This window comes from Manduca sexta, chromosome 23 (genome assembly GCF_014839805.1).
Source record: "Manduca sexta isolate Smith_Timp_Sample1 chromosome 23, JHU_Msex_v1.0, whole genome shotgun sequence".
In the NCBI taxonomy this organism is placed as follows: domain Eukaryota; kingdom Metazoa; phylum Arthropoda; class Insecta; order Lepidoptera; family Sphingidae; genus Manduca; species Manduca sexta.
Genome location: NC_051137.1, coordinates 16,223,653 through 16,290,272, shown reverse-complemented (window position 1 = coordinate 16,290,272; position 66,620 = coordinate 16,223,653). Strand labels below are relative to the sequence as shown.

Sequence of the window (66,620 nt, the reverse complement as noted above, 5' to 3'; positions counted from 1 at the left end):
AAGATATTTTTTTTGTTTTTGGTACTGACATACGTTTGTTAGATTCGGCAAGGGCCGGCTTATACAAACACACCGGTCTTGCGGGTGCGCTTTAGGCACTGCGAGCCCTTGCGACCATGCTGAGGGCGACCCTCTAAAGGGTCACGACCTCGGCTCAGGACGGCCACTGAGAGAAGATGTTTTGGGGACATCAACGATTATGGACAACGCGAAAGGTGCGAAAAACGACCTAACAATCTAACATGATTACATCGGCGTCCGGGCCGGAATTATCAGAAGGGTCGGGAGGACGGGGACGCGGCGAGGTCCTCGGCGGCGAGGACGGAGCAACGGTCGTGTGGAGTGTTTGAGCTTTTAAGCAGCTCGTGCTTTCTACGTATTGCCAGAGTGATATCGTCCTCTGATCTGATAGTACTGAACGCGGTCTTCCATTTCGCGCGGTCAAATGGAGTGTATTTCGAATTGAGTCGGATTAACGGGTTCGGGTGATTGACCGCCTTATCGAAGTAGCGTCTGCTGGCCATGTGCATAAAGTGCCTGATGGTCGGCATATCGGTGTCCACGTGGAGGTTGCGATTGCGAACGTACCACGGGGCATCGAGTGCACGTCTGAGAAATTTGTTTTGCAACACCTGCAGACACTTAAGTCGAGCAGGCGGTACATGCGCGACTACGGGGACGCGTACGTCATGATCGGTCTAACGCACGTAGTAAAGATCCTAATCTTGTTGCGGATAGACATCTTACTTTTACGGTTTAAGAGCCAGTGGAGCTGGCACATCGCGAATGCGGCTCGCGCGCGTACCGCATTTACGTGTGGGGCGAAGGTCAACCTCTGATCAAGATACACACCTAGATATTTGACCTTATGGGTCCAAGGGATGATCTGGCCAGACAATCTAACTGAAGCGTTAGGCGCTTTTTCTAAGCATCCTATGGAATAGGATAGCTTGGCTTTTGAGGGTTGACAGTGATGCGCCATTTGCGAAACCACTCGCCGAGCTGGTCGGCGGCGGCGGCCTGCAAAATGCGCACCACATGTTCCGGTTCTCTACGTGAAGCGTAGATCGCCGTGTCGTCCGCGAAGAGCGCCAGATGGGCGTCTTTGTATTTAGGAATATCGCTAGTATATAGCGAGAATAGAAAAGGTGATAGCGCGGAGCCTTGCGGGACTCCGGCCGAGATGGTATGAGAGAGAGGGTGCCCTCGACACGATATTTGGAAACCGCGATTCGACAAAAACTCGTATGATGTGCACGAGCTGTGTGGGCACGTTGAGAGTGTACAGCTTGTACAACAAGCCGTTGTGCCACACTTTGTCGAATGCTTTCTCAACATCGAAGAAGAGAGCACCGGTATAGAATCCTAACTTAAATCTGAATAGACATGCTCCGTGATGCGGAGTATCTGATGCACGCAACTGTGCCTATTTCGAAAACCAAACTGCTCCGGAGGGAGCAGATGGTGGGTGTGAGCTACTATTTTGAGACGGTCGAGGACGATCCGCTGATCAAGTTTCCCTCTCGTACTGAGAAGGCTAATGGGCCTATAAGAGGCCGGGTCTGACGCGGGGTTACCCGGCTTGTGACTTCCTATCACGACTGCTTCTTTCCAGGCCGCAGGACAGTAGCCGTTCTGGAATGCTGCAGTGTGGCTGTCAGCCAGAATCTTGACCAGATGCCCCGGTAGCATTTTCAGTAACCTAGTGGGGATACCGTCAGCCCCGGGGCTTCTCGCCTATTTAGTGCCTTGATCAGAGTGACGACTTTGATCGTCACCGGCGCGAGGGGTCGGGGGCGCGTCGACGTCCGGGTCGATTGTTTGTAACGGTCGTGAATAGGCGGCGAAGGGATCGCGTTCCTACTTTCGACAAAAGTGTCTCACCGCAACAAGATGATCGTGGTCTACGGAGTTGTTCTCGAGCGAGCATTGAGACTGCAGGGTGGAGGCTAATACCCCGCTGTCGTCGTCGTCAAACGCGGGCGTTGATTTGGACGATTGAGCGGAGGAAAAGAGGCCACATCCTTTCTTGAAAGGCGGACCAGCTTCCAAAAGGCCGTGTGGGTCGGTTGATTTCCGACAAGTGCTGCTCCCACCTCGAATCGACGGCGTCCTTACGCGACGTCTGGCCTCACGTTGGAGGTAACGCGCGAGACGCCGTCGATCCGGAGAGGGTCAGACACGCAGGCCTTTTAGTGCTGCGTTTCGCCTCTCAGCACCCATCTCACGTCATCGGGAAGATGCCCCGACCGTTGCCGGTCTCGGCACCCTCGGAGCTTTCGCTCAAGACGTGGTGATGGTTGGTGAAGGAGCGAATCGCGCCGGTCGTTCCTCGCGAGTCACGATGTTGGGCGGAATAGAGGAGAGAACATCAGATGAAGTGTGGGATTTGGTGCTCAAGAGCCGCCACCGTCGACACTTTCACCCTGTCGTTAGGACCTGTGTCTGAGGGACCGTTATGGGGGCTAGTTCTAGGATCACAGGTCTGTGGTCTGAATCTAATCTGTGTACCACTCGCAGGGAACGCACGTTGAGACATACGTTCCTTACGAGTGCTATATATCTAAGATGTCGGGTCTGTAACTATCGTTCATGAAACTATAGTGCGTGGGTTCAGAAGGAACCAGAATGCTCATGTCAATTTCGTCAAGACAGTTTCGAGTACCGCACCCCTACCGTTGGTAGAGTTGCAGTTCCAGAGAGTGTTCTGGCGTTAAGGTCGCCCGCCAGAAGGACGGACTCCCCATACTGAGTAGGGTTATTAGTTCGTTGGAGAAGCCGCTTACTAGGTGAGAGATAGGCCGAGATCAGAGTGATCGGCGGGTGTCTTGTCATAGAAAGCCTGCACACTGAAGCCCCCAATGCTGCTCAGGCTTTCGGGGGTCGAGAGGTATGCAATGCAGGGACCTTGTAGTATATGAGAGTGCCACCTTTAGGGCCATTGGTGCGATCGTTTCGCACGAGATTGAAATTGGGAAGTTTGGGACTGCGTTGGGAGGGTTTAAGGAACGTTTCCTGGAGGAGGAAGACGTCCAATTTATGATCGCGAGCAAAGTCTGAGTTCGGCTCGTTGGCCGCGTAAACATTATATAGGTTGAAAAAGCCCACTCTGAGGGAGCGAGGCTTGAGTCGCGATGGGTTATTTCCGTTTGGAGAAGCCATTACGGAGAGAGAAAATGGATTCCATAGTGAGTGGAATATGCGCTGTTGCGCGTTATAAATTTGGGCGAAAAGGACGGAGTCAGAGTGACCCAGTGCCTTCATTTTGACGAGTAGTCGTGATCAGCGCGTGGAGTTCGATGATCTCTGGGGAAACCAGAGAGAATGAAGAAGCCGCGCCGCTAGACGCCGGAGTCGCCGCCACCTGGGGTTTGATGGTGCGGGAGCTTCGACTTGACTACCTTGGAAGAGGTAGCCAGGTCGAGGGCGTTGGCACGGGAGAGTGGCCGCCGCTGCTGGTGTTATATTTTTGCTTATGATTTATAGATTAGAATGTCCCAAAAACGGAACTCGTACGTCGATGTCGTTTAATTTGATGTTTCTGATTGGTCGAAAGACCAATGCGTCAGTCACGTGTTGTCTCTCAACCAATCACAATAACACGGAGTCGTGTCGTATTTCTTTTGCCACATTCTGAGCTCACTGTTCAGAATTCATATGTAGGCTGATATTCACTATGAGTGAAGAAACATAGTGTCGAGTATGATTGGATAATATTAAAATTGTTTTACTAATTGCAATTTCATTTTATACCGTTAAAGCTTGGTTATAATTTTTTCAATTGTTTTTTACCTAAACCTCTAATGATTATTTAAAAAACTAGAAACAACTAAAAGTCTAATTTTCCGGTGACTTAAGATGGCAACACTCTTCGATTGATCAAGTTGATTTCCTACCCGCTGTGTCAACGAACATGAAAGAATAAATAAACCTCCACAGTAATTTTCACGATAGCTGACAGCAAATTTAACTAAACTCGATTAAGAAAAAGATATAAAACTCGAAATAAATTATTCTTGAAAATTAATATTGTACAATTCACTTTGATTAAAGCCTTCGACAGCCAACCTTTGACGAAGGAAGCGAGGCGATTGAAATTTTAATTACTGCTCTCGATAACGGGCACAAATTAAATTTATTATGATGACCGGGCAAAAACTGATACCTAACTGATCACTTCGATGCGGACAATTTTTTTTTTATCTTTGCACCACATTTACTGGACTTGTTGGAGTATATTTATACTTTGACGAGACGAGCGAGACGGTCGTCTGATAGTAAGAACGACTGTGTATAAACAGTAATAACACCACCTGAATGTTGAATCAAAAAGCATTATGTTGGACGTTTGATTACAAAGCACTACGTTTTGCCCTCGTCACTCTGAGACATGAGATGCCTCATAATATCCTGTAATTAAGTTAAACTTGAAATCAGAAAACAGTATCCAGTGTTTCCACAATGCTTGGCGACAATAAATATTCTGGTATTCCTTGACCAAGAAATGGATGGCTGCTTTGGGCACATTTTTGCTTTTTCGTTTTAACGTTATCAGAACATGAAATAAGTTTCATATATTACATAGTGCAGGAATACGTTGGATGCAGACCGCTTTCGACAGGTCCGTCTGGAAATCTTTGGTGGAGGCCTATGTTCAGCAGTGGACTTTATGTGGCTGATGATAATGATGATTACATGGCGAGGTATTTAATTTTCCTGGTCTGGCTTTACCTATCATAGAATAATGCAGTAGATACAAATATACTGTCTTTCAACTAGATACATTGTTTCCCCGACTTCTTGGGCGGTCTTATGCTACGGAGCTCACGGAGCACGGCAACTAATTAAAGCTAATTGCGTTGATAAAGGCGACGGTAGCCTAGTTGGGAGTGGAACTGACTGCCGAGACGAAAGACCGCGTGTTATGTGTATATTCTTTGTGAATAATTGGTTACTTTATCGGTGAAGGAAAACATTGTGAGGAAACCTGCATAACTAAGAAGTTCTCTATAAGAATTTTGGAGGTATATGAAGTCTGCCAATCCGCACTAGACCAGTGAAACGTGTTGGATTATATCCTATTTCCACTCAGTACTAGAGGCCTGTGCCCAGCAGTGGACAGTGTATAATACAGTGCTGATATTATTTCTGCGCAAAGCATGCATACATCTGTGCAGTAGAGCGATAGGTCATGCTATACAGAAAAATAAACAACTCTCAACAGCATCTGTGAGAAAAGGGTGTGAAGGAGAGGTTATTACTGTTGAAGAGCCTGGGGCCTTATCCTCTATCCCGCACGTTATTGTGACAGTGTGTAACAAGGACGTAACACAACGCATCATGTTTAGGACTATAGAAATTTGGCTTACAGAATACCATTCCACACACATTTCTCGAAGATAACATGACACGGCCGCGTTACGCGTTTACACTATCGTACAGAATAAGGGCCCTGGTGAAAACGCAGAGATTTCTGTATTGTCATACGTTCGACTGCAAAGCGTCTGTATCGCCGTACCAGTGTGTTTGTACCAATAGAAATGAGCGTTAACGGCAATAGAAAATGTTTGAACATGTGCAAAGGTTCATTGTCTTATCACATCATGGGACGGAATACACATGCGAAAAGTTGGTGCCCTAGTTATACCTCTGCCTACCTCTCCGGGGATAAAAGAGTGATGTGCGTTTTAAATAGTCCGAATATTAATCCACACCTGTATTTTAACACACTTTTATTATCCATTGTCTGAACAAATAAAACAACAATAAAGATAGTGGTTTTTATTCATTACAGAATTTATACAGATTTTGCCAATACATACAAAAACATTAACAATGTCGAGAAATTAGTTTCAAGTAAACACGAGTACATTCTACATCCGTTTCCTATCAAAAGCTCTTAATTGACGCACTAGTGTTCGCGGTGACTGCAACAAAAATGGAAAAATCTAGAAAATTTCGAGTACCTTCATATCAATATCAGTCCTTACTTAATATCTAATACTTTAAGAAAGACATGAGAGGATTGACTACGTCTTACTGCTTACATCATTTGATGACCCACGCTCTAGTAAATTAACAAATAAATAAGGTAACTTAAGGCCTAAGGCGGCGGTTAGCTGACGACGACACGCTCGGCCGCGCGGTCGAAAACCCGCGCCCGATAATAAACATTTTACACACCGATTTTATTGGATATTAGTAACGCTAAGCGTTTCCAAGATGAAAAATTATGGACACGGACAGTTTTATTTGAGGAATGGGGCTTCTACACGTCTAATACATATCTATTTTGGACACAAAACATGCAGAATATATTTATAGGTGTAAAACTAACACTAAATGCGTTTATACAGCATACGTGACAACATTCGTCGAAGAAATAAATATCTCCCATTCCTTTACCAGGTAGACGCCACTGTACTGGGCGCAATTATTAAAAGGAGACGGATTTTTTAGTTGTTCGAGCTCCAGATATTTCGAAAACCGATAAAACCTTCAACAGAAGCATATTAATTAGTTCCGTGTAAAAAAACGCAGCGTTTTCCCCAGCGTTTAAACAGACGCTCGACAGCTGTCCACGCCGCCAGTCGGTGTGTAACTTTCTCCTAACTAAACCGCGTTGCCCGCACTATGCACATTGCCGTTGACGCTGAGTGGAATGGTGTTGAACTCGTCCTCCAGGTCTTCGGTTTTTCTGTGAAAAATAATGAGAAATTTGTATTCAATTTTCGTTTTTTTATCACCCCCTTAATGTGGAGACAAAGGTTATTTTTGTTTGTAGGGTATATTTGGTGGTATCAAGCCAAAAATAAATTGCTAATCACAGTATAATCCCAATAATATTTTATTAACCATCAAGTGCTGCGTCTCTCAACAGCCACAATAATACCCGCCTATCATATCCAATTGATCCTGGGTCATTTGGAATGAATCCCAATGAGTTTCACACCATGATAATGAGAAATACAATCACACGAATCAAGACTTCTTTTTTGGAAGAAGGTTAAAAATAAACTGCTTCGATGGCGTAGTTGTTGCATGCATGGAACGACAGCGCTCTGAGGTCCTGGGTTCGAATCCCGGGTCGGACTACGTAATATTTGATTTTTTCTGCTCAGTATCAGCCCGGAGTCTGGAATTAGAGTCCGATATGGCAATAAGCTCGCCCTCTATGAGACGGAACACATTTGGCGAAAAATGGGTGCCCTGGTTGCGCCTCTGCATACCCCGTCGGGGATAAAAATGCGTGATGATGTGTGTTAAAAATAAATCCAAAAATACCGATAAATTGTAACGAAGGAATATTATATCTTCTCCATGCCCCACAATCCTTACACAAAAAGTTTCCTCATGCAAGAAGTTAGGTTGAATTGTGTGCGGGAATAATACGCGTTTATCTGGCTCCGAGAGATAATTGGCTTAAACGCCGCTCAGACATAGTTATAAGCTATTTCACTTAGATTTTATTAAGAGGATTTTGTTATATGGTAATTTGTATTCAGTTTTCGTTCAATGTTATAGAGCTTTTGTGTTTGGCTTAATAAGTGAAATAGACTAAATTAAAAAGGTAATAAGAGCGATTATGTTTGTTCTGACCGTCATGTGTGGACTTTCTGAAACTATTTGCCCGGGACTCGATATCCTATGCTAGATTAAAGTCAAATAAGCGACAGACAAAAAAATTCGTCCAAATATTTTTGTAATATGTTTGGAAAAGTGAGTTATGTGTACCCATCATTGAAGCCGAATAAATAGCTTGTTAAAGCATGGTTGCCGAGGGGGGGGGTGCAAGAATCCCATGTGTTAAAGTAAATAACAACCTCCAGTATTTAACGCTTTTTAAATCATCCGAATAGATGTAAGGCTAATAAAAATGATATCAGTGTTCCTACACCGCTCTCATCGTAATTGACTACTTTTATAGTCTTGTAATTCGGATTATAATGCAATTCGATTATGTTCACATAAATTGCAATCGTTAATCGAGATTACGATTAGTAATCGCAATTACATTACTTTTCTGCGTTCCACGATTATTCATTTCTTTATGTATCTTTTTAAATAATGAGATAGATAAAGAAACCCTAAAAACGTGAAAATATATATTTGTCTTCCAATACAATAGTTTACTTAGGAGAAATCAACTTGTCAGTCTAAACAAGGATTACTTAAACAAATGTATTAGTAAAAAAAATGAGATGAAATAGTCCAGATAGGTTATAAAAACAGGAGATCAAGACGCCCGGTTAAAGGAAACACCAATAAATATGATAAAATTTTCCCAAAAAATAAAAATCAACAAATGAAATGATACGATGAATATAACTTAAAATTAAATTTAATACATACTCCGGTAATTGCTTCAGTTAAATTTTTATATCAAGCTCGGTTTGCCTAAGAAAAAAGGAAAATAAGTGAATAAAATAAAAAAAAACTATTAGGATAAAAAAAAATCAACTATCAACTACTGTATTTTCAACCTTATATACAGGCGATACGGTCAAAATTTGTTTACCCATTTTCGTATTCTGTAGGCAGTAAGTACCCAATATATCATTAAAAGAGAAACTCGAAGAATATTTCTATCAGGCACATAGGTATTTGGTAATAACCTTAAATTATTTTTGTGTTGAAGTGTACTAATATCGTAATGTCATCAATCCGTAATACCTTGTAACCGCCTGTACAAACTTACATCACATAAATTATGGCATTCAATGACTAACATACATACCTACTTTCTGTATACATTTAGGTAATAGTAATTTTATTAATCAATAGACTCTAATCACAATAAACACATCACATATTTTTGTTTTAAGTAATTGACCCAATAACAGACATAATTTGGAACGTTTAAACCATACTTTTTATGCTACCAAAAATACTACGAATTATCGTTTATAATTAAAAATAAGTTATCAAAAAAATATTTAGTATAATTACTGGTCAGAAATATTTTAAAAATATTACATTTAACCTTTTGCTTCCTTCATCATAACACAGCACCTAACATACACTTTAATAACCTTCTTTTTAAGTCGGTTAAAAATGTTTAACTAACACACTAAATTAACGCTAATGGGTCGAGTTCCTCGCCGGCCGCTAATCGGTCACTGACATCGCCACTAACTGACCCATAATGTGTGGCTGTGTTCTTATTAGCAACCATCCATTATACATGTGCCATGTTTTTCATGTTGGCACGTATATCGAACAGTGTCATATTTTGTTTACAAATGTATTTTTGAATTTGGAAAGTCTCGCTGTGGTTCGTGGTTCCAAATTCATAAAAGGTGTTTTTTTTAAATGGGAAACAAACAAAAATATAATATTTTTAATTACTATTTAGAAAAAATATCAATTTCTAAGAATAATTGATTTGAAATGAAATTATACTGTTTAAAAACATAACATGCCGCAGTTCTATTTTTAAATCTCACTCATATATTTTTTTAAAAAGAACTAGAACTACAAATAATTCGCATTTAGAACACAGCGTCCGCATTTAAATCCTACTCTATAGTCTAAAATACTTTTAAATTGAATGACATCATGCAATAGATCCAACATTACAAAGTCAAATGAGCGTCAACTGACCGTTTCCGGTATTTGTATATGATGAGAACGATGAACGCGTTTCCGATGAACAGCGCCGCTATCAGCAGCGACGGGATCACGATGTCTGAAAAGGATAGGAATATTAGATCCTCGTGTTAGACAAGGATAGAAACAAAACAATTTTATTTAAACAAAATACACTCATTTGATGATGACGTCATAATACCCGTTGTAATTACAAATGCAGATGACGCCTGGCTATTATGACATAGGGTTCATTCACTCCTCTAAAAGGATTATAATATGTACGTTACACATACTCAAATAAAGTTTATATTACATAAAACTGTTCAAATGTTTAAGGAGTTACTGAGCCATGAATATAATGTCTATTCTTTATGTAGGCACATTAATCCATTTGCATCTGATAGTAAATGGAACAACGTTAATGCAGAGAGTAGGCTATCAATAGAGACGATTATCCATCGCCAGTCGCCCATATTGGTTATAGGACCTTGTCACTACGTTACTTTTCTATGCGACAATAATACCACCGAATTAAATTGGTCCGTTCATTCTGTACGCATATACCAGCATCTCTACCAATTAAACCTGCTTTGAAGTCCTTAAAATGAATCCAAAACCAGCCTTTATAGCGAGTTCTTCACTATCCATCGGCAGTCGTTCTAAGATCAAATTTAAATTTCGACTTTACTTCGACTTGCCTACACACGTTTGCTAATTTACCATAGGAATCCTTAAAATGAATCTCGATGCAGGCCACTACAGCAATTTTTTTACTATTTTCCGGCAGTCGTTCTAAAATCGAATTTAAATTTCGACGTTACTTCGACTTCCATACATACGTTGCTAATTTACCAAAGAAATCCTTAAAATGAATCTCGATGCAGGCCACTAAAGCAACTTTTTTACTATTTATCGGCAGTCGTTCTAAAATCGAATTTAAATTTTGTATTTACTTCGACTTCCGTACACGTTGCTAATTTACCAAACAAGTAAAACCACAACAGTTCGAGACAAGCGTCATTATTTCATGAAAATTCATTATCTTCAACCGCATGTAGGCTCATGATAAAGTTATAATGAGTATCGGATAACGCTTGTAATATTCTACCCTCAAGTATTAAACTTGATTCCGGGATTTAAAATTACTTTTTGAATCTCTCGCAAATGAAGAGAACACGTAGACATTAAAAATTGTATAAAAAATTTGCTATTTTGTTCTAGGCTCAGTTTTATTAGTAGCGTTTGTTGGATTACGTTGATTATATATTTAAAATAATAAATAAATTATAAAAACGTAAATTCAACTGTCAAGTTACTATAAAATACATTTTAGAAACGTTTATCATCATCAGTATCAGTTCCTTCTTGCAACTATAATTGTGGCAATACTGTTCCTTTGTGACATTAACATAGGACTTTGTAATAACAAGCCAACGATTTACCGTTTTAAATCACAACACATTGCGAAAGTGTTATTGGCCCACGTCACTCATCAGCCAAACAATTTTTTTTAATATGATATGGGGGCAAATGAACATACGGTTCACTTGGTGGTCATCACCACAGCCCATGAACAACGTACCCGTCACGGCATTCAAGGGTATAACAGGCAAAGGGTCCATAGAACCAGATTCCTGACGGCTTCCTTTTATATCGCACTCTTAATAAAATAATGACCCATTACAAAATTACCAATTTGTGGCAATCGTAAAACAACCAATTTCTGTTTGCGACCTATTAGTTTTTCCCTTTTTTTTCATGCTACAAGTTTCATTTTTTACCTATCTCAGCTCAAAAACCTCAATTTTATAGCAACTTTAAAAAAAAGGTAGCATACAAAATATAGTTTTCCGACGACTGCCACAAATTAACAATTTTGAAATAGGTCATTATTTTATTAAGAGTGCGGTAGAATTTAACGAATTTAGAACATTAGAACGATTTGTAGACCGCATTTATGCATATTAATATCTATATTATATTGTGCCGAGTTCCTTTTTTGAAAATTTTACCTTTGGCCACTGGTGTATAGAAACAAAGATTACTCACCCACAATCATGTTCGGCTCGTCGTGAGGCGGCAGTTTTGTATCTTTGTATTTGCTGTCCGGTGCCGAATCGTTCCCGCCGAGGCTGGGACTCGTCTCCTCTGCGAAAACAATCTCATATTATACATTGTTAAAGCCATCACCATCAGTCTCACTTTTGAAATAAACTATTTGTTTTTTATCGCGATTTTTATGTTATAATTTTCTCCCGACGTTTCGAAGACTCGAACCATGGTCACGAGGGAATTGAGGTGTTGATCGTCACAAAAGTCAGTTATAATATTTATCTACATTTTACAGTTGAAAAACTACGATAATTTTTTTCACCTTATAATAAATAGCCGAAAAACATCATACATTCTGAATGAATGTCATTGCCCCATAGACTTCAAAATGGTCTTCAACCCAAACTGTAACTGACATAGATGACTGCAAACGCCTGTCTCTTCATTACTACCCGTGCAACGTTGCAAAACATTTCGTCAGTTGTGCATGAATATTGAGTAATGTATATTAATTCGTTGTGCCGCAAAATGTAAATTACCGTTTTAATTAATTGAAAACACTCTGTATCAGTGTATCTAATATTATTTCACAAACATCGAAATTAGCAATTATAGAGTGCTGAATGAGTAAACAATAATTTTGTATATTATAACGATATTAAGTAGGGAAAATGTCAGAATAAAAGCTATTTATAATTATTATTGCCACTACAATAAAAAAGGTATTCATAAAATAAATAAAAATGTGAGTTATTTGTGTATAATTTTATGATTGGCATAAAACGGTTCAAATATTTCCAAATTCAAATACAAAATACCAATGTATTTTAAAATTCGAATATTTAAAACAGCCAGATTTTCTTTCAAAGAAGCATTGAAACTGAACAAATACTCCTTTATTTTCAAACAGTTTGTATTGAAAATTTAGACAGGCTAAAAGCAATTTCATTGGTTGTTTATAGGCAAATCGAATGCACTGGCGCACTATAAACAAAAATAAATTACCTATTCTTTGTTTACCTGGTCTGGCGCGGCAACAGTATTTCACTTGATATTTATTTAAGAAATTGTTTTGCGTGCCAAGCTTGAAGAATGCAAAAAGCAATTTATAGTTCCTAAAATAATCTGAACCTGTTTTAACGTATATTCTATTATTTTGTAAAATTCGTAATGAACAAGTTGTTGAATTCTTTGAGGTTGTAATATTAGTTTTATATTTCTATATTTACCAGCTGATTCGCAAGCTTACCCAACACAAAATTCTACAAAGTTTCTATCGGTTTATTTGCGAATGAAGTTAGTCATTGAATTATCTCCAACATTCACTGACGATTCGTTAAGTTTTCCAAAGAAATTCCGCTACCTAATAAACCTCCCTTTCAAATATTTACGAAATGAAAACACGGTAGGTTCTTTCATTTTATCAGCTACGATGTCCCAATGAGGGTTAAAAGAAAGTCTCTTTGGAAATGCGTCTAAAGTTTAATTCCCTTAACAGTGTTGCAAAGTCTTTTGAATTCTGTTTTGTTTCGTGTGCATTGACCTGGAACATCGAATTTTGTTTTCAAATTTTACCCTTGCCTTTTTAGTCTAGAAGCATCTGATAACGAACGGAGGTTCCAGGTTTTAATTCCCAGTTTGAGCAGCTTGCAAAGTGACCCTGCAAGTGATGGTAAGTGAAGTGGGGTCCAGTAAAATGTCGACTGATGAGAGATAATTACCCTTAGGCAGTCGACACAATTTTGCCGGCCTGTTGGCAAAGAATATACATAGGGTGATCCCACGCGACCCACTTACGTGGGCCACTATGGCGGGTTTTAACACCTTGTGTACGATGATCGCTATCCGGGCGGATATAAAATATATCTTACCACCACTGGATCACTTGGTTATTACCCGAATTTCTCTTAAAAGACGATCGTTTCTAAAACCTAACTTAACGTTTGAATACTGCCTATTTATAACAATAGACAGTATCCAAACGTTACAAAATTAATTAAAAAATTACATTTAAATAAAATTCCCAAATAACTAACACACAAACTTAAGTACTCGCTCCTTCTAATAAAAATCAAGACGAAATACAACGCAGAAACTCAAAACATTTGACAATTAAATAATATTCCCAAATAGGTAACTAACACATAAACTTGAGGATTCGTTCTGATAAAAATCAAGTCGAAATACAACGCAGAAACTCAAGACATTTCGATGCATTGACGATTAAATAATATTCCCAAATAGGTAACTAACACATAAACTTGAGGATTCGTTCTGATAAAAATCAAGTCGAAATACAACGCAGAAACTTAAGACATTTCGATGCATTGACAATTAAATAATATTCCCAAATAGGTAGCAACTACTAACACATAAACTTGAGTATTCCTTTTGATAAAAATCAAGACGAAATACAACGCAGAAACTCAAGACATTTCGATGCATTTACAATTAAATAAAATTCTCAAATAACTAACACAAACTTAAATACTCGCTCCTTCTAATAAAAATCAAGACAAAAATACAACGCAGAAACTCAAGACATTTCTCTGCAAAACTACTTATACTATTTTATAATCGTCACTTTACGATAGAGCAGTTGTTAACAGAAGACGGCGCTAATAGGTGGAAAAGGATGTAAAAGCATTACGTTGGTACTCTACTTAAGTATTGTATACGCATAATGCAGGTATAAAAATTGCAGAATACTTTTTCAAAGACATAATTATATACTTATATTTATTTTTTATTGCTTTGAATGACGAGACGAGCTTGCCGTTCGCCTGATGGTAAGCGATACGACCGCCCATAAACAGTAGAAACACCATCCAACACCTTGAATTACAAAGTATTGTTCGGTATTCCACCGCGCTCGCCATCCTGAAACATGAGATGTTAAGTCTCATTATGCCCAGTAGTTACACTGGCTACCACGTCCTTCAAAGCGAAACACAACACTGACTACACACTGTTGTTTGGCGGCAGAAATAGACATTGCGGTGGTACCTACCCAGGCGGACTCTCACATATGAAAGACCTACCACCATTATATAAAAGCATGATATAAATAGTATTATATACTGCCCATTGCTGAGCACGGTCTTCCTCTATGAGATGGTTTAGGCTATAGTCTACCACGCTGGCCTAGTGCGGATTGACTTCACATTTCTAAATTATTTTGGGATGATTCTCAAGTAGGTTTCCTCGCGACCATTTTATTTATCATAACCGCACGATAATTGATTAACACGTAACTTTGAAAAGTCAGAAGTATGTGCCTTGGTTTTGAACCTGCGGACATCCATCTCGGCAGAACGTTCCATTCGTCACCGGCTATCCTGCACCTTGTCCAAAATAGCAGAATAAGGTGTATACGAGTATACTGCCCCACTGTTGGGCACGAGCCTCCTCTACCACTGAGAGGGATTATTAGGCCATAGACCACCACGCTGGCCTAGTGCGGATTGGTAGACTTCACACAACCTCAAAATTCTTATAGAGTACTTCCCAGGTATGCAAGTTTCTTCACGATGTTTTCCTTCGAAAGCAAGCAATAATTCACAAAGAATACACAAATCATTTTAGAAAAGTCAGTGGTGTGTGCCCTTGGAATTTGAACGTTCCGTTCCACTCCCAACTAGGCTATCGCCGCTTTAAATATATAATACTTAATAATAAATACTAAAACCTCTTGTTTCATGTCTTTAGAAAGACAAAACTTTAAATTATACTCAAAAAAAATTACACACTTTAAAAACGTAGTTCACGAACTCAAAAATACGATTCCCTAACACCTCAGGATCCAAGACGTAACTTATAAGTATTTTAAATGTGAAAACATTGTACACTGTCGGCCAAAATGATTGTAAAATGTCGGGCTTTCAGCCGTCGCGCCTCAGTTATACATTTCATTCTGAACCTGCATTTATTCTTTTGAATTGAAATCCTCGGCGGTAGGTGTTGACGGCGTTTGTACGAAAATGTTCAGTTATTTTTCGCACAAAATGAATAAAGGTATGCAAAAAACATCCCTGTGGCGGCTTAAAGTACCAGCATTAAAATTATTATTATATAGCCCACAAGCCTTATCAAGTAAGTTTTGCTTAGAATTGAAAATAAATAAAGATAAATAGGGCTTGAGATTGCTTCTATACTCATATTGGAAAAGACGTTAGCTTATCTTTGCCAATTCACGCCAAATGCTAGAAGTCGTTAGGCCAAAATAGGTACTCTACAAGCCAATTTAAAAATGTATAGTAGGTAATAATCTCAGTAGCTTTTAAAGCAATATTGCAAAGAGCGTTCAAGATAATGGTTCAGATTTAATTGAAAGAAATGTATGAAAACCCTTAATCTTATGTTAATAATTTATGTAACTTATTATACATGCGACAATTTATGAAGCTGTTTGAAAGTTTCTTAAAAATCCATACAGAAACAGTTGAAGGAATTTGAGTGAAATTTAGAACAAAGATAGACATACACATAGTTACATTGATGCTTTATTAGTCACATTTATTTAAGAAATATTTAAATACGCATACCAATGGACTCTTCCAAGTATTGGTTTCGTGTTAAAGGATTTTGAGCGACCAAAGTCCTCAACCTGTGATCTCTGCATTAACATTGAAGTTATTTTCTATCTCAACACGAATGGATTTTATAATTTTTAGACAGCTTTTTCCAGGATCGGAACTACAAACAACACGTACAAATATCATATCCCAAGTCAAAATATAACAATTTCAATTAAAACCGACAATCTCATATGAATGCATAGATCCAAGGGTACAGAGGAAGCAATAACAAAGGAAGTACTTCTCTAATCTAATTTTGCAATCCTTTGAGCAGTTCGCTCTGTGTAAACTGCAAAATCAATTTGCGGGATACTTTTTGCACTAAAGTTTGTACAAAGTTTCTGCGTTAGATCTAGGGATCGAACGAGCTAGCTGCCGGCTGCGGAATTTCTATTCACAAGATACAAAGTCGACTAAGGGGCGAAGTTAGAATCTAACAAAATTCTATGGAGTATATAACCTATTATAGAATGAAGTATACTGGTAAATATTGTACGGGAATATATGTTATATACTAGAACAAACGATAGTCGTAGAGGTTCCATAGACTAGCGTTGCAGTCAATATTTACCGAGTTTTCAAAGCCATAACACCTACTTCTTAGTGACTAAAGCGGCTCTTTAAAATTCAATGTTTTTGCCAGTGATGCTACTATGTACAGACATCGTGCTTTCCTTCAAGCGAACGACTTGCTTATCTCTTAATATTATAAAATCAAATAGTATAGTAACTGGATATCAAACATCTATACATATTATAAAATAAAGTGCCCGTCTCTGTCTGTATGTATGTTATCAATTTTCTCAAAATCTACTAAACGTATTTTTATGAAATGTGGTAAGGAGATAGTTTAAGACCCTGGAAATGTTATAGTCTACTTTCTATTCCGGGAAAATATATAGCAGGAATTTTATCCCGGAAAACTCCTTCAAAACATTCAAAAGCTAATAGATAAGACCTTCATCCTTTTATTTACACCAAACATAAAACGAACATATTATTACGTCCCCTGTCACTCGACTTCATAAAGGCTAAATGTCAAAACATAAATTAGAACCATTTTTTCTGTCCCCAAGTGTATGGGGTCTGTGGGAGGCGACCCGAAGGATAATGCTGGAGCCGAAACAGCTTTGCGGCCATAACTAACTTGAAGCATTGCTCCCGTGGGACCAGGGCTACCAGAATTGTGAGCATGATAAATTATTATAGAAATCTATCATTTTGGAGCTGGCTGGATTTTCAATATAAAATATAATCTGTGGTAATATTGTAGAGGAATCATAAGTTTGAATGAATGGAATTTCTATTTTTTATTTTTATTTGTAGGGACAATAAACGGTTACATGTTAAGGGATATTAAAAAGTAATCTTAATCTAATTGTATATACAAACATATAACCCGCACCATTATACAGATATTGACATAATATAGAATTAGGAATACAATTATACAATTATGAACAGACGAGCCCTCACGAAATCATCTCCAACAACTTGAGAATAAAAAAATTTTTAAACTTTAAGTTGGATTCAGAGAAAATATCAGTGGTTATAAAGTGTGTGTGGGAATATTATTAATCCGTTCCTAAATTGTTCGTTAATATGAATAAATTGTAATTATTATCCCGGGCTACGCAAGCAAAATCCAATAACAAAAAGATCTTAAATCTTGTATTAAACAACCGATTATAACAAATTATTAGCATTTACGAAAATTTCCTTCAACAAACCGAAACTCTGCCAACGAACGCTATAGAAATCCGAGCCAAACAAAATACAATTTAATTATTTCACAATTGAATCCAACTTTGAATTGACACGGAAAATGTTTACAAGTGAAAGTTTTTGGGACGCGCCCCGTCGTTTCGACCGATTGTTGGAGGGGCAACCCTAATTGCTCGGGTGAACTGCGGAAATAGCGATGGCACCCCTGTTCGTGGCACAATGTAAAGAACACTGAACGTTTTCAAATCTTTATTACTGAAATACCTGTGTTTGTTTAAGGTGTTGTTTACACGATCGCGTTGCCGCGTTTTCGGATTCTTTTTTTGTTTTTTCCGGAAATATAACATGAATTATATATAATTAAAGGCTTTAGTGAACATTTAAGCAACCAATGACTACGACTGCTTTGATTAGTAAAATCACTGATAAACCTATTATGGAATTTCTTGTATAAAATTTGGCATTACTTACTTCATAATAAGTAATACTAATTGGTACTTAGTTACATTAACAGCACTCTGTATTTTTTAGTTGATACGATAATAATAAATGCTCTAATTGCCTCAATATTCTTATCGGTAGCATAACATTTTATGATACAAATCGAAACTGAAACGCATTAGTCGAAGTATTGTGTAGCATTATAGTTAAATAATACGGCGTAAGGCACCTGAGTGCAATCATTACCAAAGGGATATTGAAAAGCCACATTTCCCCTTTACCATTAAGGAAGCGTATCGAAAGGTCACGAACCTCGATTAGGGTTGTACGTTCGTGTGAAATATGGATGAAACGAATTTCATGTTTCTATTGTGTTTTTATATTTACTTCCTCATCTCTTATATCAGTTGCCCATATCACTCTTCGATATGGGATAAGTGAAAAACACTTTTAAGTATATTATTAATTGTCTTCGGCTGCCAGCCCCTACCGGAATATCTTGTACCGAGTAAATTAAAAACACAAAGTATTATTTTAACTGGTATTCGAACTCAGGACTTGCTGATCCATAACTCAAATTGCAACCCAAACGACAAAGTAGCATAGTACACTTCCTAATAAACATTATTTACGGGTTACTGATTGAAAAAGTTTTTAGTTACGCCTTTAACATTCATAAACCAATCCGTCTTTCCGGTAAAAAACATGTGTACTACACCTAACAAACTCAAAATACGCATAGCAACACCAACTAAACTAGCAAATCGCGAGTTGACGAGGGAATAAACAAGTTTAATTATTGCAAACGATGCCACGACCCATATAAGTACTCGAGGCTCGGTCTTTGACATTTACTTTTAAAACTATTCCTTTATGGAATACGTGTGCCATATCTGAATGACATTTGAATGTAGAATCCCTTGAGGATTAACTTTTTATTGCCCTTAGCTAATTTTATTAAAAATATTGTATTATTTGTATTATTGTATATTAAAATTTCGTCATATTAAATTTTAAAGGCCGAAATATCCATGATTATTAATTATTTTTACGTTTTTCTTTCAACTGCGAGAACTAATCACTAACTAGACGTGAATTTAAATTCTTTACTTGCCAATACTTGTTTAGTAACCCAGATTAAAGCCGAAACAAAATGTATGAAAATGGACCTTGAGGTATCGCCTTAAAGAACTTTTATTATTTAATGTCTCATGTTACTATGTCTTTATGTATTTATGTCTTCATGTGTGTGTGTGTGTGCGTGCGTGTGCGAGCCTCCGCCTATCAAAGATATAATTTTCAAAATACTTATGTATTTTAGAAACGAACCGTTTTTTTTCCACACAATAATGTAGTATGTTTTTAAACATTGTGTATAACACTGAAGCCTTTTTTTATTATTCATTTATTTACTAGGTACCTATTTTACGAGTATATGAATGAACAGCAATAAAAAACAATTTAATTTTTTCTCTGTATCATACGCTGCTTTTCCCTTAAACTGTTTTTGAAAAGAGAATCACCAGAATTTCTTACCTGTTTTTTCTCTGATGATAACGGCTTTCTGAACTGATGGTAAAGTATTGACCGAATCTTAATAATTTATAACATTTTACGGGTTCAAGTATTTTTTTTCATTTCATTGTAGAGAATGCAGTATATTGAAGAGTTTAATAGTTCCGAATGGTGTGACAGTGAGCGGAGTGTCAGAATCCCTCAGGACTACGGGCTACGGCTTAGTACCAACTTTGATTTTACTATCTATACATTACGTACTATATGTACGATATATTAAGTACTGTTATTTCTAGTTATGCCAATGACAATGTGCGGAATTTTATTTGCATTATCTATACTAATAAAATATCGCCTCTTTGAAATGGCAGCATTATGTAGACTGGGAGGTCATAAGATCGACTCCAAAGTTAGGTAGCTAATGCACTTATTGGATGCCGCAATGAGCATTGACGTCAGGCAGTCCTTACGACAAATAGTCTTCAAATTATGATTTTATTTATCGAATTACATACTTAATATTCCATACGTAAGTTGTTTTCTATAATTATTTTAGATCACTCCTTATTGACATATTCCCATATAAAATTTACTTACATTAAAAAAAAAAATCAAATGAACGTTGGAATCGTCTAAACTAAATCATAGCTAAAAAAAAGTAGATATTTATTAGTCTGGAATGTAGCCAAACTGCCGTCTGCCCGCGATGCGCAGTCTATTTCATGCAACACGCGATCAGAATATGTCTCTACTTACAATCTCTCACGTTTATAGAATTAATAGTTAGTCTGAAATGATAAACTCCGATATATTCGTTATTTTATAACTATTGAAATAAAAGGTTTTTATCGCAGTGTTTTTTGTGTTTTAATTTTGTCCCGACGTTTCGAAGACTTTTCAACCTTCATAGTCACTATGATCCGTGAAAAAATTAAATACAAACACTGCGAAAATATTCGAAATCTAATTTTATTTTGATGTCTAACAATCGCATAAATGTAACCATTTTAAAACCATCACTCCGTCCAATACAATAATTATTTTGGCTGTAAGGTTTTCTACCTTCGTCTATAATCTTGTATTTAAAAAGAAGCACCTGTTGTCGAGTTTTTGAACGCTCCTTAGGATTTATTAATATTTTTAAATTTAGAATTATATCCACGTTTTATTTTATTTTTTTATTTATAAATAAATAAATGGCTATCAAATGCTGGCACATTGGACAATATTTGACTATAACATTATATATTTAGACATTATAAAAACTGTTTTAAAATAACAAAACGTAATTAATATGTCTAGGTACTACTTGCAATGATATCAACAGAAAAACAAAATTATCAAAACGGAAACCAATGTGTGAACATAAAGTCCTTTAAAAGGAAAATCGTGTTAATTATATAAACTTACTTTACGGATATTATAACTGGAACAGATGTTGAAAACATTTGGCAAGTAAGTGATAAATAGTTCACAATCGCCAACCTAGGATGAGTCGGGTAATTGCTTGAAGAAAAAAGGAGCAAAACCTTTGGTCCATAACAAATACTTTATACGAAAGTTTATAAGTCAATAGAGTTAACTTAATATATTTATACCTATTGATATTATTATAACCTATTATTTGGCTGCCTCAGTGGCGTAGTTATCATGCATATGAGATACGATCACGAATACCGCGCCTAGGTCCTGGGTTCGAATTCCGGATCAGCCCAAAGATTTTTGTATTGAATTTTCCATCTTAAAAAAGATGCACAGTCGCAACTCGGAGTCGATATATTGGACCCCACTCCACTTACCATCAGGTGCAGTGGAGGCACTTTACATAAATCGTTTAAAAAAAAATCGAGTGTATGGACAGTTATAGCTATCTATATATATAAAAATGAATCCCTACTTCCCTTGGTCGCGCCATCACGCGTGAACGGCTGGACCGATTTCACTATTTTTTTTATTGTGTTTGTTATTGTCAGTAGAAAGTTCTTATGAAAGAAAAAAATAAAAAAATTGCGCGGAAAATTTGAAAATTTCAGAAAACTTAACGACAATATTAGTTATACATAACTGTCAGTGGTTTGAAATAACTGTCAGCGATCGACAGAATGCGCGCGTGCATACATAGTTAAGACAGGACAACGTCTGTCGGCTCAACTAGTCCATATATAAAACAGTACGGAGCATCCACAAGCTGGTTAAAGCACATATTTTGTGTTTTGTCACTCAAGAGGGCGAACCTCTTAACCCGATTCTTGAAGTCTTTGAAGCTCTAAGATTTCACAAGTTCGTTCCACTTTGGTCCTTATTCAATCCTTTAATTCTTATACTGTCTATGGAAACCAGACATCTTTAATAACTAGATTTACATTAAAGTCAAATCATTTTATTCTTTACCCACAGAAAGCAGTGTTTTTATCTGGCTACGATAAAGTGACCCTCTGCACCTAATGCTAAATGAAATAGGGTTAGATGGTGCCGACGGACGACAGATGATACATCTTGGGGCCTTGCCAGTCGACACAATTATGCCGGCCTATTTGAAACCAAGTATACACAGAATGATCTCGAAACGCAACGTAAATATGAGGACACAGTTTCCTCTACGACTGAGATGTTTGAGAATTTAGTCCACCACGATGGACAAGTGCGGGTTGTCAAACCTCATATCTCTGCTGACAATTCTTCTGTATTTGCAGTCTTCTCGTAATGTTTCCTTCACCACCAAAGGGAAACATGTAAGACGCAGATAAAATATTTATCAATATTTCGCCAATAAATTATACTGTTTTAATTTTTGAATATACTCATACCTACATAAAATTTATTCAAAAGAAAGCATAAATAAAAACCTATTCCCTATTGATAAAGGATATACACAAAAAACACAACTAAGCCACAAAATCAAATAATAATTCACGAAACTAATTTATCTCATACATTGTACTGTTATCTCGATCGGTACAAATTTGTAATGACTTCCATTGTTGCCACGAGACTTATCGTAGAGATGTGGCTATTGTTATCGATAAATATCCGCGGATTCGCATCGCTGCGAGCGATTAATGCGAGAAATAAAAACTTTCCTATTGCGGGAGAGACGCTGGACCTTGAAATGCTGAATAAACGTTTTCTGTAATTCTTATAACAGTATACAAGTATATATATATTTATAAGAATACATTATAGTTTTAATAGTGAAGGGAGACATCGTAAGAAAACCTACATCCTTGAGAATTCTAGACAGGTTTGTCCTAGGGACTAGTGGAGAAGCGTCCGTACAACCCGATTTCTATCGGCTTCCCTTTTAAGTTTTTTTTTGTTTTCTGTTAAATTGGCCGCGACATGTTAACTAAAGCATTTTTTTTGCCTCGGGTTCCTTTTGAAAAACTTCACCCTTCGCTACTACTAGGGTCAGTAATACAGCTGATATTATAAATACTATATGTACATGTTATACACATATATATTATATTTATGAGTATTCAAGTATATTTATGAATATAATTGATAAATTAAGTGCAATAAAAAAATAATTTATCACAATGATAACACATGTCCAGTCCACAATAATATTAATACACAGTGACTTTGTTCGCAATATACTGTGTAACGTAATATTGTATGTAAGATATTTATCTACAGAATTAGACTTCTGCATAATACGTAGACCGAATCCTTGTTGTTTTAGAAAAAAACATTTTATCTCGAGAAATTCCATGTTTTAGGAATACGTGTGGTAATAAGTGCGGTTAGACGAAGTTAACTTACAAAATACGAATTCAACAAGATTGATAAATCATGTAAAATAAGAATTGCTCAGTATTGTGTGCATTCAAAACTCACCAGTTGATTGCAAAATATTTTATTTTTTTATTCCCTTGGTAGGCAAACCTATAATATCCTATAATAAGTTAATGTTAATTAAGGTTAATGGGCTCTTTAATGTGAGAATTTAACACACTTCACTCATAGGATTAACAATAGCAATATAACCAATTCTTTTAAAAATAAATCTACGAATTCGCATCATTCGGACCCTTTCACAGATCCCCAATTCTATGGTTTATCCGCAATTTGTTTTGCGAGCGTCTGATCGGATATATGAATAAGGGTCATACGGATATTTAATTTAAAATATATCCGCTCGTCCGTGTTACAAAATGAAAATTAGAGCCTAGAATGTAATTAAAACCTGTATATAAATTAAACCAGATTTATCATGTACTAGCGACCCGCTCTGGCTTCGCACGGGTATAAAATAACAAAATAACAGTATTTCTCCACTATTTAATGGATGTTATTAAACATATAAACCTTCCTCTTGAATCACTCTATCTATTAAAAAAAACCGCATCAAAATCCGTTGCGTAGTTTTAAAGATTTAAGCATACAAAGGGACATAGGGACAGAGAAAGCGACTTTGTTTTATTCTATGTAGCGATTAAACTTGAAATACGTGTTGTGCTGACTTCACATACTTGAGGGTTAAAAGCAGATGGAAAAAGAAGACCTGATGAAGATTTTTTTTGTCACATCCAACAATATAAGAGATTAGTCAATGAGAACCTATTAAATTGAATGGAGCGATTAAATTGATTAACAAAGTGCGATGCTATTTTTACTCCTGTTGAGATAAGGCCTTCCTTTTCCTTTGAATGTAAACTGTAAAGCGAGGACTATTTTCGAAACACACTATCCCATATTAAGATATTTAAAAATACTCGACATGGATCTCTGGACGTAATAATTGTGGCCTTTGTGGATTAAAAATAGCGGCATCAAAACTAACGAAACAATCATAAACGACGATATTTATCATTGAGAAATAATACATTGTCATAAAATATAAAAATCTATACAATATCCATTTTTTACACACGCAATATAATAATGAGTTGAAAATGAATCAAATTTCAAATGATGATATACTTAGTTTTCCTTGCGATTATAGTATTATTTATAAAAACAGAGCACTTAACTTTCACTTTTCATATCTAAGCAAAAGATTTATCCTTCAATCCTTCTATATTTAGAGAAGCAAGCATCGCGCCCACATTCGAATATGAATAAACCTTATGTTAATAACATTAAATTATATTTGCTTTAATAAATAAGAAATTCCCACTCAATATTTAATTCACTCGTATAGGTCCATAAAACAATATCCACCATGAAGAATAAAGGAGGCAATTTTCTTTCAAAATTGTTGTTTACCGAACATTATACTTTCGTAAGAAGTCGTTAAAAGTCGGAAACGAGGAAATAACACGAACAAATGCGTACAAACGACGTAATGCGAATACGAAGGAATTTATATCAAAACAAATGTAGACATGTAGAGATGGCGGGCTAAAGTTTCATAACAAAGTTTGGCGACATTTTTGGGAAACTAAAATTGTAGTACTTAGAGGTAACTCTGATTTATTCTTTCATGACGAGGCTGTTTACTTTTATCGAAGACAATAAAAAATGGTAAGTAAACAAATTAATAATACTAATAAAGAAATATTAATGTTTTAAAATAGTTTAAAAATCAACAAAAAACCGTAGTGTAGGGAATAAGTCGAGTCCAAAATCTATCTAAAAATAGATGGTGTATGTCATTTTGTCATCCGAGCAAAGTTTCCTTTACAGTGTGTTATAAAATACAGTCAAAAATAATTTTAAATATACTAATAAACTGAACGCATAATAATATTTTCAAAGAAAATTTCAAACACAAATACAAAAAAAGCTTACAAAAACATAACTCTTACCGACAGTAAGTCCTACGAAAAGAAAAAACACCACAAAACGTAAAAACACGTCCCAAAATAACATCACGGGGATATGAACATTTTTTATATACACGGAAAACTCACTGCGCTCAGCACGTGCTTCCTTGACACGCGGGTGACAACCTTTCGAAATACGAATCCGCACGCGGCGACCAACGAAGAGCGAATATCGTAAATTATCAACCGAAACGTTCTGAAGCGCACAGAAGCCCTTTTGTTACCAGCGATAATATCACTCTCCATCAATCAAACATACACCCTATTACTATACACACAAAGTTGTAAATCTAATAACCGCTGTGAATGAAAGCTATCGCGACGCACTTGACGGGAATGTTGCCGTCACGGTCTTATGAATTGTATCCACGAGTGTAGAAAGAGATGGAAGCAAGAAAGTTGTCACATGCGCAAAGCTCCCCTGTCTGAACAACAGTGAAAATAACCTCAAAATGCTTGAAAGAAGTTTTTATGCGTATCGTTTATTGTAATCGACAAGTTGAGCGCTGTTGAAGATGGTGATTTTTTATGACCACGTTTATGATAACGCCCTCAAAGTTCCAGGAAGTAAAAAAATATCTCTATGTCCATTAGTTTCTTAGTGTAAATGATTTATGAATAGAAAAAGCTTTCATGGTATTCAGTGAGTTTTAAGCCACATCACATAATTGATATTTTCGATAAGTAAGTATTTATATGTATAAAAAAAAAAGTTCCTTACCAATACACAAAGGCACCGTATCGTTCCAACGATTATCGTCGTAGCACCAAAGTAAGCGCGCCCTCTGTCGCGTATCGATGAAAACAAAGTTGACGTTACACATGTAGTGCGCCACCTCTTCGTTGCGGTACACAATGTAACCGTCAGATGGCGCTGATAGAGTAACACAGCCTATACCTATAACAAACAACAGATGGCGTTGTTACTTAGTAAGCACAAGAACATTAAAAATAGTTCCTAGGATAGTAAATAGATGGCGGTAGTACCTAATTTAAAAGTGATTTATAACATGCTATAAGTCCTACGCGAATATTTTACTACGAAAGGTGTTGTGTAAAAATATAAGTAAAAACATTTTTTTTACATTTTACGCAAGTTCTAAAAATACTAATTTCAAAGCTTTGGATGAAGACAACTTACTCATAAGTCTAATATAAAACTTACTTTTATAATGTAACAACACCCCTCTCTTAGGGTAAGCTCCCTTGGACCTCGCGTCCACCATGACCTCGACCGTACTGGTGCTGGAGGTTAGTTTCAGGGGCATGTCCACTTGCTCGCAGGAAGACAACAGGGAGTCGCCGTTGGAGTCTTGCACCGTGACGTAATCAGTACAAGTATCATCGAATGGCTCTATACCTGCAAATGTATAAAATGATTATATCAAAGAGTTTCCTTTTTTTAACAAATATTTTAATCTATTATTTTATACATACAATTTTATTCTATCAGCTACTGCTAATATGCACAAAATTCATGTCCTAGTCTAGTGGAATGTAGTACTTTGTAGACAAAGGTCACGTATTCGATCCAAACCCCAAGTCACACGGACTTTTCCAAGACACGTGTAAATTCGTTATCAATTATCATTCTCAACAGTGACCTAAGTCTATATACCTAAGATTCCTCCATAACAATATCAAAGGTTTATAACGTCTTACCCTCGGACCAGCTCGATAGATTAAGACCTAAATGTACACCGTAATACAGGCCCAGCAATAACACAATACATACACAGTCCGTAAACAAAATTTGAAATAATACTTACTCCTTAAACTAACGTCTAAGAAGGTGACGCGTATCTTCTGCTCCGGGTGGGCCCGCAACCGCCAGCGGCACGCGTCGCCTACGTAGAAGTGGGGGTACCCCGGCGTGCGAATGTATCCTTCACTCTCTTCGCCCCATTCCGCGATCTGCACCTCCCTGTTGCAGTAGTGCACGGATAACGTGTCTGGAACGGAATAATGTATTTAATAGGGGTAATCATAGACAGGGAGTTGTTTTGAAATTGGGGTAATTAAGAAAGAATATGGGGAATATAATGTTCTAAACTATAAACCTCTATCAGGCAATTATCACTTAATTGGTTTTTAACCGACTTCAAAGAAAACTGAGGTTATCAATTCGACGTGATTTTTTTTTTTGTTTGTTACCTCAGAACTCGCTCATTTATGAACTAGCAATTTTAATTAGGCACCGACTCCAAAATTGGTATCCAATATATACCTGTTATGTGAAATTATTTTTTGGTTTTGAGTGGTTTTTGAAGGCGGTTTAATTTTTTGTTAAAATTATTTTTATTAGATAGTCATAGTTAGTGAAGAACTAGTCATCCTTGGGCAAATAAACAGAAGCCACCAAGAACTTTATATGACAATGCTTTAGGAGTTTAGAACAAGATGCTCGTCGTCACAATATATAGGGTGTCAGGGAAAGATATGATAGACCCATTACACTTGATATAAAATTGATTTTAAACATTATTTTAAAAGAAGACATCTTTACTTTGGTTGTTTATATTTATTTATAGCGTTTATGTTGTTTAATTAAATTAATATAAGGTATTAATTTGCCGCGACACTTTTAGATTAATAATTCAATAAAAAACATTGTCATAGTTTAAAATCTTCAAAAAGAACAACATTTAAAAAAATATATATTTGGATTCCCGCCCGAAACTCGTGCGCCGTAAATATATGGAACGAAAGCTCAAGACCGTTTTGCTCGGAAAAGTCTTTAAGGCTTATATTTCTAAGAAAAAATTATAAAAGACCATAAAAAATCTAGTAAAGACGTTAGACGCCACAAAACCCACGCTACTCATTTCCACACGACACTAAATAAACACATTTATCTTCAACGATTCGACATTACGATATCAGTTTCGCAATAGTTTCGTTAGTTTCTTTTTTATTGCTTTGTATGACGAGACGAGCTTGCCGTTTTCCTGATGGTAAGCAATATGACCGTCCATAAACAGTAGAAACACCATCCAACACCTTGAATTTTAAAGTATTGTTCGGTATTCCACTGCGCTCGCCATCCTGAGACATGAGATGTTAAGTCTTAATATACCCAGTAGTTACACTGGCTACAATATCCTTCTAACCGGAACACAACAGTGACTTCGCGCTGCTACTTGGCAACAGAAATAGACATTGCAGTTAATTGCATAGTTTCCAATATTTATGCTGTGAAAGGGATACAAACGAAAATAATATTCAGCCAGGAATCAGTGTTAAGAGTGAAATTTATCAAAAGGTAACCCGAGAAAAAAATATATATCTTAGATAACATATCGCGACCAATTTAGCAGAAAACTAGAATTAAGCCAACTTTAATAAACCTAAAAGAGAAGCCGGTAAGAATCGTGTCGTGTGAACATTTCGCCACTGCTAGGAATATATACTAAGAACTATAATTGTTTTTTGTACGACATGTTTACTCCACATTTTCAGCCGTATAGCGACAAGTCGACCCTGAACTGCTGTAAAATTAGGCGTCTGGCCTAGAAATGTAGACAGGACGATAGTAAAGCTCGGACTACACTCACGGCACTCCAACAAAGTCCATTAATATTAAGTAACAACAAGGTTAACATGTAATCATGTATATAATCAGCCATATAAATAGCTAAACAAATTCAAAACTTCAATTCACCTATGCACTGTTGTGTTCTTGCCAAAAAAAATCATAATTATAAAAAACTTTGTAACGAAAAATTATACCACCTTCCAAAAACAGTACAAATTTTGGAGTCGGTGCCTATTAAAAATGTATTTATCTAGCTTAACCAGCAATTTTAATGATTAATGTATAATGTAAACTCTTATTCTATAAATAGACTATTTGGATTTAACAATATTTGAACGAACAAGTTCCCAACTTTTTTTTCCACAAGCACTTACCTATTTTATCGTATTTGAAAAACGATACCTTTTTTTTCTAATTTTAAGAAATTATATTTACGTTGTTTTTCTAAACTTTACGATGTGCAACTGGTCTTACTACAAACTGGAAATCACAGCGCAATGCAGGTGTTTCTATCGAGTATTTATAATATACACGTTTCCAGCATTACTGCGAAGTCGTTAAATTCCAATTCAGGTATTCTTGAATGTTTAATCATTTTTAGATATTTTTATTATAGGGAAACTGGACTGACTGATAATCCTAAATTAAATCATATTTACATTTTCCCGATAAAGGTTAGAAATGGAAAAATGTTTGCTAAATCTGTCTTTCATTGATTATTTTAATTTGAAAAATATTTTTTCTGTATTAATACTTTGATTAATTCATCAAACCAATATAGATAGTTTTCATCTTTTCACGGGTATTTTATCGAAAATCATCATTTTCGTTACTCAATGGTAATGTATGTCAATACATAAACTTTTACACTAACATTATTAACCCAAAAACGTCTGTCCGTCACGCTTTCACAGCCCCGCATTGATTTCGATGTAAAGTAAGAAATAAACTTAGACGCCAAGAAAGGACTTAACTCCTTTTTTTACACATCAAAATTACCTCGAGCAAAACCTAGTACACAAATCAATTAGCTTCCGTCCATAAGAGTCCATAATGGATTAACCAATCAAATAAAATAAATTATACTCTTAAAAAAACTTTAATACACCAAAATCACTTCGAACCAAACCGCCAGCAAAAGCTACTATTATATGACGATAAGCTTCCGTCCATAAGAATTCATAATGCATTCATAGACTAGATAAAGTAAATTGTGCTCTAAGAAGAAAAAATGTTTAAAACACTAAAATCATCGCGAGCAAAATCGCGACCGAAAGCCAATATTACAAGTCAATTAGCTTCTGCCCATAGAACTCCAAATGGATTAATAGAGCAGATAAAGTAAATTATGCTCTATCTACCAATAGCTTTGATTCAAAACAAGTCAAGGTCGATTGACGACCGAAACCACGGACGGTCTATTATTCCGAACAGCTTTGTTTGTTTAAACTTCCAAAAAGGTATTCGATATATGACCAGTGGCGACAGCCTAGTTGGTTATGGAACGGACTATTGAAACGAATGTACGCAGGTTCAAAAACCAAGGCACGCACCTCTGACTTTCTTAAAAGCACGTGTGTATTCTTTGTGAATTATCACTTGCTTTAACGGTAAATAAAAATATCGTGAGGAAACCTGCATAGCTGGGAAGTTCTTCATAAGAATTTTTAAGATATGTGTAGTTTGCCAATCCGCACTAGGCCAGTATGGTGGACTAAAGCCTTTTCAGTAGTAGAGGAGGCCCAGTAGTGGGAATGTATATAATACAGGGCTGATATTATTATTATAAAACCATCGAATCATGTAGGAAAGACGGTCGCTTTAAAATAGCTAGCTTATTTTAATTTTTATACATTTAAATGAGTCTAACATGCTGCTCGCCTGGTAACCCTTATGGCAAGCGTCACGAGTCACGATGTCGACTTTGCATTAAGAAGTACTGCGTGACACCGACACTTTAGGTGGCAGGTCATTATAAGACTTATCTCATAATGCCTAGCTTTACACTAGGCTTAATGGATTAAGGTGCCAACAAAACGGCGCGCTAACCGTAGTTTCAGAAGCTATCTGCTCGATTTTTATAAAACATATATGAAAAAATATTAAATTTCTACAAATAGCCGCGATAGTTGGTTGGTTGTAGAACGGACTGCCGAGACGAATGTCCGCAGGTTCAAATCCCAAGGGTCAAAATATGTGTGTATTCTTTGTGAATTATCGCTAGCTTTAATGGTGAAGGAAAACATCGTGAGGAAACCTGCATACCTGAGAAAATCTCTATAGGAATTTTCGAGGGAGTATGAAGTCTACCAATCCGCACTAGGCCAGTGTGGTGGACTAAGCCCTAGTCCCTCTCAGTAGTAGAGGAGACCAGCAGTGGGAATGTATATAACACAGGCCTGATATTATTATATTATTATTCTACAAAACGTTATCTAAAAGTAGTTTCTAATTAAAAAAATAAATGTCGAAACGATAACCTCCTTTTTTTGAAGTCGGTTATAGAAAATACAGTGGAATGTCCTTCAACCTACTCAAAAGTCTATAAAGACATGCCATGTCGTGCCCAATAGCCATTCAGCAGAGCGTTCGACTCGCCCACTATTTACTGTCCATTTGCCTAAAATATACGTCGACGGACATTTGCGTCGTAAATTGCCTTTGTTGCTGTATACCTGTATTGTTAGGCTGTATGCCGTGTGTCTTTGCCTGTTTAAAGGCGAACTCATTTGTTATTCTGATACTGTAAGTTCAAGGGTACACTGATAAACTAATCAGGGCATTCTCGTTATTAAACATTCAATTACCATATTGTATTATGCTAAAGACTGCCTCGGTGGCGTAGTTGTACTGAATGCGTAGTACGGCAGCGCTCTGAGGTCCTGGGTTCGAATTCCGGGTCGGGCAGTGATATTTGGGTTTTTCTGCTCAGTATCAGCTCGGAGTCTTTAATTTGTTCCCGATAAGGCGATAGGCTCGCCCTCTATCACATCATGGGGCGGAACGCACTTGGCGAAAAGTGAGTGCCCTAATTGCGCCTCTCTGCATACCCCTTCGGGGAAATTTGTGATGTTGTGTGTGTCTAGTTCGGAATTATTTGAGTTTATACACAAGAAATTATTGTAAATCTCAAAACATGCGTGCTGTTTAGACGATAAATAATATCTTAATGGATTAAAATTCTACTTATTACTCAAGCTTGTTATGTTATATTGTGTCTTGTTCCTTTACATTGTTTAAGTCAAAATAAAACATTTCTTCATTCCTTATTTCAGGGTTTTTATTCTCTCGTGACTCTTTCTCAAAATTTTCTACATGCTTCTGTTACCCCATACTCCATTTAATGAAGACTTTAATAAAGTAAACAATAGGCGAACCCCAACGGAACGAACTAATTAGGATGGAAGGGACCCCATTTGCAACCCCAAGCATTTCTTTCATTTTCTTTAGGTTCAGTGCACTTTTTATCACCCAAAAATCCTTAAGGAAATATCTGAAATATAATTAAAGGGCAGTAGTCCTCTGGGGCGAGGAAGTAGACGTGTAAGAAATATAACGGATTCGATTCTCAAAGCTGGTTTAAAACTCCTCAATTCAGGGAATATCCTTTAATTTATGATAACTTAAACAAAATAAATGAATTCGGAAGCAGTACCAGGACTTAAGGATTTTCCAATGTTATATTATTTTTGCCTTTGCCTCAAATTATTCTTAAGGGGAGAGCAATCTACAAAATAGTAACTAGTAAAAATATTGTTATATGTTAACGTTTAATGATGAAAAGGTCTAAAAACTAAACAAAATCGTTCCTGCGTATTGTTGAAAACTGTTCGCCAACCACCCATAAAAGAGGGTTACAAAAAGACTTAATATTGACGAAGCCAGGCGGATTGTTATTGAAAAAGTGTATTTAAATTTAGAGACCATTTCAATATGTATTACAAACACGTTTTTCTTCATGGAAAAAATCTGCGATCAATAGACAAAGCAATTAAGGTCATATGTCATAGTAACACGACACAAAATGACCTAACATAATTCATTCTGAAAGCACCAATGGCAAAATATTCAACCTATCATTTATATTAGTAGGAATCCGGGCGAGGTCGTATAAAAAATCAGGTCACCACAATTAGCCTAGCCTAAAGGCTAAAGGCTAAAGGCTAGGCTAATTAAACTATTTTACGAATTTTATCGCGGTTTTAATATTTTACTTTTTTCCTGACGTTTCGAAGACTGTACAGCCTGCATGGTCACGGGGGGGTTAAGTCTTCGAAACGTCGGGAGAAAAATTAAATATTAAAACCGCGATAAAATTCGTAAAATAGTTTAATTTAAATGGAAAATAGTCTTTATCCACCATCATTAAGTTGATTACTTACGCGCGAAGACTTATAGAGTGCAAATTCAATCATTTATAACATGTTTGTTGAACAATTTATAAGGATTCAGCTTTACACGATGAATACACGTTCCTTTAGCCTGACCGCTCTATCGTTCTGAAATTAACGTTGTTGTCAGTACAAAAAAATTGATCAAAATTTGAACACAACATGGCGCGGTTTTTTATTTTTCAGACTACCGTAGTGTAGTTTAGGCCGAATATGGCGTGTGCATGAGTGTATTTCTGACTGTAAGTTTGATGTTGCCGCTGCGACAAATTCTTTTACAACAGTAATGCGATTAGGGCGCGTAAAAATAAAATTACTTTTTATTGATATTTATTTTATTCAAAACTTACACAATTTTATTTTACATCTACTGTTCGAGTTACATATTAAAAGTATTATTATCAAAAAGATAATTAAGTATGTGGGTTCGTTTACTAATGTAATGTCAAAATTTTATTACCTCTCATAAAATATAAATTGATTAATATTTAATACCTATTTATTGTAGAGTTCTTATAACATACAATCGCATACTTATAAAGACACCAACACACTACACAGACAATAAACTAACCGCCACCCCCTGTATTTGTATTCCCACAGTATCTATAATCCGATGACAATAGAATCGATCTGAACTACTTCATCTGCAAAGCCGTTGTACAAACACTGTCGAGTACACATTAAGATTGCTCTATTATGGGTTCAGAGAATGTCAATATAATAAATCTTCACGTACGATGGCATTGTTATCTCTTTATAATAGAAAAGTATGGCATATTTGAGGTTTTCCATAAAATATTCTTAATAAGATCATGTGATTTCTAAGAGAAAGTTTGCCACTCGATCTGGAAAGGAAAGGAATTAAATTTGCCGTTCTAGGGATGTTATCCTATATTGTTACAACAAATATCATAATATTGGTTGGGTTATTGGATCAACATAATAAAAAAAAATCATGATTCCTGAGAAGGTTGTGCAGTCATGTGAAAATTTAAATTAATTTATTCTCTATATCTATGCTCTAAACAATAATAAAAAAACAATATTTTTTTTCTCCCCTCTCTTTATCATGTACGTAGTCCTTATCTTAAACTGATGTTGAAAAGAGCAACACCAGAGTTTCTTACCCGTTCTTGTTTGGTGAGAACTGCTTTCCGAACTGTTGGTAGAGGTAATATTGACGGAATCTAAATAATTTATAACATTTTACAGATTCAAATAAATCATTTTGTTTCATTTTAACAATGTCACTAAGAGACACAACAGGAAAGGTAGCAATCCACTACAATTTATATTGCCCTACTGGTATTGCCTTAGTCGAGCCGATCAAACCAACCAATCTGCCACAAACGTTAGCCTATCTCTGTTATTCTCTTTCAAGTATCTAATTCTATGTTGTAGCGATTCGCAAACATCTGACCAATTTCATAAAATCCCTAAATCCAAACCACATTTGAGATAACCAGCTTAACGGCCGCAATGGCTTATTAAAGATTTTATCGCACGAAGAATTAAACTTCTATCCATTTACATTTATTTCAAATGTTCTTCATAAATGGCTGCCTAGAGACCAATTAAATGGGGGATATAATCTTGTGCTGAATACTAGGTAAGGCAATTAAAAATATTGTTAAACCTATTTTTTAAATTATCCTTTTAAATCATAATGATGTTCATTTATCAAATTTGTAGGTTCATAATTATCTTAAATGGTTATGTCCACACTAGGCTATGCCAGTTTCGTAAACAACAGTTTTAATTTCACATATATGTTTTAATAAATCATATATAAAAATAATTATTATTCTAAAATGTCTGTTTGTGTGTTATGTAATGTTTATATAATATTATAAACTTATCAAATTATTCATGTATTTTCAAGAACCTCTATATCGTTGCAATAACCGTAAATGTATTATAATATAATAACGAGTTTCCATTATTTCAATTCCGTTATCAAAATAATACAACAAGGAACCCAAAATTCTTAACAGACGAAGCTTTAAAAAAATTGTAATTTGTTAAATTCAGAAAGGTCTAAGGCATTCGCATCAAAATTGCCAGACGAAACTATCTGGCAATCTGGATAACATAACGTGTGCCAAATCCAAAAGTTGCCAGTCCAATTCCGAACGTAAACGTGAACAACAAGCCCTCATTGAATTCGGAAAATCCTTTCCAGATGTTATCTGGAAGAACTAAAGGGACTTGGGAAACGATTTTAACTTGGCTTATACGATCTAGCTTAATATAAACTAACATGTGCAAAAGTAGTCTTTATTCATCCCAATTTCAATACATCTGGAATCTTCTCTATCTACATGGTATATCATGGTTCATGTAGTTTACAAATTTCAAAAAGTATTAGGTATTATATTGTTTTGCTTATAATGAGATAGAAAGTGAAACCCAATTCTACAAAATCTAATCTCTATTTCATGAATAGCTGGGAACCGTGAATATAAACTCAATTGTAGACAGTAAAACACACAAATGATATAAAACATGCAATAAAATTGTCGGAACAAGCCAAAAACTTTAGCATTTATTATTTGCAACGGACCGAAACGCGTAAAATAAAATAACAAGGGTGATTTATGGCGCCATTGTAATGCCAATCACCAATCGATCGTGTAACGCACGCCTTACTAACAATAAGTTTTTTTGCGATAAACATAAAGTTGGGGCTGATATAAAATTAGAAAAAATAGTCACAAGCAAAGCACATTGCAAGTATTATGCTCGCGAAATTAAGTTTGTTGTTGATATTAATGATTTTGTTTCAAAAATCGAACTTCAACAAAATTCTTAATTTAAAAATAATTGAATATAAATGTTACTAATTTCCAATCATACCAAAGAACATTAAGAAAATGGCGGATCTAAAAAAATATTTGATTTTTGTTAAACAATAAACGAAGTTATTTCTGTGGTATTTCTTCAACCGTTATAATATTGTATTCCATAATAAATGGACCTATTATAGCCTCCCTCGAGATATTAGCTACAATAAAAATGGGTTCATTACGTTAGTATGATATCAATATATCGGAAGCCATTACGTATTTATATAAATGATAAATTACCCACAATGAGATAGTAAAATAGAAACATAAATTATGCGAATCAATGAGTGTGATTGCCAGATTTATTTATCTATTTACTAAAATGTTCTTTATTTACTAATATTGTTTTTTAGAACATTTTTAGTTAATTGCAACTCGTGTTACATGCAGATTGGAATAGTTAAAACACACTGCGAGAAAAAGCAACTCTACTTCCCAGCCCCAAACATAGGCCATACACATTATCGCTTCTATTCAAAAGTCTAACTTCGTATTGTATTTATAAATCTTCAAATTCAGACAATAGATCGCTGCTTTGTAACCGTAACTACCCGTTATTTACAAATGCGTCGTAAATTTTAAATTCCCTAAAATCCCACAAACGCACGTGACCAAAATGTTTGTTGCCAGACTCCATTAACTGCTCCCAACTTTGTGGAAAATTCACATTTCGGGGTGACCGTGTCAATGGTACGGTAAACATGTGCGCCAGTGTTGTTTGAACTCCCTCGCCCCCGGCGCTGGTAGACAGCATTATTAACTATAGGTATTAAAAAGAGAGTGAAAGGTCTTCGTAAATTGGTGATTGTATACAATAGGACAGGGGCACGTGTTATTCCCAAAAGGGAATCGCAACGCTGTTACAATTTATTTGCGTCGTCGGAGTTTTATGGGTTCAGTTGTTTGATGAAAAGTCTATTTGACGCGTGAATTTTTGATATATTTATAGTGGATTCCTCAGTATCAAAGAGAAAGTTTGGAAATATGTTTGGATGTTTTTTTAGAAATAAACGTATGAATTTCTGAATGAATATGAACAAAATTTGGCACACTGAGAAACATGTTTTTGATTAACATATAAGGTACTTTTGACATCCAAAATATACATGATAAAATTTATATTAAGAGAAAGATATTTCGCAACGACTAATCTGCGACAAAGGCCTACACTAAAATAAATGTTAATAATTCTAATATGTACATTTTACTTCCTTTCTTAAATCAAAATATATCAAGGTGCCTTGTGAAATTTTTTATATTTAATTCAAACTGTAAAAAACAATTGATGTTTATGAATGGCGTTAACCAGTAAGTCAGCCCATTACCATACAAAAAAGAAACAATAATACCGAACAAAGCTCCGTTGAGTCAAATCAGAAAATTTAAAAATTTACATAACTTGAAGATTATCTGCGACATTGTTCGTGTAAACGGCTGTCACTCCGGGTTAAGATGGAGGAAATAGAATTTACTAAGTTCTAATTCGAGCTGTGAAGAGAATTAAAAGTAAATTGTTGTCCCATTAGAGACCGTGTGAATTATTATTAATTGCATCTTGTTAGACATCTGTTGGGTTCAAGATGAAATTGCGGGCTTTGACGACAATTAAATCATAGCCATTCAATTTAATTAATATTTTTGGTTGCATTATATCATTTTGGTTATTTTTTATTATTTGAATATTTGAAGGCGAACAGCAAGTTATTTATGTTTTAATTATTATATTCATAAAGTTAATTTTAGCTTGCATTTTTGGATAGGAAAACATAAAAGATGAATCCCTCCAAAACTCTCAAGGATCAATACATTTGTACCAATTAGCTAAACAATAATAGATATCAACCCTGAAACTAAATTGACACCAGCACAGACCTATCACTGTATCAAACACATCAAATCTGCCATTTAGTAGTCTTATTATTTAATAAATTTATTTTCTACAATAATATAAATTTCGGCATGTTCGCGAAACTTTTTTTGGGACTGCAATGTACGACATATGGCGTTGTAAATTGATGGGCATATAAGAGACGCATCTGCGGCATGAGGCGATAGCTAAATCGATTTCACGCCTTCTAACTGCGGTGTCCATAACTGGGGAACGGGTCATAAATGGCCTTAAAATTAATTAAATTATTGTAATCGATTTAATTGAATATTTTGTTATTGCAATATCGATTTTGCATAATTAATTTAGTTAATTAATTACGAAGTTTTGAATTTCGAAGTTCATAGCTTAAATAAATCAATGTCGTTTTTATAACATTTTACATTATAGATATAATACACTTCTACGCTATTATAAATCTATCAGAGGTTGTAAATTTGTGATTTTATTGTTATTCATAATAACATTGTCATAATAAATTTTCCAGTTTTAAACCAAACTATTGATATTGATGATTGGTAAAATTACCATCAGAAGCCATAATTTATGACATGTGGTATGATGTATTAATAAGTGGTATCGATATTCAACTTGATTTTAAGCCTAGTTTACTGGACTTTCGTTTAACATTGTTAGTCACATTATATTCCGACGGCCCCTACGTAAAGTATTGCATCTGCAAAATGCAGTGGAATAAACATCGCTTGTTTAGTATTAATTACCATGGCGATAAGCACTTCGATCCTTATTGTCTTAAATAAATGCAGTTCATTTTAATAAGGAATTGAATCTGCAAAATTCAATTTTGCAGATTCTATACTATACGTAGGGACCGTCGATTTACTTTGTAAATGTTGTGTATACCTATAAGTGACATGCATATCAGTCAATTGTCAACACGCAATGTTTTTTTAGATTTAAGGATATGTATGCTCTTGGTGTACCTTATTAAATAAAAAAAAATACATAAAGATCAAAATCTGAGCAGTCGTATTATTGCACGTAATCGTACTGTTTTAATCAAAGACATTAAAAAGTATAATTACATATAAACCGGGCATCAGGACGAAATTTGAGCGCCAAAAGTTCTTACCAATTGGTAATAAGTCGTCTTATTTGAAATGTTCGTGTGACAAGATGGTACAAAGTCCTTAAATATTAATACAAAAATAACAAAATTACAGAAAATATGTTAATATGCCCATTAAAAACGTGCAAATCAGGATATGGAAAAGATATGAATTATTTACATTGGTGTTTTGCTATTTTAAGGTAGGTTTTTTTTTCTTTTTAATGACGAGACAAGCTTGCCTTTCGCCTGATGGTAAGCGATACGACCTCCCATAAACAGTAGAAACACCATCCAACACCTTGAATTACAAAGTATTGTTTGGTATTTCACTGCGCTCGCCATCCTGAGATATGCGATGTTAATTCTTTTTACGTCCAGTAGTTACACTGGCTACAATGTCCTTCAAACCGGAACACAACAATGACTTCACACTGTTACTTGGTGGCAGAAATAAACATTGCGGTGGTACCTACCCAGGCGGACTCTCACATATGAGAGACCTACCACCAGTAAGCGATGAGATTAGATTAAACAATTAGATTGAGTAAAAATCGCATGAGAACAGTTTTTGTATGGCAATCTTCCCAATGACCGCTTTATATAACCTTAAAACACTTTAGTTTTAATAAATGTTCAAATTATAATAACACCTTTATAGTTATCATATCATATTTTTTTATTCACCTAACTGGCTCTGTTCTTTGGGACAGTTTTGCAAACATCAAGTAAGGTGGATACATTATAAACTTCTTGGCATAGATATATAGAAAAAAAGGATGTCAGAATTCAGATGACAACAAAGTAGAAACAAGTAACAACACCGAAGAACAACATCCTTATCGTACATTGACGTATATTCTATAGACACGAACGTCCATATAAACTATTTGTTCAAATCTGAACTAAAATGGCAGCCAAAACGTCACTATTATAACCTGTTTATTCACTTGAAAAAAAAATAATTTTACTTGTTTGACTAATAATTTTTATTCAAATCCAGGTTTACACTTAGACTCAAGTTCTTATTTCATGAACGCCACACCGTACACAGCCACAAGCTGTCAATATTGACCATACTAAAGTCAGTTTGAATGAATTGCAGTTCAATTCAGTTGAACACAGTGAATGTAAACGCCAAATCTAGTACGTAGTACATATATATCCATATAATCGTATCATAAAAGACAAACTGTAGAAACAGCTTACCGTCAAAACAAGCGTATTTTAAATAGACGACCCCGTCGCCCAGGTCTTCGAAGGAGGGTAGTCTTCCGATAACAAGAAGTTGCAATGATTCACACCCGTACATCTGAAACAATGAATATTACAAATTTAAAGGTGTTGTTGACAATGCAGCTAGGTGAAGTTGACCCTTGACTTCTGACAATTCGAATTGAAAAAAAAACGCTTATTGTAACACGAACTACAGTTAGTGTGTGTGTTATGTGCGTGTATTTATTTTATTTTACTTATAAGGTGAGAGTAATAAAGAGATATCTATTTATCTTAGAAGATTTAAGTATATTGTCCTATATCATGGTATGTGAGTAAATTCGGCGAACTATTAATATTGGCTACATTACCATTAACTCTTCAAAGTGGCGCGGCGCTGGTAATTTGCACAATACTAAGGACCTAAGTCGTTATATTGATTGTGTTTAATCGCGCAGGTTGAAATTATAAAATACTTTTAGTGTTGGATAGCCCATTTATCGAGGAAGGCTATAGGCATATAGGTTGTATGACATCACGCTATGACCAATACAAGCGGAGCATTAATGAAAAATGTTGCAAAAACGGACAAAATTTATTCCTTTTGAGAGCTTCCGTTGCGTGCGGTGCGTAAACGGTTAAAGTTACGCAACATTTCCTATTAAGAAGTTCTAAAAATGTATTTTAAAATAGCGTCTCCGCTACCTCAGTCTGCCTGTCTGATCCCGATAAACCCAATCGTCTAATATAATATAGGACGACCAAATACAAAACTCATGCCTTCTAATAAATGGTATTCAAAAAAGTACTATATTTACTGTCTTATACATTAACTGGGCGATATTAACTTAAATATTGTGAAACAGGCGCTTACTATTTCGTTTATAGGATTAAATAATGAACAGATAAAAGAATTTTCCAATTTGAATGAAGCCCTTGTTTATTCTTGAATGCCACTCGATTAAAGAGAGTCACGCAATGGTAGAATGTTAAGTATTTCTTTGATATTAAAAGGAATTTTCTAATGTTTTTATTCGTTTATTGGACTGTGTTACAATATCCAGTAACACTAGTTTAACTTATTGTGTTTTATTTAATTATTACTAAACATGACACTACAGGCTATTGAATGAATATTCGTATCGGAATTTTCGGCCACGGCGCGGCGGCCAGTCGCAACGGAAATCAGCCAGGTACGCAGGAGATACTATAGTACACAAGTATGTACGCAGTATACAGGTACAGTATACTTCACTCTCATAGTCCGGTGAGACGGCAATCCGTCATGACCGGAGAGGGATTAGGCGCAGTACTAACGGCATTACGTGCTTTCCGAGGTACGGGGGTATCACACCGCCAACTCCCTGACTCCGAGCTGCGACTGAATATTTTTTAAGATGGAAAAACCCAGTCACAATTATTTTGTAGGCCATTAAATAAAATGATGGTTATTATTAATCCAGATTGCTTTCGTCCAAATTGAAATATATGCGTCAGAAAAAATTAAAAATTACTTACTAATTTTATTTTGTGACTAATTAATTTACTTCTTTCACAACTTTAACGAAACTAAATTTCACACGTATTTCTGCTGTGTTAAGATTTCTTTTTCAACAATACTATAAATGAATGTAGGTACCCTAAAACACTATAGGCGCATGTTCTGTTAAGAATTACTCTTGACCTACGTCACAAATTCGCCGAAACAAATGTAAAGGTATAATTCTTGACGAGATTGTGAGTTTATTTCCTTTCCTCGAAGGAACTTCGCAGCAATTAATCGTAAGTCCTTTATTACACTACGGTGTGATATGACGCTTTATAAAAACTTCTCTTTTCTTTTATACAATTTTCACGCGATTTTTTATTTTACTTTGAAGCGTGTCCTTTTTTATTTATCTTTAAGTATTTAATAACAAAATATCTCTAATCTCTTTAAATTTTTATGTCAACCTCTTAAGTAATTTTATACTACCTTAGTACTATGACAATATTTAATGAAGGTATCCGAAATAATGACCAAAGACGTGGGATATTTTTGTCCATAAAAACGCTAATCGGAATTTTACTGATGTTTTTCTCATTTTCTTGCGTATAATTATAATAAGAGATTCAGTTGCAAAACATATTTGAGTAAATGTTGAGGATGCATAGGCAAGAACAAAACCTCTTTATGTTATGAAAGCTGGCAGCATATTATTTGAATTTTTGAAATTAGAATGATGATAATACCAAAAAGTGCCTAAAACATTATTAGGCTCTTTTTTAGAATTTTTTTTAGGCAACTTAGTTGTAGTTAACTTGAAACCTAGAAAATTAAGTTAGAACTGTTCATTATTCTTATGGACTAGATTTTAATTTCCTGCTCAGAGCCTATTTCTTACAGCAAAGTAAAATGAGGCCAGATGTTACTAACTTCTATGTGCAGTCTTATGTACTACATAACTAGTTATACTAATGAAATTCTAGTTTGCTTTCACTCCCTAAGCACATTAATTCTTCTGTGCAACACTGCCAGGGTGGCTCATAGCCCAACAGTAAGTCAATGATTAAATATTTTTTATAAGGCCTTCCTAAGCATCACGCTTTGCATTAAACTAAGTACTCAAATAAATTACAAGAGATAGCATCACTTAATTTCCACTTTCACCCTAAAACGAAGTAAATCAGCGCCGTCAGGTTCAGGAAAATGCTATATCATGTACAAATATTGTTATAAAGCGGCGATAGCCTAGTTGGGTGTGGAACGGACTGCCGAGACGAATGTCCGCAGGTTCTAATCCCAAGGGCACACACCTCTGACTTTTCTAAAATCATGTGTGTATTCCTTGTGAATTTATCGTTCGCTTTAACGGTGAAGGAAAACATCGTGAGGAAACCTGCACATTTGAGAAGTTCTCTATAGGAATTTCGAAGGTGTGTGTAGTCTACCAATCCGCACTAGGCCAGCGTGGTGGACTAAGGCCTAATCCCTCTCAGTAGTAGAGGAGGCCCGTGCTCAGCAGTGGGCAAGTATATAATACAGGGCTGATATTATTATATTATTATTGTTATAAATGTAATTATACTTCGTATATGTTTAGTGTTGAAAATTGAATGATGTGTTACGTATTTTGGGAACTTGGTGATGATTACAGTAGATTGTCGAAAGAAAAATATGTATTGCGTATCTGTTTCAAAAATCAGAATATAGCTTGCAAACGTCGTAAATATAAGTGATTAATTTTAAATGAAAAGTAAGTCGAGATAACCCTACAATGCTTACAAAATACAAAAAAAAATAAAGAAGCTTTAACGAAGCAATGAATTCTGTCAAGATCGTTTATAGTCTCTACCTATCTCAATAGGTTACAAGCGTGATATTCGTGTATATTTAATGTATTTGATTCATAATCACTGCCTCAACAAAATGTCAAAGTTTCACCAAGAACGTTTCGAACAATCTCAAATATTAACCTCGAAAACTATCAATATAAACTGAACATTGATATGAGAACTGAGCAAGCCGTCGCTTCCTTAAACCATTGATCACAACCGCTAAAAGCAGTGCATCAATCATGATGCAACGCGGGAAATGACCAACAGTTTTAAGTAGATATGATTTATCGTTTTCTACATTCTAGAAACCATTTAAATGCTTTACAAGTATGAATGTTTTCTCTGTAGTCGTAAAAATTGCATTAAATTATTGCTGAATGATATGCTCTCCATTTTTATGTTTATAAATACATTAGGAAATGAGATCATAGATGATCTAAACATATGATGTTGAACTAGGCAGTCTCTCGAATTCAAATGCTGGCGTGTTCGTATTGTCTTTCACTATCAAGCAGCAGTAGAAATATATCCAGTGTAATTGCTTAGCAACGTGTTCGTACCACTGCATTGTCTATTTTTGCCAAGCAACAGTAAAAGTGTACATACATAACATCACGCATTTTATCCCCGAAGGGGTATGCAGAGAAGCGCAACTAGGGCACCCACTTTTCCCCAAGTATGTTCCGTCCCATGATGTGATAGGGGGCGAGCCTATCGCCATATCGGGCACAAATTCCAGACTCCGGGCTGATACTGAGCAGAAAAACCCAAATATCACTTTGCCCGACCCGGGATTCAAACCCAGGACCTCAGAGCGCTATTGTACCGGACATGCAATACAACTACGCCACCGAGGCAGTCAGAATGTATCCAGTGTAATTGCTTGATATTACGAAACTTGACATTCCATTAGATCTGCCTTTTAAGACGTTGAAATAAACCTGTGTTACGTTTCTATGGCGGTTTTTATATTATTATTTCCTACGGATGTTTCAAAGACTGCAGACTTCATGGTTACAGGAGGATTGAAGTGTTGGTCTGACAAAAAGTTTTATTACAATGTCTTACATTCGCGTAAACATAAGAAATCGTTCCATGTTACGTTTCTATCGCGGTTTTTTTTTATATTATTATTTCCTACCGATGTTTCAAAGACTGCAGACTTCATGGTTACAGGAGGATTGAAGTGTTGGTCTGACAAAAAGTTTTATTACAATGTCTTACATTCGCGTAAACATAAGAAATCGTTCCATTTTAGTTCTCTATTTGAAACAAAGATCACAAACTCTAAAACTACTTAATAATAGTCAAGCCAAAATTATTGGTTTAGTATTGCCCAATATTGGATCAAACGTTGAATAATGGTCTTTCTAACATCCCGTTACGAGCGATACAAACATAATTACGTATTGGTAATACTAGTAATTATCTAGCAAACATCAATTACACAAAGACTATAATTATCGCTGTCTCGCTGTAGTTTGGTTTATTTGATACTACGATATAATTGTTGCCTTCAAACATATCTACAAAATAAAGTTATATAGGTTATGTATGAATGATCATTAAATATAAATATTTTGACTGTTTAGATAAAGACTTATACCTGCAACATAAAGTTATATACTTAGGTTATGTATGAATGATCATAAAACATAAATATATGTAATGTTCTAAATATATAGACTGTTTAGAATTAAGTGTTATCGGCAATTTGCGCTTTAATATTTATTTAACATCAAAAACAAGGCTACGGTATCAAACGCCGTACAAATGAAATCCATTTCCTGATTCGGGAATTAATGCAATTTTTATTCCATCCAGAATCGAACCTTTGCCAAATTCGTATTGCATGCATACGATACCGCTGTTAGGTCCCAAGTTCAAATCCTGGGTTGGCCAGTGATATTGGATGTTACGGTTATAAGCTAGCTTATACTCCTAAGTATGGAATATGTGCCCAATATAGCGATAGGCTTGACTTCTATCGCATTACGGCGAAACACATATGCGAAAAGTGGGTACCCTGGTGGTACACTCCCTTCAAACCATCACCCCGCAATAGATTTTAAGTGGAAAATCACTTTAACCGTTCAATATAGTTTCAGATATCAACGCAAATAACGTATTGAATGTTAGATAAGATCTTCACACACCCTATGACACGCACCTGGCTCTGAATTATTCAATGTTACGCACCATTGGACGTGACGGGTGATTTTAAACGTTTATTTAGAGGTATTGTAAATTACTGATAGTTAAACACTTTAAAATAAGGGTCATATTAACAGATGCGACTTAGTTTCGCTCTATAGTACAGTATTAGCTGAGACTGTCAAAGTAAGATCAGCATCTTAAGATAGCCGCTACATAATACGCACATGAACATCAGCTCAAATTATATTTTAAGTCATAGTATGACGGATGTTGAGAGCCGACTCAGCTGGAAACAGGCTCTTAAATGACAGCTTATACTTGTTTATCTCTGATCAATAGCTTAAATGTCTACTTGAGATCCTACTCAAAGATGAGTTTGAATTTTAATATGATCCTATGACATCAATTTTACCGTCCACTACAGTATTGATATTTATAGTTATTGGATATAATAAATTATTGACTGCTTCGGTAGCGTAGTTATATTAACATGTACGGCAGCGCAGTGAAGTCCCAGGTTCAGATTCCAAGTCATCCAGTGATATTGGGTGTTTCTGCACAATATCAGCCCAATATGGCGATAGGCTCGCCCTCTATCATATCATAGTACGAAACACAAGTAGCTACCTTTCGAAGATAAAAGCGTGAAGTGTGTTTATATTTTGTACCATGATATTGGTAAATAAAACATTCAACTGTAAAAAATATAAACAGGAATTTACTATATTATTAAAACAACGAATTTTGGCTTCGTGGCGTGATCCTGCGAGTAACATCCGAAATCCATCAAGAGAGAACATCCGATAAGACCGGTATAAATTTGGCAACCGACGATGTATGTGATTCATGTGACTTTAATTTTCGACTTAACTATACCTACTAAACGCTAAGTCGTCTGTAGTAATTTTACCGTTTCGACATAAAAATACTTCATATTACTATACTAGATATTACAAGTAGTTTAACACATATTAACATTTATTTTTTCGGCTTTTGCAAAACAGTTACCTATAAATCCTATTAATTTTCCGGTCATTCATAATAATGACTTGTCAAAGCTGTAATAAATTAACGCGGCGTCTGTGAGCCTGCGCACGCGCCGACAGGAACTCGACGTTTAACAAACATGGTGCCGCTTCCGGTACGTCACTCACTGGCGCACGTCACTTCCGCACCTGACCCCTTTCTCTATAGCAGTGCGATCATGATATCGTTTTTATCATTATAAATTTGCGCTTTTAATTCCACGACTCATCGTGTACATTCGTGTGCAAGAGTGTTGTAAATACATATTCATATTTTTTCATTAAAATTCTCGTGTACTAATGATTGGTAGTATAAAATTCGAAACGTATTAAAAATAATCTAGTTTAATTTAAATGTTCTCCTGTACTATTTTCAATCCATCTTTTTATTTAAACACAGGCTTGCTCGTGCCAGTCTATGCCTATAAAACCAAGCCCCAATGCACCCCTAAAGCACCCAAAGCCTATCCAAGCCATTCTCGTCATTTCTATTCAAATGTTACATGTCTAAACAAAAGGCGTGACACCAGCGACACTCGACACACATTTCACACAAAGCGTGTTGCAACTAGCAACTAACGAATTCAGAGATTTCGAGCGCGACTCAAAGCTGCTATTTGGGTTTCAACAAGCGCTTGAATGGCTTTTGAAATTCCCAGTATGTGAATTGGGGTTTTTATTTATGTTTTGTGCTGAATACGGAATATTCCAGCTGACATTTTGTATTCAAGTTCATGAAATGTATGAAATGAGGCGAGGTTTTCAAATGGGTTATTAAATGTATCTCTGGTCGCGAATATCTTTTGCATTTTATTTGCAAGAACTTACCGATGAGGAAGCTCTCTGTCTACCTAGTGTTGTATTAGGGATGGTGGGGCTTTGTAGTGATTGTAATAATCGTTTGGGCTTTATATTTATTAAAATATTAGAGATTTTGTGCGATATATAAGTCTTAGGAAATTTGTTTGTATATATTATAAGTAAAATTAAATAAATTTAGATTGATTCATATAATTGCGAATATTTTATAATGAAAATTTTTTTTATTACGTTTTTAGACACTTAAGTAGTTCATTAATTTATGTTGCGGCCCGAAACACCATAACGAAGACGTCTTTGTGACCCGTATTAAAAAAAGATTGAGCTCGACTGCCTCGGTCACGTAGTTGTATTACAGAACGACAGCAGTGCTGAGGTGTCGGGTTCGATACCTGGGTCGGGCAAAATGATATTGTTTTTTCAGTTTCAGCTCGGTGTCTGGAATTTATACCATAGGCTTATCCCGATAACAGGGGACGGAATATAAACTGAAATGTGGTGCACAGTTTCATCGCAGCTTACCCCTTTATAAATAAAAGGCGTGTGTGTACGGCTGCTCTAAATGAACAATTTAATACACATAGCTTTTAAAGACATGTTTGCGATACATAGATGCCTTTGATGCTATTGTTTAACTCAGAACCAGCGCCGGAGGCTACAACTGACCTGTCCACTCGCGTTATAAATTCCATTTGTACCAGACGCTTTTGGCGATAAAAAAATGTATACAAAACGCAAAAAACAAGATTTTAAACTGGAACTCAATTGTTATATATGTTCTATATATAAATTCGTCATAGCTGTATTTAAAAAAAATACTTCTTGACACTTTCATGAAGAAGCTATCTCCGAAATGGGCAGGTGTAGTTTTAACCGGGTAAAATGTGTGAGAACTATGAAATGGAAGAAGCGAAAGAGGTGTGTTAAGATCGTACCACGTGCCGCTCAATACTCTCTGTCTACCCCTATGTGATAAGAGCTTAAATATGTACGCTCTTGTATATGTACTTTACCCTGAGCGCGAATTTACGCGCTATCGTATAATTAACGAAATGGTTTCGACGAAGTAATTTTTTGTATGGAAATAAACAGCGTCCGGTGAGCGTATGTGGGATTAAAATACGGCAGCGTGAATATTCCGCGTGTGAACTTCGTATAGTAAATTACGTAATGGTAACGATAAACTTAATGTACGGAAATCGGCTGTATGAATTAGTTTTTGACGTACATTATTATCAAACAACCATCGAGATATAAACGTTAACTAACAGCCGTTTTCAATAAACAATCCCAATCTCAATCTTCGATCCGATTCTGAAGATGAACCAATCAAAACTACCCATTTGTAATCATGTCATAAAATCTTTGTTTTGATTGGTCTCAATTTTGAGATAGATTGAAAAAAGCGTTTGGGTTCGTTTTTAAAAATGGCGGTTACTCAATACGAATACTATACGATAATGCATAAATTCCTGCTAGGGAATTTGACTGAATAGGCTGCTGCTAAAATCATTTGATTCAAGAACTAAAACACGGATTGCGTTATTCAAGAATTTATTTATAGAGCCTGTATCTTTCATAAAAGGAATAATTCACTATTTGTCAACAATTCGCACGTAAATCAAAATTATTTATACAAGTCAGATGTCACTCCCAAATAAAAAAATGAAAACCTTCATTAAAATAAAATATGACTCATTTAGTTCCAGCAATTTACTCAAAAACTAACTCATAAAGTCCCCCCAAATACATGATTTAAAGGATTAAATAGGTAACATAAATCAAGTTAACGTTTCACCTACAAGGTAATCGGCGAGCTCGTCTCGTCATGCAAAGCAATAATATAAAAAACCCCACACTTGTAAGTACAAGAATGTTGAACATACTTGTAGGATTAACGGACTTATCTGAAGTGATGTAGAATATTAAAAAGATGATAGTTTTAATAGACTCGTAAAACTTTATTAGTATTTTTACGTCACTCTTCTAGGAGTTTGTTCTTGGAAAATCTGCGTAAGATCAAACTTTAGTAAAATAATATATGTACTACAGTCAATTTACGTAAACGATGTTTCGATCAACAATACATAGAAGAAACGATGTCATGGAAATTTCTCGAAGATTGTTTTTAAGTGGTTGTTATTTTACTTATACATAGTTCCTATGTTGTGATAGAGAATAAAAGACTCGTACACATTGTCCACCAAGTACATTTGATGGCGTAACACTCGAATAAAACTAATAATCGATATACAAGCGATTAAACAAATAAAATACAAACGTTTAGAACAAAATACAATCCGAACATAAACGGCCGGAACACGTTCCATTCGACCGTAAAAGCAACCTATAACTGGTTATTGAAACTTCAACTCTATTTTTATTGCTTTAAATACTTTTTCCATTAAAATCCGAGTTCAACAGTGGAACAACAATCGATCAAGCTCTGCTATAATTGCATTCTTGTGAGTGCACCTTTCTGAATTCAGGTATTAAGGTCAGGCAGTCGGATGCATGGTAATTGCTTGTCGGAACTAGCATTCGCGAGTAATAAATCTTTATGGGAAATGCGGAGGAAATATGGAGTGTGAAGTATTTTTTGTTACGTAAAGATTTATATTAGTTGAACTGTACCGAAAATCTTTAATATTTAAAACTCCCTATTGTTCTATTTGATTAATTGCAATGCTGGTTAAAGACAGATTAGCATTTCTTGGGACTTTTTTTTCGAGGTTTTTCGAGGACCACTTGGGGGTAAGTGAAGCGATTCTGTTGGTTTCACCCGTCTTACGGCCCAAAGTCGACAATCCGGAGAGTAGCATCATCCGAGTGAGCATTGGACTGAGTCCCTACCCCTATACATGACCTACATCGACATACCAACCAAAATTCGCTGAGGCCTTCATCGATGCATACGGAATGGCCCCGGGGTATCTTTATTTTTGGGACTTGCGAAGCTTCACAGCTGGGTGTCATAAAACGCGTGCCACTGCTGATCCTGGCTTGCAGGAGTTGTAGTGACGAGTGTGAGGGCAGGTTAGTCTCTGTATTTAGAGCATGATTCCATTATCAATAAAAAGTTTGCTATATTAAAACCTACTAAATAAAAAAATTAAAACCCATCCGTAAAGGTACATACTGTTGCCTTCTGTCATAAAATGGAACAATACATGAAAGACAAAATTATAATGTTATTTAATTACTAAGTTTAATGTGCCTTTGTTTTTACTCATAAGGCATTTCATGTTTAATATAATAAAAGTTCTATTGCAATATATATGAATTAGCAAAGTTATTTGTGTATATTTTTCCCTAGTTACCAAACTATAATGTTTGTGACGAAATGCACTTAAACACTTCCTGCAAATTCGACCGTAAAAAAATGTTTCCCGGAAATATTCACGATAGCAAAACTACTTACAGTATGCAGGTCAAACTTATCCCATTTGATTCTTATTCGTAAAGATGCAATGTAACCGCAAACTACCACGTTTTGATATGTAATAAAAGCTTTTTCAATTCGATTTTGATAAATATAATACCGCCTTATATCGTAGTTCTAATATATATGTATTATTGTACAACATAATATCTATATTATGTTGTGTCAGATTCCCATTCGGAAAATTACACCTTTCGCCACTACTGGTTTATCAAGAAATATTCATGGGTCATGGACTTACTATTTTTATTGTTTTAATATTTATTTACATTGATCATGTTAACATCGTATATTACATTAAGACAATTATAAACAGGTACCTTTATAATATAACTATAAGAATGGTGCGATATTTCTATAAGATGTGTTCATGAACATAAAATGTAGACCATATCTAATCAAATGTTTATAAAACCTTAACCTGGTTTATGAAATGATAAGTTTTTTATACTTCCACGACAATCTAACTCCACTACACCTGATGGTAAGTGGAGTGGGATCGTATAAAATGTCAACTGACGAGAGATGATTACCCTTCAGCAGGTAACACAATTATGCCGGCCTGTTAGAACTTATACACAGGCTGATCCCGGCCGAGACACTTACGACACACTATGGTGTGTTTTAACACCTTGTGTACGGTGGTCGCTATTCGGGCGGATACAAAATATATCCTAGCACCAGCGAAATAAGCTTAAAGTACTTATTTTTCGTATTACAGCTTTTAAATATAAAGAATAGATATTAAAAACCCAACATTAGATTTTTTTTTATTATATTATCCCTAACATAACTAGTGTATTTTATCAGTAAAGGCTACACAGACGACCTAAGTCCAGACAATCTAATAATCTACAATGAACATTACACAGCGCCTATCTCAATAAATGTCAGAAGGTATTAATGTCATGAAAACATGAGTTACAGAGAATAGAGATAGCATATATTAGTATTATTTTATTTTTGTTTTTTGTAAGTGATTAGGAACTTTTAGCAACAACCTCTACTGTACTGTATAATAGCTTTCTATAGATGGAAACTTTATTGATTTATGTATTTTTTAATGTCTTAACTATAAGAGTCAAAATATTGTATTTTTCCCATATAAATAAATAAATATCTTGAATAATATAATCTGTACTATACTTAGTAATTATACTAACAATGTTCATACAACCATAAGGACTCACACTCGTCCCAAAAGGGTAGGCAGAGACTATTGAGCGGCACATGCTACGATCTTGACACATTTTCGCCTCTTCCACATTCATAATTCTTTTCATACATATATGACCGATTCTATAGCATAGTTGTATAACGGTCCAGCTGCAGTTCTGAGGTACAGGTTTGATGCCCAGGTCGGGGTAATTGATATTGGGTTTTTCTACTCAGGGCAACCTAGAGTCTGGAATTTGGCGATAGGCTCGCCCTCTTAATCACATAATGGGACGAAATACATGCCCGAAATGGGTGTGCCGGTTTCGCCTCGGCTTTCGGGGATCAAAGGTGATTAGTGAGTATATACATGGATTTAATTTAATGGTTTAATCAAATATAAGACACTATTGGTACTTGGGGACAAACTTTAATAAATATACGATAATTACATATTTACTGTGTTTAAATATATCATGAAACCGCAGTAAAAAATATGAATACGATGTTAGCACGCTACAAAATATTTACGTACCTATGATAAAATTTGAATTAATATTTTCGCATTTAATATTTAGTTATTTTTAACTTAACTAGTAATAAAATTAGGTTATAACAACTCTGCATTTTAAAACGCCGTCAAATGGGAGTATCATGACTTCTTCTTCTTCTTCTTGCGTCGATGTCCTCAATGCTGAGGCTCGTGACTCCCTACACGGATCATTTTATTCCGGACTATACTGCGCCAATGGTGCCGGTCTTCTGCAACATGGATTGCTTCATACATGTTGCTGTCAAGAGCGGAGCGGATTTGGACCGACCAGCGCATCGAATTTCGCCCTTGAGATCTTTTACCTTGGACTTTGCCGGTAATAACGATCTTTTCAAGATTGTCACCATTCTTCCGGGCAATATGGCCGAAATACTCAAGGACTCGTTTCAGGCAGATGGTCGAAAGCCTAGTTGAAATCCTTAGCTCCTTAAGTATCGACACATTAGTACGTTTGGCTGTCCAGGGGATGCGTAACATTCTTCTCCAGCACCACATCTCAAAGGCGTCAATGCGGTTCCGTTCATTAGCTCTGAGCGTCCATGTTTCGGCTCCGTAGAAATATGGAGAATACTAATGTTCGAACCAGTTGTTGTTTGGTCTTATTTCGGATGTTTCTGTCTTTCCATATTCCCTTTAGTTGGCCCATAGCGCCTTTTGCCATTCCAATTCTGCGTCGGATTTCCGACTCACAAGTACCGGTGTTAGATATACTGGAGCCCAAGTAAATAAATTGGTCCACTTTTTCAATATTTAGCGCCCCGGTGAGCTGCAGTTTCTGTGTCCGATCAACCACCATCAATTTGGTCTTGTTCCTGTTTATTTGTAAGCCTAGTTCTCCACTTATATGTTCCATTCGGTCCAGCAGCAATGACATTTCGGCCTCTGAGGTGGCAAGTAGAGTGGTGTCATCAGCGTATCGTAGGTTCGTGATCTTTACTCCACCCACGCTGACTCCTCCTTCCCAGCCGTCTATAGTTTGCCTGATTATATGCTCCCCGTATGCATTAAACAGAATGGGGGACAGTATGCAGCCTTGTCTCACTCCTTTTTGGAATTCAAAGGGTTTAGTGTCAACCTTTGCTACTCCGTGGCTTTTGCGATACAAGGCTTCAAGGAGTGCGACCAAATGTGGAGGTATGCCCAGCTCCTCCAAAACACACCACAATTTCGACCAGCTTACACAGTCAAACGCCTTACTATAGTCTACAAAACATATGATAACGGGGGTGTTGAACTCGTACGCTTTCTCGATTAGCTGTCTGACGCTTAATATATGCTCGCGAGTGCCTCTGCCTTTTACGAATCCTGCTTGTTCCTCCGGGATCTGCCAGTCCAGATAGTGTCTTATGCGACAGTTTAGGATGTGGAGCAAGACTTTGCTGGAATGCGATATTAAAGAAAGAGTCCTGTAGTTGTCGCACTTTTTTGTAGAACTTTTCTTGTGCAAAGGGATTACGGCAGATTGAGTCCAGTCTTCGGGCCATATGCCGGTACGCCAGATGGTGTTGCATATCATATGCAGTGCATCAACTCCTTTGTCACCCATTGATTGAAGGACATCAGCAGTTATTCTGTCAAGTCCAGGTGCTTTCTTCGGCTTTAGCAATTTCAGCGCAGCTATGACCTCAGTGCGAAGGATGTCCGGTTCTAGGTCTAACGAATTCCAATCCGCCTGCCAGGGATTTCAGAGGAGCGTATGGGATTCTTTTACAGCAGTTCACAGTAACCCCTCCATTGCTCAGCTATTTTTTCTAGCTCGTGCAGGACTTGGCCATCACCATCTTCTATGACCCAAGTTTTTGGCTTGAATTGTTTTCCTAGCAGACGGACTTTCTTAAACAGGTCTGCAGTTTGACATCTCTTCGCATGCTCTTCAATCTCTCCGCAGATGCCCATTATGTAGTTATTTTTGTCTGATCGGCATCGTGCATCAATAGTTTTGCAGAGGATTGAGTACGTGTGGGCGCGTTCGGGATTCTGCAGTCCTTTCATTTTCAGGTCTTTTCTCTGTTGGATGAGGTCCCAGGTAGGTTCAGAGATGTAGCCTTTTTTCTTGTTATGCTGTTTTTTAACTGCCCTCGCTTCTTCATTCAAGGCTGTGTTAATGTGACCCTTGAGTTGTGTCCATTGCGCATTTGCGTCATCCTGCAACGAGAAAGGTTGACCATTTAGTTTTATCTTAATGGAATCCTGAAATGTTTTTTGCTCTGAGATCTTGAGATGTACTGGCTTCACTTGTGAAACTCTGCGTGTCTTCATGCGAAGGGCGAACTCCGTGACAAGTAAATTGTGGTCCGAGCCGCATTCCGCTCCAGGAAATGTCTTGCTGTTGTTGACTGAAGACTTCCAGCGATAGCTAACCAACATGTAGTCAATTTGGTTGCGATATCGGTCACCTGGAGACTTCCATGTGTAGAGCCTTCTTGGGTGGTGCTGAAAGTTAGTGTTAAGTATGTTCAGATTTCTCTCTACACAAAAGCTTATTAGCCGCCCACCCCTCTCATTTCTCTCGCCAAGACCATGTTTACCCACGTGCTGACGGATGTGATCATCAGCTGCAGTATTTCCAACCTTAGCATTGAAATCTCCAAGGATGAGGGAGATTTCTCGAATTGGAATTTTGTCCAGAGTTTCGCCTAACAATCCATAGAAGGTCTCTATGTCTTCTTCTGCCGCTTGTGCCGTCGGTGCGTAGATTTGGACGATGTGAAGATTGCACGGTTTGCAGTTTAGCTTTAGAGTTATGATTCTATCAGAAACTGGATTGTACCCGAGAACAGACTTATTATTGTATCATGACACTGCGGTCTAAAATGACCCAACACATCACTGCATACATTACGTTTCACTTATCTGATCAGAGTTGCTCCAAACAGCCAACTATGACCTACAAACTGCAACGCGACTTACATTAATTACGATTCGTTTAAACCTTTCCAATACATGCAATTTCATTAAAAAAGCGCTATTTAAACGTAATGCCAAGCGACGTATCAGGGCCGCGGGTCAAAATGACCCAACATGTCGCTAGTGTAAATCGCTTATCAGATTGGCGCGACTCCAGCCGGCCAGTTATGACTAGTGTTGCCAGGTGTCCCGATTTGAGCAGGATGTCCTGATTTTCAGTTCTATGGAAGTGACACTAAATATCCCGATAAATCAATAAATTTATTAAAAATTGCTATAAAAAAATAAAATACGCATCATATTACTAGCTTTGTAGGTTTTGCGATGTTCTGTCGCTTAGAGACGCGACTGTACCGCGATCTGTGCTCGATGTTAAAGCAGAAATTTAAATAAAACCAACTTTAGCATGCATTTGCACGATTTTTTTTTGTGTCCCGATCTACATCACTATATCCCGATTTATTTTGCCTTTTGCCCCAATTTTAAACAAATCGGACCTGGCAACACTAGTTATGACCCAACTGCGATTTACATTTATGATCCCGTCGAAATTAGTGCTATCAACACTTATACTAGATTTTATTTTTGTTTTTATATTTAGTCTGGAATTGAAGATGCAATTTTTACGAGCGGGCTTAGGGTAATGGGTTTCACAGCTCGAATGTCCCGCACGCCTCGTAGAGGTTAAATAAAATGCGATACGTGTTATATAAATCTTCAGATGTAGGTTACTGGTACCGATTTTGGTTTATGTGCTGGCAAATTTTATTAAAGTTGGTTTTGGGACTTAGTGTACTGATGGGTTAGCTTTTTTTACTCGTTCACTTATATGCCATGATTTTATAGTCGTTTTCGAACCGAAAATTTTAAATTCTGTATCAATAATAGAGTTTAAAAAAATACCAATGTAGTAAATTTTTTTTTTTATATAAACATTAAATTAATGTTTACGAATAATAAATAAGAACCTCTGGTAATGAAGCTAAATTTCGCGTCCCATTACCATCACTTCGATCGGAGCCATTCATAACTATGAATTAAATGTCGCAACGCTTCATTATCAAACTTAAACGAGTGAAAAATATTATCAAAACTATTTTTTGAACTCTTAATGTGTAGCACAAGCTTTTGAAAAAGAGGATGCTTATGTAAGGCTTTTGTGCCAAATTACGATCGCCAATGCCAGCCAGTCTGCCATCCAACAATGCCCCATGACTTGGGCATTGTACGAAAAATACAACATAATTAATGGATAGTTATTTCTATAAAGTTTTTTTTTTCAATAATTAATGGACTTGCCTCCTAACTTGTCCTTGACACAGCTCCTCGCTGTGAACTCATTAATCGTGATAAACGCGACAAAGCTATCGAATTAAAAAACTAAACCGCATATCAGTTCTATTTTAGTTTAGGGCTGCCATGGTTGATATAATATCGATATATAAGTATATATCGACGGTGGAAAGGCTAATTGACTTAAACGACATTTTTACATTAGGTTTCATACATATTTAAAATCAGCACGTTTTTCTGTTTTTTTAACCCAGTTAGGATTATTCGAAGAAAATGTCGCTTAAACCTTTTAACCGTCGATATATATATACCTGTCCCGGTTTTTTGTGAATTTGAATGTCCTCAATTGACAGAAAACCGTTACGGTTTAGGATTTCATTTGGTTGAAATATTTAAATCATTATAATTTACAATAAAGTTCACGGTACCAATAAAAAAAATCGAACACTTGACCTTATCTTAACCACCCGTTCTTTCGCTTTAATTTATTATTTAACTAATTTCCCGCTTATCAGTACTTTAGAATTGTAACCATTGTACGAAGGACTATTATCGTTTGGCGCTCAGTTTACGATTGTAGTTTTAATCAAAGCTCACATTTTAATACAAAAAGTTAAGCCAATATCAGTTGTTTGTCTGAGCTAGCCCGAAACCAGCGACCCGTAATAAACGTGCCAACTTTGCCTGTATTTGGTAACATTACAATAATTTGGAATAATCCTTAAATATCCCCTTAGTATTGTAGAGCTTTGATAGTAATGAAATCGTGGTCGGTTGTTTTGCTTATTTGTATTAAATATTTAGATAAATGGGCTCAACGGGCTTATGGCGGTGGACCGTGAAGTCCTAAGTACGTTTTCCTGGTCGGGAAACTATTGTCCGACTTGAATGAATGCGATGTGGTGCTAAGCCCGTAGGTCTTTTACATATCATGGGTTGAATCTTCGATAAGACGTTTAGTTGTGTCTGCTACTATATTTTGAAATGACGCATCTCAACTTATGTTGGCAATAGCGCGCAACTTAGGTTCGTCGATTTTTTTTTTTTATTTTCCACACATTAATTCCCAACTGAGTAAAGAATTACCCGGCTAAGTTAAATGATACCTTTTTTATTAAGATTTCTTTGGGACATGATGACTGGGGTCTTACCACCATCTCTTATTACAGTCTTATTATAACGTTACTTAGAAATTTCGTATCATGACGAGCTTAAAACTATGATGTTTTATCGAGCAGTTTTGTGTGACGTCATCGTATATCATTCATTCAATAGCGTACCATGAAGTGTTTTTAGACAGAAGTAATATTGTTCTTATGACAAATTTGGCAGTGTTATAAAAGTTGCTTTTCCAAGACTTTCTTAACATTATTTTACGATTTTCTTTGATATATTCTTCAAAAGTATATAAAAAAAGGTGCGTAACTGTTTTAAATACTCATGATGTGTGTTTTACGTGGACATTAAAAATTTAAAACTAAACTCGTCGCGTCGGCAACCAGTATCACGTGACGTGGAGAGATTGTGTCATACGTACGAGCACAGTCGGGACTTCCCCGCCGCGGCGCGCATCCAGGGCCGCTAGCATTGACCACTCGATTGCGTCACGTGAATAAAACAACCAATCAAATGGCGTTTCTACAGAAAACATAAATATTGAAAATACACCAATTTTATAAAAAAAAAATCAAAATTGAATTAACTCATACTATTTCTACATTGTTATATTTACGATACATTAACAAAACCAAAGCTCTAAGCATAAAGGAGCCGAGTTATAACGCAAAACCCTGCATCGCGCTATTGACATTTTTCTCGCGCGTAACATATATAGAGACCGCGCAGTTAGCGTATTGTTCTCCTCTGGGTTTTCTTCAGCTACTGACCCCTTGTCGCGGACCGCCCGTGACTCGTGATCCTGTTGGTTCCGGACGCCTCCACGCAATTTAATATAACAACCCTATTTACTCCTCTAGGGTAAAAAGTTCGGCGTCCGTGACGCTTCAGCGATTGCCCGTCGTAGGGATGTTGTTGTCGTGACGAGTGGTGGCCCCGGTCTCGGCGGAGCGGCGGGCCAGCTTCTGTGCTGTGTCGAGCCGTCGTGGTACCACGCTGCATCACAGCGCTAGCCTCACCGGTCTCGACTTACAGTACTGCAGTGCTTTGGGAGACGAAGGAACCCAGGGGAGGCGCCTCAAACAGAATAATCTAAAGCTGAAAGAAAACTTGTCTCGCTCCTGTGTAAGGGGGGAAATAATGATATTTCTAAATGATGTTTAAAAATATCATTGTTTTTTGTTTATCGTAATTAGTTTGGTTTGATTTTTGTCTAAGTGGTTACGTTTTATACAAAGGTAAAGTGAAAGCAATCAGTAAAAATACGTTAAAAAATACAAACACAAATCAAATTCAGAACCTTTTTTTTATTTTGTTAAAATCTAATAGCTTCCACCTAAGTTTAAGTTTTTAAATTATAAATATATTTACTCAATTTCCAAATATTTTAGCGTAGGCGCAACAAACGCAACCATTTTTTTAAATATCATGGGTGAACTTAGTTATCAACGCGCTTAGTACAGTCAGCTATAAAAATAGCTGAACTAATTCAACACAAATATCCTATATACATTTCTCTACATTATAGCATTTTTTTCGTCACTGAAATTACCTTGACTTACCTTATTATAAATTATAAAAGATTGATAAATTTAACTTACAAATGTTAATTTAAGCGTTTTAATTGTGCAGCTTTTGTTGCCAACGGTACATCGCAACCGGTTTGACTAAAAGCGTTTCCTGGTACCCAGTAGCCGTGGCTATCTCGCCCGACGTCCCAAATTGTGCGGAAGTGACAAATAAAAGGGAGTACACATTTTCCGCACTATTTAACTGATAAAACACGTCAACTTACTCGAAAATATAATTGGATAAGCTCTGCAGTGGTATAATAAATTTTTTGGTAGATCTCTCATATGTGAGAATCCGTCTGGGTAGGTACCACCGCAATGCCTATTTCTGGCGCCAAGCAACAGTGTGTAGTCACTGTTGTGTTCCAGTTTGAAGGCATTATAGCCAGTGTAACTACTGGACATAAGACTCAACATCTCATGTCTCAGTATGGCGAGCGCATTGGAATACCAAACAATACTTTGTAATTCAAGGTGTTGGATGGTGTTTCTACTGTTTATGGGCGGTCGTATCGCTTACCATGATGCGAACGGCAAGCTCGTCTCGTCATTCAAAGCAATAAAAAAAGAGCTTGTTTTACGTTTATGGTGAAAACGTATAAGTATCAACGCAGTTTTAAAGACTGCGTCGCTGAAATAGCATTTTTAATCCTAACACGAATTGCAATAATAAAATCGTACGGCGCGACGCTTACATACTTCTCCGTTTAGATTTTAAAAAGACGCTGAACCGTTTCCTCATACCCACAGCACATGATGCTTGGTGGCAGGAATAGACATTGCTGTAGTGTCTCATCAACACTTCCAGATCGACCTACTATCGAGTTGAAAGTACTTTTTATCTTATTTATTTACTGTAATATTTTATCAATTTGTGTGAGAAATAAATTTCCCAGTTTACCCGAATTACCCAATAAATCATGGTAAAACAGGATTAAAGAACATTGTACGGAAAATTGAGTTGCGATAAAATGCTTACATTTTATTGTTTTGGCTTCTTAATAAAGATTAGAAATAGCGCCTAATGAGTTTTAATAGGTTTAACCCAGCTGAGTTTTTATTGCCGTTTATATTTTCTAGAACGTGGATTAAGATCGGCAATAGCCTAGTTGGGTGTGGAACGGACTACCGAGACGAATGTCCGCAGGTTCAAATCCCAAGAGCACACGTCTGACTTTTCTAAAATTATGTGCGTATTCTTTATGTATTATTGCTTGCTTACGGTGAAGGAAAACATCTTGGGGAACTTGTATACCCGAGAAGTTCTCAATAGGACTTTTGAGGATGTGTGTGTAGACACATACTGGCCTATTGCATTGATTTCTACCAATCCGAACTAGGCCAACGTGGTGGACTAAGGACTAACCCCTCTCAGTAGTTGAGGAGGCCCGTACCCAACAGTGAGACAATATATAATCAAGGACTGATATTATTATTATACAGAATTAGAATATTTATATCGACTTGTATTTCTGACTAGCTGACCCGACAGACGTTGTCCCGTCTTAACTATGAGTTTGCAGCGCACATTCTATCAAACGCTGACAGTTATTTCAAACAATTGACAGTTATATAAAATTAATATTTTCGTTAAGTTTTCCTAAATTTTCAAATTTTTTGAATTCTTTCTTTCATAAAAACCTTCCTGACAATAACAAACACAACAAAAAAATAGTGAAATCGGTCCAGCCGTTCACGCGTGATTGCGTGACTAAGGGAAATAGCGATTCATTTTTTTATATGTAGATTAAAATGAGTTGGCAAATTGTTATTTTTTCTGCGAATTCGACGCTTTAATTACAATTTACGTACACAACAACAGCGACAAAAACAACTGAACAGAGTTCAATCACCTAAACATAAGATAGTTATTTTTTTTAACAAGATATTCAGTACACATTCGAAATTAATAATAAACTTTACCAACCCTTCTCTACATTATAAGTAATATAGTAAAACGCATTTTCTTCGACTTTACTTCCAGCCAATTACATGAAAAAAGTAACTCGACATTGTGATACAAAATAAACCCAGGGTACACGAAACAAGGTCCATAATCAGACAATGAGTTACGCCGACAGATCGACAATGCCGACATAACGAGCACGGAGGCTCCCTGAGGATATATTCTAAAATCTAAGCGATAGGTGACAGCGTTTGTATCTTAGGACGAAATAAAGTGTGAATTTCAACTCAATCCGTTAGCTGTCAATGTCACCCACGAGATGTCCTTGATTGATGCCGGTGCAAAGAAATCTGTATCCGTACAGATAAACTGCACTCAAGGTGTCAAAGCCCGCCATAGTCGCCCACGTAAATGCGTTTCGGAATCAGCCTGTGTATATCTGGTTCTAACAGGCCGGCATAATTGTGGCGACTGCCGAGGGTTAAACATCTCTCGTCAATCGATACTCTAGACGATTCTACTCACTATCACCAAACAGAAGAGTCGCTTGACCGTGTTTATATAAAATAATATTAATAGCCAAAAATAACCTGTTCCAGACAAATCTAGACGGACATGGTGGAACCGATTTGCATCAACTACTAAGGCAGCCCCTAATGAAGACAAGGAAAAGCAAGCTAGGCTGTGGATGGAAGTCTTCATTCCAGAACTTTTTATATTCCAACATGTTACACAAATTACAAATCTAAAATAGTCTTTCCTTTAAACTAAATCCCACATACTACCCAGAGACTAGTTTCATCTCTCAGTGCGATAAGCCGCATTATTTATGAACCGGTTCAAATAACTGACATATGAGTATAAAATATGGTATTTTTGTGTTGTGATTTATTGGTTTTTAAAAAGCTCGTATCAAGAGGGAGTAGTGCGCAATAGTCTATACATAATTATGTTATTTCTTTTAATAAGTAAGCGGCGATAACCTAGTTGGTTGTGGAACGGACTGCCGAGACGAATGTCTGCAGGTTCAAATCCCAAGGGCACACACCTCTGATTTTTCTAAAAAAATATGTGTGTATTCTTTGTGAATTATCGCTGGCTTTAACGGTGAAGGAAAACATCGTGAGGAAACCTGCACATTTGAGAAGTTCTCTATAGGAATTTCGAGGGTGTGTGAAGTCTACCAATCCGCACTAGGCCAGCGTGGTGGACTAAGGCCTAATCCCTCTCAGTAGTAGAGGAGGCCCGTGCTCAGCAGTGGGCAAGTATATAATACAGGGCTGATATTATTATTATTATTATTTTAATAAGTAAACTGAGATTTAATACATTAATAATACCTCCCTTGTATTACATACCGCCCACTGCGGAACACTGACCTTTCTTGTTGCTGAGAACGTTAAGACCTCAATCTGCTACTTCTACGGTGGAAGCCTAGTGCGGGTTGACAAAGTAGTCATTCGTTCAAAAATGAAACTTATATACTTTAGAATAATTTAAAAATTTGATTGCATATATAAGTAATCAAAAACAATATATTTACCACTATAGACAATCCCTTTTTTACGAAATCATGTTATGGTCCAAAGGCTATGCGTCGGCGGATAGCCAAATTATTATAAAATAACAGACAACAATTGGCACAAGAAGCCGAAAAAAGTTGTTAAAATGTCAAAATAGCTGCCAACAATATATTTCCAAAACGAAATATACTTTAAGATCGAAAATAAACTCCATTTATGTTGATATATTGGGACATTAGGCACGTTAACCATTTTGAATAACATGTTCGAAATAAAGAAATGGCGTTTAGAACAAAAGCGACAAAAATGTCATTTATCACTTCACATTTTGTATGTCATTGTGTGAAGTGCCAACAGCTACGAAATTTAACAGAACGTATCCATATTTTTCAGCGTCATTTCTCTTTTTTACTTGATAGGGACCAAGGTAACATTTTATATATTTAAGAACGCGCTAGGATGTCCAGGAAGTGGCTAAAAAGCAATTCAACTCAAACCAGTAATGATAGAAATCAACGATTATCATCAAATCGAAAAAAATCCTAAACTCGAAAAGATATATGCGAAAAGGAACTTAGGTCCTCAAAAATATGCTATTATTAACTAATCAAAGGAGGTATAATTGAATGTATTAGACTATAACATACTGCCACTGATATAACATAAAATAACTAAAATAAATCACAACAGATCCAGTTTTCAACACAATACAATATCGCTCCCAATTCGCAAAACTAACCTAAAATTCCTTTGAACTGAGACAATAAATCATAGTGTTATTAAATTCCGCGCTCGCTTGCGTTCAGAGTCAACCGCGGCCATCAGTCAAGCGCTTGCGGCGACCGCACCGAGATAATTTACGTACACAAATTCACTGCGTAGTCCATTCCACATGAAATAACATTCTGCGTCTGTGATTCCATTTTTAATTTATTATTTTAAAACAGTTTCTCCTTGGTTACATACTACTTTCATCCGTTGAGCTGCTTCTATGTTCAGTGTCTTATTCTGTGTATGGAGACCTACAATAATGTTTGCTACCTAAGTTATATTGAAATGCACACAATAAACATTAACTGGTTGAAAGTCAAAGCATCCATCAAACAGACAAATCAACCCATCTCTTCACTATGTCCTACTACAGGCATTCTCACTTTAAATTCTTAAATAACTAGACTGGTGATTCTTAATCGTAGATTCTCTCCAATATTATTGCCATTCACGTCAGAATAGTAGATTTAGTTACTTTCAAATGCTTCTTATGCGAAATAGGAACTAACTTTGCGAATTATCTTTGCTTTGTGTTACATGAAGCGAGCTGAAAGATATTAGACCTCGTTTGTTTTATACAACTGAATGATTTACGCCCGAAATTAATAACCAATCCTAATCCAATGTATGCCATCTAAGATTGATAATTCATTCGTTTTTATGGATAAAGCATGCCAATAACCAATCCATAGATTGAGTAAGCTATCTCTAACAATAATCAATCTTTGAGAGGACGGATTACAGATCATAGATTACCCTCTGTTTGAAAATGACAGTTTACGCTTGCCAATACTCTATCTACCCGTTTTGACATTTGATTTGATTGTTGTAAACAATCGCATTTTCCAATCGGACCAATTCCTCAGTTTACTCCATATGTTTTGAATATCGCTTACACTGATTTTAAGGGAAACGAAAAGGCAATGGAAATATCCATATTCTCTAGTGACAGTGACGACAGTGATTTGGAGGGACTAGCGATACTGATAGCGAAACTGAAAGTCGCGGTTCATCACGGGTAATGAAAAGAGTTAACTACATGCAGACCCTGGATGAGTTTGATTTCACGTTTGGATTAGGCTTTCGAAATCTGCTTGCCAATCAGTGTTAGTTAAACTGATCTCGTATATTCGTGTTACTTCTATGTACAAGGTAAATAATTTTGACATTATTTACAAAAATACCGTACCTACCGAACTATTAGATAGGTACAAACAAGGGGCAATTGTATCGTTTTTTCAGGAACTATGGTGTTTCTCCATTCCATCAACTTTTGCTGAGGAATAGGAAATATTTATATTATCTTTTCAGGACATTTGGTACATGGAAACGTCGCTTCCCTGTGATTGCATTGACATTGCGTTTATCTTTACCTAAAGTTCAAACAATAATAATTGTAACTGCAGTTTTGCACAATATTTGTCGGAATCACAGGCTAGAGGAAATTCCAACTGAAGTGGAATTATCAACTGCTGATATTATTAATTATGAGAACAATATAGAGAATCAAGATGTTGGAGAAAGAACAGCATTAACAAATAACTTCTTTACTTAGTAAAATAAAATACCTTTACAATCACTGCTATTTATTTTATTGCTTATCTACATTTGTAATTCAAAATAATAATTACAAATTAACATAGTTTTATTAGTTGAAAGTTAAAACATAGAAACAGACAAAATTTCCATACATTATCTATACTATTATATAAAGCTGAAGAGTATGTTCGTTTGAACGCGCTGGTCTCAGGAACTTCCGGTTCGAATTGAAAATTCTTGTAGTGTTGGATAGCCCATTTATTGAGGATGGCTATTATATATCATCACACTATAACCAATGGGACCAAAAACGGCTAAAATTGATAACTTTTGAGAGCTTCCGTTACGTGCGCTGCATAAACGGTTAAAGTTATGCAACAATTATGTATAACGGAATTGTAATTTGTTACATAACACTGGATAATGTGTACAGAGTCCAATTATTATTATATGGCACCGAGTTTACTGCGTACTTCATACTAAAAACTAAATCCTTTAAACATTTATTAATATATTATGAACAATGTTATTAAACTTCAGTGTCAAAATATGTCAGCAACCACATTACTCACGTTCCATTTTGAAAGTAATTAAAAAGTTTGTATCTTAAATATGACATGTACTAATTGTTAATTGTTTCTATTGAGGGCTAAAATACATAAAATATTTTTTTATTACTCCAATTCTTATTTTTCGCAATTAGGCAAATATTGAAACGAATAGTTTGTATGGAAAATACAAAAAGTATTTTTTTTTACGAATGGAATATTCTGCATAAAATGGAATGGTCAGGAGGGAACGCATCTTGAAAGGATTGCCAGCGATCTATCGTTGAAGGCAAGCAAGGATAGGCGAGTTAAGATATTGGCATGCCGATAGGAGACCAATCGAAAGATAGTCGGCAAT

At 36.1% G+C, this 66,620-nt stretch overlaps 1 protein-coding gene across 2 annotated transcripts; it reads right to left on the bottom strand.

Annotated features, from left to right (window-relative positions):
- Nucleotides 1-6,434: 6,434 nt before the first annotated feature.
- On the bottom strand, nt 6,435-40,717 carry LOC115449629. 2 transcript variants are annotated; one of them, XM_037442025.1, is made up of 7 exons: nt 40,614-40,717; nt 27,442-27,624; nt 26,838-27,032; nt 26,394-26,570; nt 11,641-11,739; nt 9,604-9,688; nt 6,435-6,697 (listed from the first exon to the last, which is right to left on the bottom strand). In XM_037442025.1, the coding sequence occupies exons 1-7, from the start codon at nt 40,714-40,716 to the stop codon at nt 6,613-6,615; spliced, it is 927 nt and encodes a 308-aa protein (XP_037297922.1). In that variant the 5' UTR covers nt 40,717; the 3' UTR covers nt 6,435-6,612. The 2 variants fall into 2 exon arrangements, 1 of the variants encoding a protein (XP_037297922.1); XR_005112850.1 differs by lacking the exons at nt 26,394-26,570; nt 26,838-27,032; nt 27,442-27,624; nt 40,614-40,717 and adding an exon at nt 25,760-25,899.
- Between the last annotated feature and the right edge of the window lie 25,903 nt (nt 40,718-66,620).

What these genes read in the sequence shown, in the direction of transcription:
- LOC115449629 (XM_037442025.1), bottom strand. Translation starts at nt 40,716, where the DNA reads ATGTACGGGTGTGAATCATTGCAACTTCTTGTTATCGGAAGACTACCC. An exon ending in GGTGTTGTTACATTATAAAA is followed by an intron (nt 26,571 to 26,837) that starts GTAAGTTTTATA and finishes TGTTTGTTATAG; the next exon opens with GTATAGGCTGTGTTACTCTA. An exon ending in TACGGTGCCTTTGTGTATTG is followed by an intron (nt 11,740 to 26,393) that starts GTAAGGAACTTT and finishes TTGTTTTCGCAG; the next exon opens with AGGAGACGAGTCCCAGCCTC.